General features: G+C 38.3%; 3 protein-coding genes and 1 non-coding gene across 5 annotated transcripts in view; 2 read left to right on the plus strand and 2 right to left on the minus strand.

Annotated features, from left to right (window-relative positions):
* Positions 1 to 23,503: 23,503 nt before the first annotated feature.
* adgrl4 (adhesion G protein-coupled receptor L4) lies at positions 23,504 to 36,193 on the plus strand. The gene is made up of 16 exons (XM_057362102.1): positions 23,504 to 23,633; positions 23,938 to 24,087; positions 24,823 to 24,972; positions 25,271 to 25,417; positions 25,966 to 26,036; positions 28,012 to 28,179; positions 29,608 to 29,791; positions 29,910 to 30,026; positions 30,118 to 30,317; positions 30,397 to 30,573; positions 30,812 to 31,015; positions 31,108 to 31,328; positions 32,172 to 32,238; positions 35,328 to 35,419; positions 35,565 to 35,733; positions 35,827 to 36,193. The coding sequence occupies exons 1-9, from the start codon at positions 23,588 to 23,590 to the stop codon at positions 30,207 to 30,209; spliced, it is 1,125 nt and encodes a 374-aa protein (XP_057218085.1). The 5' UTR covers positions 23,504 to 23,587; the 3' UTR covers positions 30,210 to 30,317; positions 30,397 to 30,573; positions 30,812 to 31,015; positions 31,108 to 31,328; positions 32,172 to 32,238; positions 35,328 to 35,419; positions 35,565 to 35,733; positions 35,827 to 36,193.
* A 5,564-nt stretch (positions 36,194 to 41,757) lies between these two features.
* On the plus strand, positions 41,758 to 50,858 carry vtg3 (vitellogenin 3, phosvitinless). Its single transcript, XM_057362753.1, has 26 exons — positions 41,758 to 41,925; positions 42,082 to 42,333; positions 42,428 to 42,589; positions 42,674 to 42,822; positions 42,954 to 43,104; positions 43,212 to 43,369; positions 43,444 to 43,609; positions 43,688 to 43,813; positions 43,931 to 44,149; positions 44,400 to 44,617; positions 44,695 to 44,792; positions 44,877 to 45,001; positions 46,874 to 46,975; positions 47,066 to 47,185; positions 47,284 to 47,473; positions 47,581 to 47,668; positions 47,959 to 48,144; positions 48,232 to 48,367; positions 48,448 to 48,607; positions 48,694 to 48,800; positions 48,918 to 48,965; positions 49,093 to 49,302; positions 49,479 to 49,624; positions 49,768 to 49,906; positions 49,998 to 50,078; positions 50,515 to 50,858. Exons 1-25 carry the CDS (start codon positions 41,758 to 41,760, stop codon positions 50,070 to 50,072), a joined length of 3,699 nt encoding a protein of 1,232 aa, XP_057218736.1. The 3' UTR covers positions 50,073 to 50,078; positions 50,515 to 50,858.
* A 481-nt stretch (positions 50,859 to 51,339) lies between these two features.
* On the minus strand, positions 51,340 to 51,411 carry trnay-gua (transfer RNA tyrosine (anticodon GUA)). Its single transcript has one exon. It is a non-coding gene; the product is annotated as a tRNA-Tyr (tRNA).
* Positions 51,412 to 63,417: 12,006 nt separating this feature from the next.
* itih3a.2 (inter-alpha-trypsin inhibitor heavy chain 3a, tandem duplicate 2) overlaps positions 63,418 to 72,089 on the minus strand; it is an 11,001-nt gene continuing 2,329 nt past the window's right edge. For both annotated transcript variants that reach the window (XM_057362021.1, XM_057362020.1), the window contains 15 exons: positions 71,920 to 72,048; positions 71,694 to 71,810; positions 69,790 to 69,958; positions 69,012 to 69,128; positions 68,616 to 68,797; positions 68,351 to 68,536; positions 68,127 to 68,266; positions 67,886 to 68,040; positions 67,652 to 67,678; positions 66,874 to 66,954; positions 66,670 to 66,783; positions 65,244 to 65,445; positions 64,542 to 64,714; positions 64,095 to 64,206; positions 63,418 to 63,965 (listed from right to left, as the gene is read on the minus strand). In XM_057362021.1, the coding sequence (XP_057218004.1) occupies positions 63,827 to 63,965; positions 64,095 to 64,206; positions 64,542 to 64,714; positions 65,244 to 65,445; positions 66,670 to 66,783; positions 66,874 to 66,954; positions 67,652 to 67,678; positions 67,886 to 68,040; positions 68,127 to 68,266; positions 68,351 to 68,536; positions 68,616 to 68,797; positions 69,012 to 69,128; positions 69,790 to 69,958; positions 71,694 to 71,810; positions 71,920 to 72,048 (2,043 nt within the window). In that variant the 3' untranslated portion in view covers positions 63,418 to 63,826. The remainder of the gene's footprint in view (positions 63,966 to 64,094; positions 64,207 to 64,541; positions 64,715 to 65,243; positions 65,446 to 66,669; positions 66,784 to 66,873; positions 66,955 to 67,651; positions 67,679 to 67,885; positions 68,041 to 68,126; positions 68,267 to 68,350; positions 68,537 to 68,615; positions 68,798 to 69,011; positions 69,129 to 69,789; positions 69,959 to 71,693; positions 71,811 to 71,919; positions 72,049 to 72,089) is intronic.

A 72,089-nucleotide genomic window follows, 5' to 3' on the forward strand; every position in this document is an offset into this window, starting at 1 on the left:
AACTGCAGACAAGCGGACACACAGTTCACATGGCTCAAATCACATTAACTCGGGCTGTTCACGGTACAGGAAGAGCTCACACAAGAGCTGGTCTCCTGCTGTTCCTGTTGACTGTCTGAGGAAATAGCACAGGAGATATACCACACGGACAGGGGCTGCACGGCGACTGTCATCATTCCTACAGCATGCAGTCACACCTGAGCTACAGTGCGGCTACAGACACACACGTGAGGGAATTTTCAAATAAAATAAATCTCGTTCTAAGACACTTTTATTAAAGTAATGTTTACAGTTTTTTACAGGGATCGTTCACCAAAAAATATATATATATATTTTTAACATCATGTATTAGCCCCAGTGTCATTTCAAACCTGCATGACTTTCTTTCTTCTGCAGAACACAAAATAAGACATGTTGAAGAATGTTGGTAACCAAACAACACTGGGCCCCATTGACAGCCATTGTATGGACACAAAACCCCTCAGACATTTCTCAAAATATCTTCTTTTGTGTTCCAATAAATGAAGACAACATTTTTTTTCTCTTTAAGAGCTGCACATTTCTGCATACCCATCAATCTGCTATACATATTGTAAATGCATTTTACCCACATTTTAAATGATCCGATTAAAGAACGACTGTGAACATTATAAACCGAATATTATTCTAAGCAATTTACATCTCCTTACATGTTAATTAAGCACCTTGCTCAGCTTTGATACGACCACGAGGCGACTAAATGTTTCACCGAACCCTTTTGTACTCGACCAAAGGAAAATATAGTTTGGACACAAAACCACTCAGACATTTCTCAAAATATCTTCTTTTGTGCTCTAATAAATGAAGACAACATTTTTCATTGATTTCTCTTTTAAGAGCTGCACATTTCTGCACACCCATCAATCCGATATACATATTTTAAATGCATTATTTTAATTATCCGATTAACGACTATGAACATTATAAACCGAATATTATTCTAAGCAATTTACACCTCCTTACATGTTAATAAAGCAAAAAGCGATCACCTTGCTCAGCTTTAATACGACCACGAGGCGACTAAATGTTTCACCAAACCCTTTTGTACTCGACCAAAGTAAAATATTCAGCGTTTTCTTTTTCACATGGGAAGGTTTTTTCTTTTCCTTTGCCGTTTTTGTACCCATTAAATGAAGATTCCTTATTGCCTAGGCAACATAAAATTAGACTTCTGTCTTCGCTCCTAACTTCTATCAGGTTTAAAGCATCGGCGCGAGCCTAACAGGTTATCTGCGTAATTACAGCGTTGGAGGGGTAGCACGGTTAAAAATGTAAGAAGCTTCATAACCTCTATTTCACCCTGTGTGTGTACAGGGCCCCTGAGACAGTGTTAGCTCGCTCTTTCTCCATTAGCTCATGTCTTCATGCCCGGAGGAAGTCACCGTGGTGACAGGCAGCGCTGGATTGCTGGAGCTCCGGGACGCGGGCTGGGCTGCGCTCTCTGCAGTTCTGCAGTCTCCAGCTGAACTAATATTAACAAATACTGTAAGCCACAGGGCGCAGGGATGGGCCGAGTACTTTCAGTGTATCTTTTAACCTTAAGCTTGCTTTTCTGGTTCATATTTAAGCAGCCTTCATTTCGGGATATTGTATTGCTTCAATAAAAAAAAACAGGTATATGTTCTTATATTCTTCAATGTCACCTGTATAGAATTGAATTATATAATCATTCACATGCAGGACGATTATAAATATGGGCTTCCAATAAAGACACCTCATTAATAAGACACCGGGGCGCATCATCCGAGACAAATGTGTTGCTTCCAGTGATTCGTTTCACCATTACGGACACGTTACAGATATATCCCTGATTTAAACGCCATTGAGACTGTCATATTCCCAACTTTATCTCTTTGGGTTGGAAATGAAAGATGACCTCTTGCACACGCTGAAATCAATCACGCTGACAGACACGGCTCTATTCCTTTATTGGCCCGTATCAAAACCTCCGAATTATTCCTCTTCTTTTAATGTTGATGAGAAATATTTTCATTTTCATCCAGCTAATCGGACTTTTCATCTGCAGCGAGGGAAAATTAGTATGAGTGTCCCAAATCTCACCCCGCTCTCTGAGAAAACACGCGAGAGTGCCAAGAATTGTAAAACGTCTTGTTAATATCGCTAAAACATCACGTCTTTGAAACTTGCTTAAGGTCGTCGGATTGTTAAATATCTTTTCGCCGAAGAATCAGAAACTGAATGCATCACAACACCAGGGGAAGGTCAAATGATCTTCGGAGTAGGTAAGACTGAAGTCAGCGTGAAACAATCACAACAACCCATTTTCATTCAGTGAAACGATATTCAAGGAGAAAAAAGTTGGTTTGAATTGTTTGGAACTGACTCTACCGCTACAAACCAGAATGGAAGCAGGTGGTTGGTGGGCTGTACCAGACGAAAATGTTGTTTCAGAAGCAGCAAGTTTGAAGGATTTTCCAAATGACGAAAAAGAAAGTAAAGAGGGTTCCTTTTGAGTTAATGTCGAGTTTCGGAAAAATCACACACTGCAGGTCTGAGCATCAGTGCAATTCTTACTTTGCTGTACATGTGGTTTTTGGCTGAACGGTATAAAATAAGTATGTTTCTCCAGGGCTTTAGAGCAGCCATGAGCGCCAAAATGAGAACAAAAGTGGTTTTGGAATGGGGGAGACGGCTGTCAGCAAGAATGCACTCAAAGAACCGATATCATTCTCCAAATCCGCTTAGACAAGGGTGCAACAGGCCGTCTGAGGCCTCTGCCAGTCAAACCTGGGATGCTACCTCTGCTGGGGGGTGGAAGGGCTCTTTTTCAGTCACGTTCAGGTTCCTAAAGTAAATTTCGTCCGTTCTTTGTCCTTCACCCGAGACTTTCAAAAGTGTCGGTTGCCAATTCCGCGCAATAGCCGGAAAACTTGAAATGCTTTTTTCGCTAAACTGTGAACGCGTAAAGCTTTCATTACCCCAGGTAAATGCTTCCAAATCTCCAAATATGACGAACTTTTAATGGATGAACATAAAACTCACAAAGACGAAAAATTCTTTCCCCAAGGTGAGCGATTTCTAATGGTGTTCTCAATAATTCAGAATCTCAATAATATCCCAGATTAGAGCCACTCACGGTCTGAATAAGAAATATAATTGAATTAATAATAAATGATTGAACAAGACAAAGAAACACTGAATTTCAATGAGAGTCTGTCACCGCCGAGGCGCATCACTTGTGGCATCAGACGAAAACTTCTGTCGAAGGGGGACGTTCGGTTACGAAAAAGTGTAAAACATGTTTAAATTATGAAAGCCAACGGAGACGAAGCTGCTGGTGTGACAAAGGCAAGGAACGGGAAAGAGATGTGACTTGATCAAGACAAGCCGTGGACCTGCGTCTAGCCAAGCTAATTGGCTAATGAATTCGTACAAAAACGTATGATTATTAGAAAAAAGCAATAATGAAGCCCCTCCCGTAACCCCACCCCTAAAGCTAACGTCACATTGTACTAAAACATACAAATAAGTTTATTTCTACGAAAAGTCACATCGTTAAATAGTTACAAATTCCCGTGAAAATGAGTTGGGTTTAGATTATTTGTAGCTGGTAGAACGTTGCACTAAAGTCATGGGTTCTATACCTTGGACATGCATCATAGTGATATTAAAAAAAAGATAAAGCTACACCTTGAACGAACTCTCAACATGTGCCAAATGAGCAAATGATTCAATCAGGGTTCAGCAGTTTACAGGCTTAAAGCTCATATGTGGCATGCGGGGAGGGCAGGAAGTTACCGGTCACATGAAACATTACGGGAGGTTGAGGATCCGTCATTAATAAAGGAACTGCTGAGGAACATTAAAGCGATTTGCTTTGCTTGCGATCCTGTGACTATAGGGGAGTTTTGTTGGCGTCTGGCTGTGCCGGCACGTCTGATTGCATGAATGGAGGCAGGTAGTTTTCTTTAACATATGTGGCCTGGGCCGTAACATTAACCACCTGCAGTTTACGCCCGCTGCTCCATCAGGTCTACGCGAGGCACGGTATGCAACTCTGTCCACGTGTTTATAAATAATCCAAGACCTCTCGCCTCAACTTGTCTACCTTAAATAAGCAACTCGGCGGTTATACGGCGACTAATGGCATTAGATTACGCCGTTAGTTTCACATTTAAACTTGCAGTGAGAAAAGCCAATCAGGACTGTTGCGTCTATATACGATTAATGTCCTGTGAACGACGGTTTAAGCGGATCATGTATGGCCTCATCTATTTTACACATCTCATTATTTACACAGCATTTCCGCGGTTTTGCGTTGGCTCTCTGGTGTGCGCTTGTCTCATTCAAGATCATTATTCAAATGCCATCCAATTTTTACATTTAAATATATTTTCTAAGCAAGTCATAATTGAATTGACTGCATTAAAAAAAAATGATTGTTTTGCATTTCTCATTTTTATACTTCTCACAAGCACCTCGCTTCTGGCACAGACCCTGCCACCACATTTTCTGCTTCGAACCCATTTCCCATGGAATTTGGACTGAATCTGTTTCTTAAATGATGGTGTAGCGCCCTCTACTGTTAGCACGCATGAAAAGGTTCCAATTAGTTAACTGTATGGATGTTGCATGAGTGTAGCCTTAAAAGAGGGAATATGAGGGGTCGTGAGCTTCTGAGGGACTTTTATTGAATTCCTGCTGCTTAAAAGGTTCTAGTTTCTAGACTTTTTGCATTTAGAGACCCATCAAAAATATTTTTAGCTTCCTATTGACGCTTTATTCGGTAATGTGGTAATATGCAGGTCATGTTCTGATGGTTTTACTGGCCTTTGGTGTTGAATTTTACTCTGGAGACCATTAGGAGATTTTATGCAAACCAGACACTCTACAACAATGAGTCTTAACTGTTTTTTTTTTTTGCTTTAGATTAAACGGTGACTTATAACAACACTAAATCTATATCAACAGTAAAGTAAATGTCCTGCAATTAAAATAACGAAATTTATTAATATTGACAGTATTGTTGCTGCTTACAATATACAACATTGTTGATAGAGGCTGAATATAAAAATATGTTTAGCTTATTTTTAGCTTATTGATAAAGACTTTTATTTTAAAAATGCACAAACAATAAAGGAAGTGCAATGTACCAGTTTAAACAGTGTGTCAGATAATTAATACTTGATGCGTATTACAATGAGAATTCCGTGGCACTGAAATATTTATTATTTTATTAATTTTGTTATTTTAACTCAGTCAGCATTTTACATGCCATCCACGAACAGACCTGCAACACACCAGCTAAGAAAACAGTTTATTGTGGGAAGCAAAACTTTGGCTACTTTTAGACATGAATTACTCTAACATTGACCAAATCAATACCAAACAGCCCATCGGACACAACACTTGTTTTAAGGAAAGTTATGGCCAAAGTATATCAGAGGTTAAAGTTAATAAACAGCAGCGGGAATCAAAATTGTGCGTGTTACATTTTCAGGCCGATCTGTGTTCTTTGTAAGTGTGCGCTCCAGCGTGGCATCTGCCTTCATATGCATATGTAGCATCAGCCTTGTTCTGTATTGTAGATTCAAATGCTCATCTACATGTCATTTTCACAGATTACCATACATTAACATACATTTCTGATTCGTTCTATTGAAAAAGTGCACATCTGAAATTCTCCATGCTTACATCACTGTTGTGAGTCTGTGAATCGGTCTGGCAGCTTCATCAATGCCAACTGCACCATCACCTTTCACCAGAATCACAGCTCCAGTTGTGCTTTTTTTCTGATACTCCTTAGCTTTTGTTTTCATGTTGATCTAACTGTTACCCGAAGAGATTCAATTTATGTTGGTAACTATATCAGACCAGGCTCATGTCGGTTTGGGACTCAAACGTAATGCGTCAATCTCCTCAACCTCCTCAAATCTCTTTTCTTCAGAGAAGTAAATGACAAATAATGAGGAAAAACACTGTCAACTCAAAAAATGTGTTCATGAAAGAAAGACTAAATAAGTGCGCCCCGTGAAGAGTCATGATAAAAAAATCTATGATTCCATTGACAATCTGGGATTATTATTGGTTCTTGCTCTCCAACCTTAAAGCCGCTCTGCTATAAAATTAAATGATCTATGTAATTACATGCAATTATAACTTTATTACTATTTCTAACACTTTTGGCTGAACAACTGTGTTCATGTGTAATTGATTTAGAGTTTTGAGGCTCTAAAATCAGTGGTCGTCCATCTCTCCAGCCTCTAGGGTGAGCAATTTAGACTGCTCTTTGAAACATATTCAGGAGTTAACCTCATTTGCCCCTGAAGGGTCCTGCCGTGCTAAGCCTATCTTTCAATAGAACAGACTGCCCGAGGCCCATTTACACACTGTATGCTCTTCAGACTTTATGATATGATTTCAGCTGATGATGAGCCACTCCTGCATTATGTTTCAAATGACTCTTTAAATGTGTCCGTGACGTCTTAAAAATAGAGTTTGGCTAGGAAAAGGCCATTCCAGACGCTTATGTTCACTGATATATTTGCAAATGGCATCATTTTTACACTCACTTTCAGTTTACGTCAACTAGAAAATTGCTAAACTTGGTCTAATGTGTCCACTTTTTATTCTTGCAGTCTTGGGGCTACAGTTTTTGTAAGTGAAAATAATTCTACATGGCTAGAGATACGTTCTTGAATTTTTGTGTAATTTGGTTTGAACACTGTGAACACTTGCATTAGATGTTGAGATCATTTGACTGTTCAATGGTACAGAATTATAAATGCCATCCATTAGATATTTAGGACAAAGCTCATACTGCACTGCAATATATTTTCATTTCATCACATATGCCTTAATATATTGGATGAATCATATCAACTAGTTTTCATTTACCACAAAGGCAAAATGAACTGAACACAGGAGTGAATTTGAAAGAATTTCACTCTTTTGGTTTGAGAAAAATTTGCAATGTGCCCAGGTGCAAATGATTAGGAAATATTCCCCATTTATTTATAAATCCTTAGTTTTCTTTAATAAAGGCCTTTTTTGTTGTCTCATTACATTTCAGCCTTATCATCATTTTAAACCATTAAAAAATATCAAAATTATCTTATGTAAGCAAACTCATTATTTCCAGCCTGTTCTGCACGTTTTGTTTTTCATGTTGTAAATAATATTGTTAATAATAAATAAATATAGTGAACAAAAGTCTTTTTCTAAAAGTATTAATATCCAACATAATCATGTTCTTTTCTTAAGCAGCAGATTTCATAAACTAACAGAATTGACCTAGTAAATAGTTTTATCTGTAGATGCATATTTTTATTTCTTTTACGGTTCTTTTGAAATACACAGAAATTCAGCAGCTGTATCTGCCTTAATGACTCATGTATTAAAAGTATATTTCAGCACACACAGATTCGTCTTTAGTTTTGCAGGAGTTCGGGCACCTGGCTTGTTTTCCCTCTGAAACTTTCCAACTGCGGTAAGTAACCGAAACAACACCTGCATACAAATAACAACCTCATACGCTGCTAGTTTTCAAGTGCGCAATTTTCAAAAGCTACTATCTTGTTTACGTTTCATCAAGATCTGAAATGCAGTTGCAGAACAAATGGACGGAAACTGAAAAACTGTACAATTGTTCAGCTGTGGACGCGCCGCGCACACACATTGCTGAAGCGTTTTTGCTTTTATTCCTTAATTAAAAAGGCCAGCTTGAGAAGTGAGATGCAACTGTGCACATAGCTGATGAAATTCTCCTGACATAACTGAATTGGCTAATGATGGTCTGATTCATATGCATGGATAATGTGCTGTATCTGGGTCACCTCATTAGCCTAGTTTCGATCGCCTTAGAATGCCAGATGAATATGTATCCCACCTGTGATGCAGAGTCTAAATAAACATAAACGTTACTCCGAACAACTCTTTCACCTGAGCATATTGACTCTCTGGAGCACAAATCACATCCATGTAGTTTCACCATAGCCCAACTGGTAATGCATTGTGCCAAATGTTTGAAAGAAATGTTTATCATGCATAAGATAAGAGACTTTAACACATTGAAACAACTATTACATAGTAGATAAACAACTTAAAGTCATTTCAGCGGGGTTTTACTGTATGGTCCAGTATATCATAACTCGCTCACAGGTTTGACCGCGTGCTCAGTAAAAGAGCCGAATATCACCTATCCGGCCCACAGATCACATGTCACGCGTGTTCTACATACGTGCGCTTCGGTTTTCTCAAGTTGGCATTCGGCGCGACAGCTGCGCTTTAATGAATCACGCCGCAGTGATTGATGCAAATAAAAATACCGCCTCATTTGCATACAGAGAGAGGAGCGTACCTTAAGCGAACATCTCTCTTTAGAGAGGTAGAGATGCTCCACGCATGCTACATTAACCCCTGTAAATGATTTGGCTGCAGCGAGGTTGCGATTAATCTTCGCACTTTCTCTGAATCATTAAAGATGGATGGTAATGATCAAAAAACACTTTCACTTTATTTACATATTTCATCATCGTTAGATTCTGGTAATCAGACGCATCCCCCCGGTACCTTTGCCGAAATAAATTGATCACGCCCAAATAGTTTGTATGAAAATAGATTTCACATTTGGTGTGACGCGTTTCCTTTAGTTGAGTGTGTGCGATTGTGCATTTGCACGTACACTGGGCTCCAAAATTGGAGACCGCTGGTGGATTGGCTTGCAGTTTGTGATCAAGAATGATTATAAATGATGTTAGCAGCATAACAGAGCTGGCACCACCGCTCAGACCACAAGTTTGTGTGAAAGATTCACATTTTTAGAAAGATTTTAGAATGTTCGGAAGAACATCTTATGTCAAACTCAATGAAGGCATCTGACTTTAACATTACACTAAAGCTGTCTCCTGGGTACTTTCACTTCTGCATGAAATGCGTACTTCATATAGCAAACTTATACACAATTCCACAATCCACGCTAACTCGGTGTTGGGTCAAACATGGACAAATTGGGATTTCATTTAATGGGAAGTTAAATTACCCCCCCCAAAAAAGCTTTTTATTTGACCCAACAATGGGTTAAAACAATCCAGTATTTTGGCTTAAAACAACCCAGCATAGGTTAATATATAACCCAATGGTTGGGTTTGTCCGTATTCAGACCTAATCTTGGGTTGAAATGACCCATCATGAAGTAAACAGAAATTCACTTAAATTTTCAAAAGACAAACCTTTACGACTGTTCTTGATTTTCCAAACACTGGGTTATTTCAAAGAATTTGGTCAAAAAGGAACAAACCCAACCATTGGGTTAAATTAGCTTGTGATGGGTTGTTTCAACCCAAAACGCTGAGTTGTTTTAAGCCATTTTTTGGCTCAAATATAAACATTTTCTGGGTTAATTTAACCCAACGGCTGGGTTTGTCAAGGGTTGATAATAACCCAGCATTTTTCAGTGCAAGATGAAACATTTCAATCATCCGGAGAGCAAAATAAGTCTGACCGGTACAGCTTTAATTTAGTATTTCTGGATCCTGACAGCCATAGTCTCTTCCCATTTTTAACAGATATTTGATAATAGTCCATAATACAAAACATTAAGAACTCAACATGATATCAACTCAGTGTAAGACTAACATCGACATATTTTTGTGGTGTCATTTTATTTAGCCAAACTGTTTCTCTTTCAATGAGCTTTTAAAATGAAAGTGATATTTGTATTGACTATTAGTATGATCACATGTCAGACACTCAATTATCTCAAGTAAAGAAAATACCACATTATGAAAACGGCCTTCTTATTTTGTTTTTCCACTGTTTTTACAAAATCTAGAATAATTTTATCAGTCTGCAAATTGCTACGTGACTCTTGGGGCTACAATAACGTGTAGCACTCAGTCGAACATTCATATATTTTTGCTAATGAGCCTCAGACTGAGCAATTCTCCTTTTAATTTTCTTTTCTAAGTGCTAGAATAGCACTAATAGTTTTATTATAATGACACTGTGGCCCGTTTGCGGGTATTTGTCTTTTTTCGCATCACAGATATTATGGAACTATTTCTCGTTTCTTTCCTCCGAACATTCTCACGAAGGACTCAGAAGTCATCAGTTTTTCAAGGAATGCTTGACCCCTCTGAACTGAATTGAGCTAAACTTCCTCCCAGGATGGTTCTATTTGAGTCCGCACGGTGTCATGTGTTGGAAGAACCTTCACTGTAAATCTTTTCAGCCCTGAACAGCAGCCGTGTACCAACAAGAGCAGCTGGTCGAAAACTGCACACGATCCTTCTCAAATCATCTGTGCCCTGCATGATAAAATCTCCAACAACATTCAGACATTCTCACAAACCACTGGCAGAGCGCTCGCTGTACCTCTACTGTCACTTTCAATATTCATTAAAACATGAAGCCTTTACACATTCTAGGTCTCGAGTCTAAGCTCAATTTTTCCTCCGTAAAACCTCCTGCTTTTGTGGCAATCATAAAATAAAACAGATTAAAATGTAAAGTTGCCGGGGAAAATGCACAAGTAACCAATTTTTCGCACGATATTGAGAATGAAACTCGAATGTAAATTTGTATCTGACCGCAAAATATTCCGCGAGCATTTATTCAGAAATAATGAATGAAGAGATTTTTCTCCCTCTTCTCGGTTTAATAACTAGAGACAGCGATGTAACGGTAAAATGGTCCGCGCACCGTTGGCAGCCAGGCGAGTCTTTGTTTTCACATTGATGACCGCAAAGTATTCATGAGAGAGTGCATTCAATCCCTCTCAGGTTACAATTACATAAGACACGAGACATCCATTATGGCCACTGTCCTGCCTCACCACAAATTATCTCCATACAAGCAGTCTCTAATGGCCTGCTGTCAGAGAGAAGTTTCAAACCATTAAGCAATTTAAAAGGAATCCAAGCAAACAGAGATAAATCACATACGGTCCTCAAACAGGGCCGTGCGTTCACAATCGGGAGGAAAAGGTAGAGTAATAGCTCAGGTGCCTTCAAGACGAAGATGAAGCAGGAAAGTCCTGAACCACGTGTATATGTCCAGGCACATAGATACAAATCTGCGTAACATTTAAGACTGAATGGACCAATTAAAAATGGTTTATCTACACAGATGGGGATGAATTTACAACCAATCTTACAATGAAAATTAAATATTTTACAAGCTGAACACATGATCATTTTTCTAGAAAGTGACAAATATTAAATTTAACTCCTCAATATTGTTTAAGAGTCCCTTTTATGCACTAACTTTTAAACTCTGGTATGCTGGTGTTGTAATTAATATAGCAGCCCTTGGTTCGGTAGGCGCCGGCAATATATCTTATTTATATATTTGTTAAACTTGATTCATTATAGTTTTATTTACACAATGACAAGAAAATGTTTCAAGACAGAAAAAAAGTATTTAAAGTTAGCCATTGTTCAGGGATTTGCTGCTAGATTACAGTGTACTTTACATTTATGTATTTATTTATTTTTACATTTTTACTTTTATCTCAGAATTCATATAATCCGTCCCCAATCCTTAACGGTACGTTTACTGCTTTTTCATCCAGCGATGTCACTTCCTCAGGATGAAGTCACAATAGAAATAGCATTGTCATTAGCATTAGCATATGTGTAAGAAAGAAGAAGAAATTAAACTAAACATACGAGAAAGATAGTAGACATGTTAATAGACATGGCAAAGACAGAACACCCACATAAAATATGAAATTGGGATTAAGCCAGGAACCTTGGGGTCATATTTGATGAACAGCTGTCCTTCAGTGATCACATTGCAAAGACAACGCGGTCATGCCGATATGCTTTATTCAACATTAGAAAGGTTAGACCCTATCTCACTGAGCATGCAGCACAACTCCTTGTCCAGGCCCTGGTGATCTCAAAGTTGGACTACTGCAATGCTCTCCTTGCTGGTCTTGCTGCAAAGGCTATCAAACCACTCCAGCTGGTCTTCCAAACCACGCCTCGTCTTCCAACAGCCCAAAAGGGCTCATGTGACGCCCCTTTTCATCTCTCTCCACTGCCTACCGGTTGAAGCCCGTATCAGATTCAAGTCACTAATGCTTGCCTACTTCAACTGTTAGTCTTAGATATTGAAATACATTTCTTAAAGCATTTTTTCTGACACTTTTACTTTCAGTTTATCCTGACTATCCTGTAAAAAACCCACCTGTTCTGACCCTGAAATCAATGGCATAACCACAAAAAGTCAAGTTGATTCCTTCATCCGTTTTTACACAACCTGTTATCTACCTGTTAACCACATGAAGCACATTTGGAGTATCTAAACTTTTCCTCCAAAATATCTTTTAACAATAACTTTTAACAATAAACGTTCTTGACAAATCTCCAACAAATCCATAATCTCTCTAAACTGGATTATATTCTCTCATTGTTGAAGACAATCGCCCCCCTCCTGTGCATTCAAGAGCTATTGAATCATACATTGACAAATACCCTGTGAAAAACTCATGCAGTCAGTCTGATTAAAGATTTCTCTATTGTTTGAATTGTAGCAGCAGGGTTGGGTCAGTGGATATTTGATTTAAGAGTGCGCCATAATATGCAATATTCAGGCAATAAGTGGCTTTTCACAAGAGTGCGGTTGAAGCGAGCATGTCCGCACCCCATGAGACTGGATCTCTTCAATTGGTCGCAAAGTGGATTATCCCCTGCTCTACTAACACAGAGTTTAGAAGTTTCACACATAATTTGTTGTAAGAAGCATTAACCCAGTGGTGGCTACACAGAGTTAAACGCAGTTGAAGGAGAGAGAGAGACGAAAGAATAATGAATAAATTAGACACGCAGCAGGTTCGCCTTTCGCCAGAAAATTCAGCTCTCATCGAGGATCCGTGGGGATACCCAATCATTTTTCTCGCACCAGCTCAGAGACTGATCTGAAACAACATGCTTGCCATACCAGCGCTGCTGCACATGAGCCCAAGTCGTCACAGATTCTGCGTCAAACCGACATAATCACACGCTGAAACACAGCTCTGTGCTTATTTCATTTTTAACACTGCAAATCTTGACCTTTTTGTATCAATTTTGAATCCCTGACAAGACGTAACTGAGTTTTACTGTTAAACTACTTTGAACGTGTAGCTGCCCAAACTACAAGCTATTGGGAATTTCAAGTAGTTGCATTACAGTCAAGCAACTCTTATAACAAAGAAAGAAAAATACTATCAACTATTTACAATAAAGTAGTTATCTATGGGGCTGATATGAGATGTCAAGGATCAATTCAACTGAAAAAATCTAATTTGCATATTCTAGTCAAAAACCTAGTCACAAACAGCGTCATTTAACTACAATCTCATTCGTAAGTTTTATAATGATTTGACTTTGCACCTGTGACATTAGGTTTAGGGGCGGGGTTAGGAAGGGCCTTTATTGTTGCTTTGCCACCATGTAAAATTTGTGCGTTTCATCCAAATGTGTCTTTATGCTTGTTAAATTAGGGTTTGGGGTGGGATAAGATGTTGCTTAGCCACCTCGTAAAATACGTACGACTTCCCCTATATCAGATTATAAATAAAGAGTTTGCTTCCAAAATGAGATAACTCCCTTTTTTTTCAAAAATAATGTTTTTTATTATTATATCATGTTTTTGTTGTTTTATTGTGTTAGTTAGCTGTTTTTTTTTTGTTATTATGGCTTAAATCAAAAGAAACCTACTGCGGTTTGATTTATATTAATTGGAATGCGAAATAGAAAAAAAAAATTAAACGGAGTTATCTCACTTTGGAACCAAACTCTTCAAATATATAAAGGTATACACGCTATGTATATTGTATGAAAGTCGTGCTGAGTGATACGAAATAAGGAAATTCGTGTCCATGAACACAAATCAATAGATTCTAAATATTAAAGTATGAATTCACACGAATGAGCCACTATGTTAGATTGAAAGTTGTGATCAAGATTAAATATCGTGACTATGTCATGAATTCTCATTTGTTGCGAAATTCACGTTTGCCTCTCTATCGCCATCTCTGGTTAAAACACAATAGTACATGTTATGTTACACGGGTTGGGTTCAAATAATGGCATAATTTCTCGCACCTCGACAGTTCAATTTATAAATCTTCAATTCGTCTTTGGATTGAATTTTGTACTTTCTCATTAACTTATAACTTGATTAAAAAAAAACTTAACATGAATTGTTCAAATGAACAAACTTCCTTAACTAGGCTTCACGTGTCGTTTTTCTTTAAAATGGCTTCCTCTTTTTAAAGAGAGTGCAGTTTGTACATTTTGATTTAGCTCTCCAGACGAGTCAGCATGATAAAAAGCACACTCACGTAACCTTTCGAAACCCTACAAGTTGAATAAAGTGCCTAGTTCTCAATCAGTTTTCGCGGTTTCATAAAAAGCTGTTGAGTAAAATGTTAAGTTAGCATTGAATCACTCGCCATCACTGAAACACAAAAAGACCATAAGGATCAGCTACTTTTCCGAACCACGAAGCAGGACAACAATCGGCAAATCCATTTAATGAAACCCGCTTTCTTACCTGCTCCAGGGTGCCGTGCATTGCGGCCGAGAGCTGGTTATGTTAGTGTGTTTGTCAGCGGGCTAGTTTGCTATGTGGCTTGCACTGACACACTCTTTAAGGTCCATTGTGAATAGAAGGCCTGTGCATAATAGACACTCCACCATAACAATGACTGATAATCCTGTCCGCCCAACAGCTCCCATGTTGCGGGCCGACATTTTAAGGGCAGTTAAGTTGCTGTGTGGCGACACTGAATGAACTGTGGGTACAGAGAGACACCCAAGAAGCCATTATCTATGGCGAGCAGCGTCAATTCACATCAATTAGGGTCCATCCAAAGTGTTGGTGGTGAGGCTTCAAATTAATAATTAAATAAATAAGGCTGACCGCAAGTGGCTGCCACACAGCCCTTCAGTCATTTGAGTGTGTCCTCCGAGTATTAGCACGAGAGAGCCAAATGCGGCAGCCGGAAAAAGAGGCTTTGTTACTCTTTGGTTTTGTAGATGTGTGCAGATAAATGATCGCTATCGCTTTCAGCGGAAAAGTGACCGATCAAACGCAATTTTTCTTTTAAATTTAGAGCGACTGAGGCATTTGAAACTATTTGCAACCCTGTTACCAAAATGTGGAACATACGTTGAGAGAAGATTGTCATTATTCTTAAGCAAAGGCTTAAAACATGACATTATTGTTGTTTTATGCTATTTAAAGTCAACTACTTTTCTAAGGTCAATTTTTAAATCTCAGAAACACAAACTCCACTCATCGGTGCACAGATTGCTACTTTCACTAAAGATATAACTCTCTGGTCCTCATGTTTCATGTCCTTCAACAACCATCAGGCATTTCGAATAGACATCTGGAGTCTTCATTTCTGTGCCGCTTTGATTTCCCACAATCCCCCTTTCTGTCACGGCCGCCCTCCCACCCCACCCAAACCTGATGTGTGGTGTCTGCATGAGCGTGCTGTCACAGAATGATTGCACACCATGTTTAATATGTAAAGTGTATTGTGTAAAAATCTGTATATAGGTGATGCTTGTGACCTGTGTTATAAGTTGGGTCTAGCTAACACGTGTGTCAGTACACATTAAAAATGTTAAACCAGGTTAAATAAAACATGTACTTCTTTTGATGTCAATCATTTTAATGAACTGGTTTTATATTACTGTGTAAACTTGATTCTGTCATTGGAAATGACATCTGAAAGAAAATCTGGTGGTACTTTATGAAGAACAGAAAACAAAAAAGTACAGTGGTTGGTAATGGAGAGTGTTAGTAAAGAGAGCAGTCATCTAGGAAATGAGAGAGAAAATTTGTCTTTGGGTAACAGGAAAGACCGAGGCAAGTTGTCACACTGATTCTACTGATTGTTTCTCAGGGTTTTTTGCTCAACATTCTCTACACTTTCAATTGCATTGCAATTGACCAGCATAAAATATGCAGTTTATCTAAAGGTCCAGTGTATGAAATTTAGCGGCATCTAGCGGTGAGGTTATGAATTGCAACCAATGGCTCACTCCACCCCTCCGTTTTGAAGCACTACGGTGGGTGACACAGAACTAAGGTGTCGTCACGTCTTCGCTTCTTTGCCGAAGGAGATAACGTATTTACGAAATGTGCTCTGAGCAGTTTGTCCGTTTAGGGCTACTGTAGAAACAACATTGTTAGAAATAGCTCATTCTAAAGTAATAAAAAGCATAACGCTTCATTATGTAAGGTCTTTATACACCTCTGAAGACAATGAAGTGTTTCCAATTCATTAATTATGGCGCTTTTGCACCGCATAGTACTACACGGGACAGGTACAGCTCACGTTTGGGGGGTTTTCCACTGGGTACAGTACCTAGTACCTGATACTTTTTTTAGTACCACTTAGTTTGCGGTTCCAAGCGTACTGTATCGATACCAAAATGTGACGCGTTTACACACAGATCACTGATTGGGCAGAGAGAATCATTACTGGCGTCATTGGATTTGCAACACAGGAATACGCATTTTAATACGTAATATTGGCATTTCGTTATATGCTTCGTGACAGTAAAATAGAGATTGAGACCCTTAATGCTACGCTAAATGCTACATTAGCTTACCCTTGTGTGCCGTCGAGCAAACCAAATGATCGCTGTCTGCTCTTTGCTGTAAGATTTCTCTCTCTGGTATTTTAGCAGTGTTTTGTTTTGCTGCCATCCACCATCGATATGCTCCGATACTGCTGTGTAGTGCGTGTTTGTCGCGTTCACAATGATGCTACGGCAGTAGAGACGGCGCTAAATTTACGATAAGTTTATAATCCCCACCCACTTTGAAGCGGTACTAAACTGCGGTGGAAAAGCAAACTGAGCCGAAGTGAAATGAGCTGTACCGAGCCGAGTACTAAACCTGACGGTACTATGCAGTGGAAAATCGCCATTAGACTATGAGGTCCCGCCACGTTTATGTTTTTAAATACACTTTTACATTCTAATAATTTCACATTTTATTTCCAAATTAATGTAGAAACAACACTTTAACAGCATCATTTTATGAATGAAAGCCAACATTCTAATATTGAAAAAATGAACCATTAACCTTAAAACAATAAAAGAATAAAAAATACAAATACAAATTTACAGTATATCAAACCATTGTGTTAGCCAAGCAATATTATACAGGAATAAATGAATAAAAATTATATTTTAAACCTAATTATACCCCCAATAAAAATTTAAATTGTGCAAAATATCAATGTTCTTAGAAAACAATTTAAGATCAAATTATATACCTTTATTGTATAGTAAGAATTTGCCTTATAAAATATATTGCATCAATGTGGTGTGATTTTTTGCATGCTGATATGTTGATGTAGAAATTTGACCTTGTTTGTTTGCGGTGACACTGACTGTTTGTCTGATGTTTGTCTGAGCAATGGCTTTGGAAATCATGTCCGGGAAACCTGTTTAAAAACATTTAAAGCATTTCTGTTTACTTTTTTTGTTAACTCTGCACTAGTTTAACGTTACAGACCACAGAGAATAATACAAATATTCAAACTGGAAAAATCCATTAAAGTCTCTCACAAACACATCCAGTATTTCTTTTGCAACTCACATCATCACCTGCTTTGGGGAGTTTGGAACCTCTTTCTGTTAATTACATCTTTGTTTGCTAAAAAAATGTTCGACAACTTTCCTCAACTTTCCTACTGTCAGTGCTCAGTGCTGGTTGGAGCCTGCGTTACGGCCAGAAGGTTATTAAGTCCATAAGAATCCATCAGAAGAAAACAGCCTGTCGGGTGTGTTGGGTTTATTGTCTCTCGCATTCAAGGAGCTTCGATATTTCAAATCGCATCTGCATGTTATTCAACTCATTAGTTAAATCCACACTGGGAAGTTAATGAGGGGAACCCTGCTTATTTGTGAGTTAAACATTGCATAGCACTACATATGCGTTTAATGATAAACACTTTCTCTTTTAGTCAACTTTTTGTTCATGTTTTTTTTATTTTTTCACATAAAAGTTGTTTCAGCAGTAAGAATGTGTTCAATCTGTTTCATGTGAGAGGATCAATGGGCCTTTAAAAACAACTTAAATAATTACAATAATATACTCAATATACATTTTAAAAAAATCAAAACATCTGTTAAAACGGATTCACACGTATTATCTGATTCCGTCACGTTATATCATCTGAATGAAAACAGACGGGCAAACAATCCTGCTGTTTCAAACTTTAACTTAAATACACATGGGTCCACGGGAGAGCCATACTTTCAATTACAGGTGCTTTATTAATAAATGAGTGACACTGGGCGTAAGGTGGATAAAAGGCAGCTTTGATCTGTGAAGAGCAGGGACATGTGGACGCGTGGACGGTCAGAGGAGACAATATATCGTCCAATCAGGTGTCATCTCTTTTAATGAATTCTGTGAGGCACGGCACCCAGTCAGAGGCACTTTTTGGGGCTGTCAGAGGATGAAGCCTGTCTTTTTAATGTTTAAATACACGCTCAACATCCTCTGAGCTAACTTCAAGTTGACTCACACAGGGAGAAATTTTGTATGAATCATTTAAAGATCAAACAAAAAAAGAGAAAGGAACACAGTTTCCGAATAGCTTGCATGTACAGAAATAAAGCAAAAATGAATGTTACGCTTTAAAAGATGGGGTAACATGCTATTTCATGCATTCTGACTTCTTTACACTGTTAAACGTGCTGGCTTCTCATGCTTAACATGCTCAACTTGTTAAAAAACGAGTTGGACGTATGACGTAGTGTTTCCGTGCATGATACACTCCCCCAGCACTCCATCTTGTTTCGGAAAGTTTTTCATAAGTGCTAAATGATGCCGGACATGAACCGCACGCGGCAAGTCAAACTAATATGTCTGTGTTTTGTTGGCAATTGGCGTGTACGTGCATAATGTAAACAACACGAAGGGATTAATGCGATGATGTGTTGTGTGCTCGTGCTGTAGTTCCGCTCCCCTGCCTGCCTCCAGCAGCTCGTCTTTTTCCAGAAATAATCGTACATCTGTATCTCTCTGTTATAAATGTGATCAAACGTATGCAATACTACTGTATAGGTACTCAAGATTAATATGAGATTAACAGAAACTGCGTGTGTTACCCCATCTTTAAGACTTTAAGACAGTTTGGAACACTTTTCAGCCTAATAATGCTAAATCAAAAACCTTGTCAAAAGCTAGTTAATGTATTTGAAACAACTCATAGGAGTCTCTGATGGTCTGGAACAACATGACGGTGAGTAAATAACAAAACTCTAAATATTTGTATGATTAATAATAACTTGAGGTAAATTACAGTATATGTGCTGTGTATTGTTATGACAAGTTAAAGCACTACGTTAGTCAATACTTCTCCATCTACACCAGATTCTGCAGGATCCAGTTCCAGTCACAGCAATAAAAGCTGTTTCCATCGTTTGAAAGAGTGAGAGCCTCCTCTACTGGACACAATACACCCCAATATAAACCCATTAGAGACACACACTACACTACAAATATTTTAAAGGTTATTAAATTGGAGTCCTTACCATCGTTATGCACTTTTAAATGTATTTTGTATTCTGTTCCTGTAAGATTCCTGTAAGTGTTTTTGTTTTGTGCGCCACTGTCTTGACCAGGTCTCCCTGGAAGAAGAGACTGTGAAGTCTCAATGGGATTATCCTGGTTAAATAAATAATAAAATAAACATTGTACGTTTTCCTAACATCCACATGAACATACTGGTCAAATCTTCTCACTATCTCATTTAATATAAATTGACATATTTTAATATAAATATGCCCTGACCAAGAAGTTAAACAAATCAAAGCCATCAAAGTGTTGTCTAGATACAGCTCTGCACACAGATGAACCAGAGGAGAACCAGAAGACATCAGTCCTGCACATATCACATCTGTGACGGCAAACATCTGCTAACTACACTGTGGGGTAATGCACACATGGTCACTTGAACAGTTTATCCATCTGCCATCCGCATACATATGATAACACACAGTTTAGGTAATAATGTTGTGATGTTTAGGCAAACAAATATGCCCTTTTCTGCTCTGCACTGCACTGCACAAAACTCGTGAATATTTGGTCGTTTGTGATTGGTTGTCTGCTAAATAGAAATTGCAATGCGTTTGTATAAATTAAAACAATCCTTAACTCAGGATGTAAGAGATGGTCAAGTGTGTTTAAAGGCGTTCTGTTAGTGTACTGTTGGTGTTTAATACAGTTTTGGTCAGAACATTACCTGCAGTGGAGTCTTCTTTAACAAGCAGCAGCACCACACACAGGCGTTAAACTGAAACGTCTCCCATGTTGACAAACAACAAACTTTATACAGCAGCCTTTTTGTTCTCTGAGTGGTGAAGTTTCCCGTTTGGTCGTTACTGTTGCACTGAGTGATGTCGCCGCACCGAATGATTCAGTGCGGGAGTGAAGTGTCCGAATCAGACCGAATCGCGAACCGATTCAATTCAGCCCATTAAAAAAAGGTGTCAAGGAGGGCTTCAGGAGAAACGCAGCTTTAGCAGTAAACGAAGAATACACCTGATTTTGATATAGAGATGCCTGGCTATGTAGTCAGAGTATTTATCTGATTTGGAAACATTTATGAATTGGCCTTGAAAATAAATAGTAAAAGCAACATTACACTTTTTTACAGTTTAATTACCATTTGTTGTAAAAAAAAACTTGAAATACCGTGATTACACTATAATTATTGTAATGAGACAAAGGTACATTTGTTTCTATATTGGTTTAATACAAATAAACTATGATTATTGTAGTAAAACCATGGTGGGTAAATAATGCATAAAATCTAGCTTGCATACCTAGACGTATTTATGTCGATGTCTAGTGTAGCTTAATCTGTTATTATTGCTTGGGCTGATTTTTTAAGACAAGGATGTCTCCCATGACAGAGCAAAGTCCAATAATTAGTCAGGTTTAATTTCCAGTTTATGAAATTTAGCGGCATCTAGTGGTGAGGTTGCGAATTGCAACCAACGGCTCACTCCACCCCTCCCCCTCCCTTTTGAAGCACTACGGTGGCTGACACAGAACTAAGATACCGTCACATTTTTTCGCTTCTTTGCCGAAGGAGATAGCGTATTTACGATACGCGCTCTGTAGAGAAGTTTGTCTGTTTAGGGCTACTGTAGAAAGGTAATAAAAACATAACGCTTCATTATGTAAGGTCTTTACAGACCTCTGAACACATGGTCATGTATATTATATTATATCCTCCAAGAAATAACACATTGGACCTTTAAAATACAAGCTTTAAAATTCACAAAAGTTTTCCATTTCCACTCCAATCATTCAGCTATTGTTTCATCAAAATCTGCTCTCGGTCTCTGTGCATGAGGAATACATTGGCAAGTGGTCCACGTTGAGGCTAAAAAAGTCTTCAGGCTTCTTGGTTTCAGGTTTGAAATGAGCTGCACATCACAGGAGAGTAAATGATGCATTTGTCCACACTTGCTGCCCATAAGGCATGTGCAAATTCGCAAGAAAAGTGGTTCTTAAAATGGAAATACTGCCCTTAAACTGCAGGGACTATGGGTTAGTTCAGTCGACTGTGGTGAATCTCAGGCAAGACAAATATATTTATGAGTCTGTGAGACAGGAGAGGCAGTGCTTTATACGGACTGCTCGTTGAGCGCTTACTCATCTAGAAACTTCAGGCCTGCAGACATTCGCAATATACAATTTAATTTGTTTGGAGTTTCACAACCACCAATTTGATCCTCAAGACGATCCAGACATCGCTACAAGCGGCAGTGGAGTGTTTCGCTGTGTAATGTGGGCTCGCACAGAGAGAGAGAGGTTAAAAGGATGGCGGTTATGTACGGGTGATTCTCAAATTACAGAATTTTTGTGTTTTTGTGAAGTTTAAAGTCTTGTGAAGTTTTACATTTAGGGAAATTTGACTTTCCGCCTTTGTATGGACATTTGAAAGAAGCCAATTTAGGGCCTATATTGCCAGCCATCTTAAAGGATGTACAACAAAAGGAGAAAGCAAAATGAACGTCCATTCTTTTCAGACTACTTTTAAATCTTTTTAAAGTTTCAGATTTTCATTTCAATACTCGAACTTAAAAATGACACTTTTAGTATTATTCACAAGTAAAGAAATTTTACTTGTAACCAGTCATGTTTCAGATTACAAATTTACTTTTACAAATCTTCATTAAACTGTTAAGGCTGTGCGTACAATATGAGCCAGCAGGGGGCAGTATGGGTTGTACTTGAGACCTGCTGAGTTTACGGTAATCACGGTCCAGTGGCGAGCGGATGTGTGTCGGGCTAGAGGTCCTGTCTTATTGTTTAGAAACAGAAGGAAAAGCCGCACCCTCCATCTTGCTGTCATGGGTCACACAGGGATAAAAGTTACACACAGAGCTGACAGAGATCAGCGTTCATGTCACAGCCAACGTTCTGTTTCACTGCTCACAAATTTAAACAATTTGTAATTATATTCTTCTTATTTTGTTAAATACACAGTGCCGTGGCCACAAAAGTATGTAAGCACCTTAAACACAAGATTAACTTGTAAGATAAGAATGTCTTTGCACTTCACTAGCATCAGCGATATAACAAGCACATTTCTAACGCAAAACATCTCAAAAGCAATAGATTGAATGTTCAAATCATTTGGACACGTGTTTGTTGGACGTTAGTGGAACATTTCCATAGGTTTGTAATGAACTACCCATGTATCCGAGGCAATAAACTAACACAAGCTGATAATATTGTAAAAAAGGCTTTGAAAAGAGAAAAGGTAGCTTTGAGAAAAGATGCAGAGGCAGATGACACCTGACAACATGATAAACAATTGTAAACAAAAAAAAGTAGAATTTCAACAGTTTATTTTAACATGTAACAAATTAAAGTGCTTTTAAACTGTGCCCTTCTGCTTTCCCGTTAGTTTTTGGGAAGTCTGGAATCATCTAGTGGGTGTTGTGACCCGTCCAGACTCAAACTTGCTTCTTATCTTCAAGCACACATTTCTTGCAGACGTCTAGAACAAAGAAGCATGTGGTTAAATATAGCTCTCCACCCAACTCTGATACCTCGAGTCCTGATAGAAACGTCAAGAAATAAAGGTTTTGGCTCGAAGATACGTTTGTAACCCAAGACTGCAAACAATAACAGCTGACAGCATGAGTGAATTTGTAGTGTGATGTGAAGAAATCAACATCAGAGTTTTATGTGTCTGAATGTGTAAAGTTTTAGGATAAAAACAAATAACAACAAACAAGTTTTATATAAAATAAAGGTGAACCGTTTTAGATTTTGCACGGTTACTGAGACATAATAAAAATCGAATGTGCGACAGACTACTGGTCTTAAACAAGTATGTGAGTTTTTATTATTGCGTATGTTCAATGATGACGGTGTTGTGCGGGATGGGATGAGTTGCCGTGTCCCTCAGTGTTTCTAATTGAGGTCTCGGACAGGAAGGATCAGGATTAGAGAAACAGGAAGTGACATAAGGAAATGCTATGCGTCAGATGGACGTTGGCTTGGTGCTTCAAGACATTCCAGCTTCAGCTCCGAAATGGAGTTTTTCCTCAGTTCTCCAATGAAACTTCTGCTTTTAGCTGGTAAGTGACTCTGATCAGATCTGACCGCTGGCTGTGCGGTGTCCAGACTGCATGTAAATGTCTAGATCTGTCATATTCTAACAGTTTGTCTGAACTTTTGCGTTATTTTATTGTTCAACTTTGTTTTTCATTACTAAATGACGATGAAAGAGTTTATGTTGAAAAGACACAGCAAACCAAAAAATTTTTTTTACATTTATAAACAAGTTTATTGTTTTGTACACTGCACTACGATGATCTTTGTAGGCTTACAATATGTGAGAAAGTTTTTAAGTATTTTTTTTATTATGCCGTCTTTTTAAAGCCTGGCTTTCAAGTGTGCTGGATCCATGCAGTTTTACTGACATTTGTAAGTCCTGTCGCCAGCATGCTGTCTGTAAACTGAAGGATGACTCCAAACACGCCTGCTTCTGCAAACAAGGCTTCACCGGTGACGGAATCAACAACTGCCGGGGTTTGCCATTTGTTTTTATTACAATAAATCAACACGATAAATGTACCACAGTGCACTTTGGTTGTTTGTGTAACAACAAGTGTTAATAGTTTTTTGCCTTTAACAGGTTTTTAAAGAGAATGTCAATTCCTTAATAATTAATAGAGAAGTATTTGGTGTAATGCAGCTGTGTGTTCAAGGTCAATATTCAAACACACAGGTAAAGATTCAGCTGACTTGGAATTGAACTCTCAAAGCTATAGCAAAACATTTAACATCTTTGACCACTTGATTTAACTGGGTTTGGAAGAAAGTAGATTTTTGTGTTTTTATCAAGCACATTTAAAAATAGAAATAATTCAGTCATATGAAATATTATTTTAAGAAAAAAAAATCATTTAATGTGTATAATTTATCTTATTCTACAGTATAATTGCATGTAAAACTAAAACATTTTTTTACAATGTTGATATAAATTCAAACTATAGCAAAATATACGATGATCAAATGATCAAGGTTTAATAATATAATTATTTATTTATATACATCATATTATTTCATATCATATTGTTTTATATTATTATGAATTTCATAATATTTGTCTTGCAAAAATGTTTCTTTCAGAGTGAGTGTCAGACAAGCAGTGAATTACATAACTCTTTTCTGTAAAACTGTATTGTTGTTATGCCCGTTAGTTTATCGGGTGTTACTCCAGGACAGATTCTCATTTGAACGTGTGTTTCTGATCCCTCACAGATGATAATGAATGTGAGAATGTGACAGGAATATGTGGTCCCAATGCCAACTGCACCAACACTGTTGGAGGTTATTACTGTACTTGTGTTTCTGGATTCATTTCAAATGGACAACAGCACTTTCAAACCAATGATGGCACACATTGCCAAGGTATGACGGAACACGAATAAGTGTCAATCATATGAATTCATTTGACACTACATCAAATTATTCAGTATTTAAGATTTTTTTCTGGGTCACTCACGAACAAACACTTGTGACTTCGAATCCCATTAAAATGCTGTTGAAAATAAATGTGTCAAGTTTTGCACAAATCTGCAAATAATATCAATAAAGCATATTATGGACAGAATCTTACATTTTTAGTCGATTTATCATTTAAGTTCTATTCAAACATGTTTATAAAATAATAAATGAATACAAGAAATGTTTTCTTGTGTATTTACAGATATTGATGAGTGTGCAGATGCCGGTAGATGTGGACCCTTCTCTAAATGCCACAACACAAACGGTTCGTTCATCTGCTCGTGCAAGAGAGGATATACATCTCCAGCAGGTCCCTGGTTTAAGCCTAACAGAGGGAGAGAATGTAGAGGTGAGAACTCAGTTTCATAATTCACTTACTAGGTGCCTGCTTGTAAATTTTGAGATATGTAAAAAATCCATTTAACGGAATAATTATGTCATCATTCCCTAACCCTCATGTCATTCCAAACCTGTAGGATTTTCTTTTAATCTGCAAGAAAGAAAGAAAGTCAGGCATGTTTGTAATGACACGAGGATGAGTAAATGATGAGAGTAAAATGTGTGTGCCTTTAGGTCAGTGGTTCTCAAGCGTTTTCATCGTGAGAAGTGCATCGCTTTGCGGCCCCCCAAATAAAGACTTATAATCTTAAACTTAGAATTTTAATTAAAACAAAAACACATTCAGTTATACAATGCTGGAACATTAATTATTTTGGTTGGTGGGCTTATTTTCTGATGTTTGATTTCATAAGGTTTATGATAAATTTCTATATTTCATAAAATGCCACAAAATCAGTGGCCCCCCTGAATTCATCTTGGGACCCCCAGTTTGAGAACCACTGCTTTAGGTCAAATATAATTTGTGTTCAAACATTTGATTTTTATGTGATCTGTCAGAAAACCCAAAGAGCCGCTGTCATCAGGACCAGAGGTGTATCACTGAGACTGTTAACAGCACACTAGAAGCAGTGAGTTACATAATTTAAGTCACATATTCACTTTGCCACATGGTTGCATTGATTAACATAAGTTACATAACCAGAAGTTTGTCATTACATTATAAATATATATAGGCTATATATATATATATATATATATATATAGAGGAGTGACATCTGTCTTACATGTCAGTTACATACAGTATGCATGGATACTTCAAAAAATACACATTCAAAGCTTCAAGGCTTTTTACACCAGACAATATTTTTAAATTAATTTCCACACACATAGCTTAAAGTCGTAATTATAAAACAGCCATGAGTACGTATATAAAACCGTAATGAGTAAAAGGTTATGGGTTCATTTTGGCCAACAAAAAAAGGTTGAATTGTATAAATGACACCATTTAAAATTGACCAGATGTATATTTCTGAGCGTTTTATCCTGAAATAACAGTTTAACATTCTGACTCAAGCTCATTATACATTTACACGCGCTAGGGTTTGTATTCCCCATTCTCCTCTAAATACTGTACAGGCTTCATTGAACACGTTTGTGCCCTGTGCAAAAATACCAGACAGACTCAGTGATAACTGGAACTCTCAGAGGTGGAGTCGAGTCACGCACCTCTCTGATATTTCCCCCTCACCTTGCTGAGAACAGCTCTAGTTCAGGAAACAGCTGCCACGAGAGTTCAGTCATGAGGATTTTGTCATGTCACCATCAGGATGGACAGAATGTTTTTGGAAATGTAAGCAGCATCAATATTGAGGGAAGGATGTGAGAGGCCACGCAAGAACAAACACGTACAGTACATCATTCAAATATGATCATATATGTAATAAAACATAAATTAGCTTTTTAATGATTATCTATTATAACCATCAAATATAAGAGAGAAATAAATCAATGATATAACATCTATTTAATGTATAACATTAGTTGTTTATAAATGTTTATTATTTTTTTTCAAATGTATCAGTGCATTACATAAAAAACGAATAACTTAAATCTTCGATTAAGAATGAATTTAGTGATTCCCATACATTTGCTCTTAACTGTATATCGCTACAGTGTTGACTAGTGGTAATAATAAATTCACCATTTTTATTTGATCGTTAGAGCATGGCGCCCTCTGGTGGTGCAGATGCAGATGTACACCTCTTTTCAAAATAAATGACAGAGAATGATCAGGTTTAGATGATGTGATTTTCTTTGTTTGTTTTCTAGTACCTGCTTGACAACTTAAACGTGCCAAGTTTCTTTTTAAATGTGTCACTACACCACGTGAAATCCTATACAGTCAGCAGACTCATGACGTTCAAGACAACACAAGCATGTTCAATCATCAGTTGTGTGCTGTCATTTCAATTTCCTTGATCAGGAAAATATTTGAAACCAGTCTGGTTTGTATTTGATCTTTAGTCATTTTAATAGTTGTAAAGGTTTTGCGCAATGCCCAGAAGAAATGTGATTGCTCATATGTTGCTCTTTCATAGGAGATTTGATGGAGGTCTCAGTTGTGTTTCATTTGAGTATCAACTTAGATGTTTCTTCTAAAAAAATAAAGAAAATAATAGAAACAAAGAGACAATTGTTACATTAAGAGTATAGAGGTTTAAAATTATTGAAGATTTCTTTCTGTGAATTTGATAAGAAATGTTTGAAGTGAATGAATATTGAAATCTTCAATAATAGTGAGTTTTGCTAGACTTGGCAAAGATCTCTTCTAAAACTAAATGGAGACATTTGGGAGATTTTTTGATCTGCTAATGTGTCTCAGAAATACTTAAAAAAGGTTTTGCTCTCCTTATAATCTCATTGATGTCTGAATAAATAGAGACATTAGGGATCTGTGTTTTTTTATGGGCGGGTTTGTCAGTTTAAGTTGTTTTATTTATTTGTTTGTTTGTTTTTTAGCATGGATGGATAGTATTTCTTATGCTGTCAACGATGTTGTCTCTGGGCATATATTAAAGCTCTTTTTCTCTCTCCGGGCTGTAGATGATCAATTTGTCAACTCCAGAGCGGCTAAAAGAGATAAGACTTCAAACATCGGCTGACCTCTCTCCGGTTCTTCTCATATCATACATCGAGGCCATGGCCAGCCCTGTCCTGAGTGCTGGAGATGAACGAGAACATCCTGAAGAAAACATCAATCAAACCATCACGGTAACCTGCCTTTGCATGATGAAGTTTGAAAAATCCTGAAACATCTAACTGCTCCAGTATGGACAGTAAAGGAATCATTCATCGCAAAAAGAATCTCTCATTTTTAACCCACCTTTATGATATGCCAAACCTAAATGCAGTTACTTTCTTCATAACACAAAAGGAGGAAGTTTTGAGGAAGTAGCTCTTTTTTTATATGACCACTCATAGAGATCATGCCAAGACAACATGTTTATTTTAAAATGGATGTAACAAAAGCACAAGAGATAGTTCACCCCAAAATGAAAATTCTGTCATAAATGACTCACTCTATAGTGGTTCCAAATCTGTGTACATTTCTTTGTTTGGTTGTACACAGAGAAAGATATTTGGAAGAATGCTCGTAACCAAACAGTTCATGGCCACCATTGACTACTATAGTAGGAAAAAATACAATGCAGTCAAAAGTGCCCCAGAACTGTTTGCTTTCCTACATTCTTCAAAATATCTTCTTTTGTGATCAACAGAACAAGTTTTTCCTACTATGGTAGTCAATGGTGGCCACTGGCCAATAACTGTTTGGTTACAAGCATTCTTCCAAATATCTTTCTCTGTGTTCATCAGAAAAAAAAATTTATACAGATTTGAAACAACTCGAAGGTGAGTAAATGATAACAGAATTTTTATTGTTGGTTTAGCCGTCTATTAAAGTTGTCTGTATGTTTGGCACACTATGTTAAATATTCAGAAGTCATGTTTCTTAAAGAACAGACTGAAATTATGGTAACTGAAAAAAGGCACTATTCAATATGGTTCATGTCCAACCATATTTCAATTTCAGTTTTTCCTCACAAAAATATATTGTTTAGCTTTAAGAAGACTTATTTCTCAAAAATTGAATTGAAACATTCTCAAAAATAAGTGTATTTTTTCAACACTAAAAATTTGATTTAGCATAAGCCGTATTTTACATTTACTATTAGCTCTCATGTAAAACGTTTTATTACTTTTTAATCAAAAAAATGAAAGCGATACATTTTCACACAAGAATGACAATTTTGTCATCCTGTTGTTCCATATCTGACTTTAAGTCTAAAATATAAATTAAAATTGAGCAATGTCTGAGCAGCTATATACAGGAATAAAATAAGAGTCCTCTACAACTCAGTTTTCAGTTTTTCTAAATGTACTAATTATAGGTATGTGTTTAGTAAAACTATAATTTTTGTTTCATTCTGCAATCTAGTGATAACACATAATGCAATAAGACTGGTTTTATATCACAACTTTCATGTGTCAGTATTTTCACATAGTTTCTGTTGAAATTAAAATACATTTAGTCATGCTGATTAAAGGCAAAACTGGAGTGATCTATTTACTTTTTCTGTGGCTGTGAATAACAAATGCTATGTTGTTCTTTCCTAAATCAATTGCGTGTTTGTATGGCAGGATTTGGTTTTTACGGTGAATAATTTCATCGAGAGAGATGAGAAGGTGGAGTGGGAGAAGATCAATCCAGAATCAAGGAAGTATTATCTCACCACACTCCTTCACACAGCAGAGAAGCAAACGCTCGCTCTGTCTGCGGGATACACACGCTCTGCGCAATTGCAGGTGGACGCTGGTGACGTAGGTGAGACATATGAGACAAGATGACCCGTCATCATTCATTTTCATATGAATATTAATAACAAAACTAGTGTCAAAAGATATCCCTCTTTTATTACAGTAACTGATCTTATTATTTCTAGAAATGAAACTATACACCTTTGAACCGCACCAAGCGCCCAAGCGTCCAGTTTCAGCCATCGTACAAGGAAACTCGATTTCACTTTCACCTAAGTACTCAAAAGACAAAAGCAACAATGGTTGGTATATTTTTCTAGTTTGTTCATTTTCTTTGACCAACGTCAAATCTACCAACTGATTTAATAAGAAATATTTCTGTCTCGGTTGCAGAAAGCACCTCCATTGTGTTTCTTGTGTATAATGGTATTGGGGGTCTTCTGAAGCCCACCGATGACCCCGGCGTGGTCGATTACTCTCGATAAGCCGCAGCCGGTGAAATCGCGGTGAATTCACCGGTGATCGCAGCTGCCATCAGTAACACACAGGGATTCTCGCTGAACAATGTGACCTTCACTCTCAAACACACAGAGGTATCACCTTCACTCAATGCATTTCGTTTTTCAACATCATTTGAAAGTGGAGTCGACAGAATTTCACTCTTTCATTCAGGAGATCGATGCTGCCCACGATGAGACTAAATGTGCCTTCTGGGAGTATTCGCGGAGCATGATGGGACACTGGAGTTTGGACGGGTGTAAACGTATCCATGTTAATGCCACTCACACTTCCTGTTCCTGTAATCACCTGACACACTTCGCTATTCTCATGTCCTCCGCTCGGGCCAATGTAAGTCACAGCTGATCACGTGTGCTTCCCCCTGCTGGTGTTCTTTCACAATACAACACATTTTGGACACATAATTCACTTTTAAAACGTATAAATGTCATTGCACTGAATGACAAAATCTATCAATCATTATTCAATAATATAGAAAATAATGTGGTGGTTAGTTTAAACTTGTAGTGTAATTACATCTGTAAATATGGTACAATTTGTTTTTTGTTTTTTCCAGTGTTTTACGCAGCTAATCGCACATTATAACGTTCTGACGCGGATAACTCAGTTGGGAATGGTCATCTCCATCATCTGTCTTTCCATGTGCATCTTCACTTTCTGGTTCTTCCGTGACATCCAGAACACCAGAACCACCATCCACAAGAACATGTGTTGCAGCCTCTTCATGGCCCAGTTCATCTTTCTCATCGGGATCAACAAGATCGCACACAGGGTCCACACAATATACTTTATTATTAACTTTATAACACACAGTGTTGTTTTAATGTCGCATTTTAATGTTATTTATATATATATTTTTTGTAGTGGTTCTGTTCTCTCATTGCGGGACTGTTGCACTATTTCTTCCTCTCCGCGTTTGCGTGGATGTGCATTGAGGGTATTCATTTATATCTCATCGTTGTTGGCGTCATCTACAACAAAGGCTTCCTCCATCGGAACTTTTACTTATTTGGCTACGGGAGCCCTGCCATAGTCGTCGCAATATCTGCAACTCTTGGCTCCAAATATTATGGCACCAATACTGTGTAAGTTATTAGTATTGTCCTAAATTATTAATTAAAAGATAATTATGAAATGTATGGGATTTTTGGTTTTGAACAAAGCTCCATTATCCCCCCCCACGCATTTGAAAAACATGGCTTGTTGAGAAGTTATGCTCCTTTACTAAGAGATCTGACTTACGATTGGTCCATGGTAGATTGAAGGATGAATCAGTTTCATTTTCAAGGACCAGAATATCATAGACGAGGATGTGGACTCTTTCATCCCTTGTGTGTTGAACAGTGGATTTTTATTTGTATTTCTGTCGGGACCACTGTCGTCAATTATTTAACGATAGCATATATTTAGTTTGGCGGAATGAAACTGTTCTGGGCAAACTCTCTGCCCGTCCATGCAGACTTGCATGGACATAGCAGGAGCGCAGCAATACATGTCCCCCCACCTGGGGAACCAGAACAGTTCCTGTAACAGGATTCAATTAAAAGATCCGAAGATGCAGGCAGATAAGGAGGAGATGGGGATGGAGGTGGGTTTTAGGTGAAATACGATTAAGCAGCAGATAAGGAGCAAAGAATTGCAACTTAAATAGGACGCAGTCTAGTGTGTGTTGTATGACTATTGGTTAACATGGATTAGCTGCTCCTGATGTGATCAGCTGATGCAAGCTGAACTCACGTGACCTGCCAGAACTAACGCTACGCTTGATTCTTTGGAAAAGGAACCCAAAGCAATAGTCAAGACCCCTTGGATTCTTAGCTGCAGCACTGTAAACATCACATAAAGACCACACACAATACTTAAGCGCTTATTTTTGTTTAAATCTAGTTTTACCATAATTATAAACATTTTTTATATTTTCATTTAAGGTGTTGGCTGAGCACTGAAAATAACTTCATCTGGAGTTTCATCGGACCAGCTTGTCTGATCATTCTGGTGAGTATCTGTTCGGGGGTAATTCTCATGAAAACATCATGATTGAAACACCATGGCAGCAATAATTTTAAATATAAAACATATTTCAGTAACACAGTAAGTATTTTTGTGTTTTATTGCCTTTTCTACTGAAAAAGTCATTACCGTAATAGGTCCAGCTATGTCTGAATGAATGAGAGGCCTATGTTGTAATTTAAAGTAAAATTGAAATGCTGAAACAAAAAAAATCAACGTTGTTCAATGTTCTACTACATGTTCTCAAATGACAAAAACATTGACAGAATATTCATGTATAATTAAATTAATAGCAGGGAAAAAAAAGGTGTCCATGACTGATGGTCTTATTTTTAAAGACTGTTTACACACACGCTGTAACAGAGCATGAACCAGGCAGGGCTTTGGATCCACATGCAGGATCCGAAACAAGGGATTTATTAAACAAGGCAAAAAGAAATACAAAAGAAACAAAAACAAACCAGGTCACAAGGATAACAAAGAACACGAAACATCAACGACTGACAAACCACGTCAGAAACACAAAGGCTGTATATACACAGGGAAGAACAAGCTTAACAAGATGACAAGAAACACCTGGGAAACACCAATTAACACGAAAAACTACAAAGGACTACAAAACACTGGCACAGGACAGGAAGTAATATAAAACGCAATAATACACAGGGCAAACATAGACTGGATTGTGACAGGGCCCCCCCTCTAAGGAGCGGCTTCCAGACGCTCCTAACACAAAGTACAGGTGGGCGGTGGGGCGGAGGCGGAACAGGGAGGGACGGACGGCCAGGCCCATGAAGGGGGACAGGGCTAGGGCCATTGAGCAGAGGCGCAGGCAGGGCTGGAAGGCCAGTTGTGGACATCTTGGACGAGGCAGGAAACTCAGATGAGGCCATCTTGGATGAAGCAGAGAGCTTGGGAGCCTCAGAGGTGGCCATCTTGGTGCAAGCAGGAAGCTCAGCAGGTTCAGAAATTACCTTTGGAGCAGACGAACAATGCGTAGCCCAGACACACAACAAGGTAGCAGCCATTACAGGCCGAGTTGACTCCAAGGGCAGGACCACCGGACTTGGGACCATTGGCATGGAAGCCATCTTGCGAGCGGGCTCTGGGTTGGCGGCAATCTTGCGAGCCGGCTCTGGACTCGTGGCCATCTTGCGAGTGGGCTCGAGTGATGCAGCCATGATGACCGGGCTAGCCACCATTATTTTAGGGCAAGCAGGCCTCTGCGACGGGCCTGGCTCCATGACCTGCGGAGCCTGAGGCCTACTGCCCCCCCCAAAAAAGTTTTAGGGGAATCGTCCATCTCCACCTCTCCAACGGTGAGAGGAGACCCAACATACGCCAGCGTATAATCCAAAATTGATGCAACGACCCTCGAGGACAAGTGTAGTTTGCAGTGGTTGGTTGAGTCTCTAGGGCAGGGGTCAGCAACAGGCGGCCCGCGGGCCACAACTGGCCCGCCAGCAATAATATCTGGCCCGTGCCAGCAGCATTATTTTTATTATTTTGCCCGCAGCTGGTTCTGAAATAGATCTGTCACAATCACGTCTTTGAATTTGCCTTCAAAATGAAAGTACGAGAACGTTTTTGCAGCAATGTTTTATTTTGAAATGAATTGAGAGCTTTTAATTTGAAAAGTTCTGAAAGATATTATAAGGAGTCTGTCGATCGATAGACACACTTCTTAAATCGCCGTCATAAAATATGGGGTATGAAAAAGCTAACAGTGAAGCATTGAAACGTTTGCTTCTGAGGCAGGGCCTCAGCACAAACACGTGAACAATAGCAAAGCAAATTCAGCTTCCGTTTTTTTAAAGGTGCCATGCTTCGTCTCGTGGTGCTGTCTAATATTATATTCTTTGCAAACAGCGACAACTTTGTTGCAGATAAGACACACCGGCTTTGCATTCACAAAGAGGATGAATGCATAGTTGTCTTTCCATTCCTCTTTGTATGCCCTATTTTCACTGTCAACTTTCCTCTTTAGACTCTTTGATAGTTCCATTTTCTCTCACCATCTACGTTAGCTAGCTAAATGTTAACATCACTCTGCACACGACGTAATAGCGTACCCCCAGCAGGCAAAATAAAAATGCAGTTTAGTACGTGAGGAGCGTAAAAAATAGGCTACGTTAAATAATTATATAACTATTATGTAATTATATAATAACTATATATTTAAAGTAGGCTATTGTAGTTACATTTTTCATCAATTAATTTCTTAAATTAGCCTTTGACTATATTCTGGCCCGCCATCTAGCGGCGAATGTTTTTTTGGCCAGATGCCAAACTTACTTGCCGACCCCTGCTCTGGGGAATGGTTACCATGGCATAGACGAACTAGACCCACTGCTGGACCCATTTTAGGTCAGTGGTTCTGTAACAGAGCATGAACCAGGCATGGCATCTGATCCAAATGCAGTTTAACATTTATTAAACAAGGCAAAAAGACAAAACATCAACGACAGAACACGCCTGAAACACAAGGGTTGTATATACACAGGGAAAAACAAGCTTAACAAGATGACAAGAAATACCTGGTAACACCAATGAACACGTAAAACTACAAAGGATTACAAAACACGGCACAGGACAGGAAGTAATATAAAAGTCCAGAATACACAGGTCAAATGTAGACTGCATCGTGACACACACACACACACACACACACACACACACACACTGTAATCATTACTGTAACAGGAAGTTTTCAGGTCGTTTTCCACATTTAAAAAAGTGTTACGATAATATTTTTCTATAGAAATATATTTCATTCATGTGACTAATACTAGGTATGATGAATAAAAACTTGCTTAGGCATCATGGCTTCTCTTTTTTAGCAAAGTTATGGTATTGACATTTTAAGACTATTATGGTAATGAGATTTTAAAGGTCTTGTAAATGAATGCTTTCATTTTTAAAACATACAAATACATTAAAAAAATGTTTTTATATAGATTTTTTAAACATGCTTGACATCTTGAAAAGCAAGATTTCATGTAAATCTGCCTGATGTTCCATAGAAACATTCAATAAAGCCATTGTAACCGTGTCATATTATGACTTCCTCTTAGGTCAATCTGATGGCATTTGCTGTGATTATGTTCAAGGTTTATCGTCACACTGCAGTAAAGAAACCTGAAATCAGTCATTATGAAAATATCAGGTATGGAAATGGATGATAAAATGAATGAAATGGTAATAGTAATACATTCTAAATCACTCATAAGTAAACACTTATGCATTGATATGATATGATATACTGTATGTTATGATATATAGAACATCTGAGAATGTGTCACGTTCCTCAGGTCATGTGCGAGGGGAGCTATAGCTCTTCTCTTTGTTCTGGGAGTTACGTGGACAGCTGGTGTTGTGCACATTCTATATGAGACCACCCTCACAGCGTACCTCTTCACATTTGCCAATGCGTTCCAAGGGATGTTCATTTTTATATTCCTTTGTGTGCTATCCAGAAGGGTAAGGATTATTTTGTGCCTTAGTTTATCACATTATGTTATTCAGCATCAACTGTTCACCACCTCAATTGCATTTTTGAAATTCTTTCATCAGATTCAAGAGGAGTACTACAGATTATTCAAGAATATTCCATGTTGCTACCAATGCTTTAGATGAACTTTATCAAATGAACAATTAACTGCGGCACTATCCTGCAACTGACATGCATGTATAAGAGAGACCTAGATCACTGTAGGTTCACAGGAACCTCACAGTGATTTACATCTAAAGAGGGAAAGTTACAATATATTTATTTTTTTATGAAATGTATTAACGAAAATGTTACTGCATGCCGTGATCTTAACGTTTCAACATACAAACAAATCAGAAGTAATTCCTTTTCATGTTTTGTAGCTAAACGTTTGTCTTTTTGAAAAGAGGCTTTGATATGTACAGTATTCTGGACTAATAAAACATTTTCTGTTCTTGTGTACATTGTGTTTCTGGTGTGATGTTGATAAAGGAAGTGTTCGAATTGAGGGGGGGACTAGGGGACCCCCATAAGGCATTAGGGGGCATATAAGGGGTAAAAAATAGACTTGGGTGGGTCCTTCAGATATATATTTTTAAGAATAATAATAATTAAAAATCTAACATTTGCGCAGCTAAGATACAGAAAATATTGTGAATGTATTTACAATATTAAAGTCATTTACATGTTTTTACGTGACTTTCATGTCTCTTTAAAAATGTAAGCACTTGATATCGTTTACTGCTTGTTTAGCGCCTCTCTAAAGATAGCTTGGGTTAAAAAAAACGAATGCCAAGAAATCCCCACCTGGACTCTGATTTAGACATGTTTATACTCATTTCTGGGGGGAATTTTTTCTGTCTTTGTACTGTGTTTATCTAATACTATGGTGTGACAAACTCAGAAAACATATTTAATATAGTCGTTCTTAAATTTTCTCTATTCCAATCAGATACTGATGGGTGGAGTTTAATAAAGATAATATATTTACACTTGTTTTACATATTTTCTATTAAAAACTATTCTAAAATAAGTTTTAAGATAATTGGTCCCACCCAAAAAAAAAATGTATCTCATGGTGGGGGAGTGGGGACTCCCCATAAGACATGATTCAGTTTGAGCATAAAGGGACAAAATAATGTGAACACAGGTGGAAATAGGTGACATCTCTTTATTAATAAGGTGCTGGAGAACCATTTGTCTTAAATACAGATCCAAACCTTCTCGCAATAGATTCATACAACTTTTGAATAGTCTCAAGTAAAATGTGGTATTTGTCTATCAGAACATCATCCAGTTGCTTTTGAAGGTTTCAGAGAGGTTGATGCACTGAACCTGCCTCTTCTCATAATTGTGGAGATGGTTGCTCATGAAACACAAAACTGTCTGGGCCCTATCGTACACCCGACGCCAGGCGCTATGCGACTGTATTTTGCTAGTTTCAGTACGACGTAGTTATCATTTTCACGTCCTGCGCCACGTTGTTTAAATAGCAAATGCATTTGTGCCCTTTTGTGCGCCCATGGGCGTACTAATCTGAAAATGAGGTGTGTTCAGGCGCATTGTTGGCGCGTTGTTATTTTGAGGCATCTGAAATAGACTGCGCCACTGACCAACTGAAACCTAGTTATTTTAGTTATTTTAGTTAAAATTAGTTATTTAAAAAGCGCGTTTGTAATATAGCATGCTGACCGTTTTTCCCGTCCTTAAACTAGCAAAAGTGGATTCGGAGCTTGTTCTGGCACAACTTATTCAAAACCTTGTTTTGGTATGCAACCTTTGTTTTTCTGCAGTACGCCTTCACAATTAATCTTCACCCCTGTAGAGTGCAGGAAGTTTTTTTTGTAGGCCAACCCAGAAGTTAGCTCCGCACTGGTTCCCGCAACCAAAAGCCTCTGGATTTTTCCCATAGACTTTTGTAAGATTACAAACAATGAGTTCTGTGATTATCAAACTTTTATGATTCTAATACATTCTGTCTATCAAGATCATCTTTACAATTTAATAAATTTTGAAGGGTAGAAACAATTGACAGATGTAAAAAGCTTAACACCAGGCTATAAACTGACTATACTAGGGTCGCTCAACATCAATGTCACCACCACCAAGCCTCCAACAACTCATTCTAACTTTATTCAAAACATGTTCCCTGGTAAGTAATTTCTCTGTGAATGAATCTCTATGCATGTTTTTAGAGGTATGCCCATGTTGCATTAATTGTGAGATTTTCATGTGTGATAACGATAATAACGATGACAATCACTGTCACTTGTTAGCAACTTGTAGTGACTGTTAGCAACCAATGTTTTTAAGACATGATAAAGCTTAAAAATAAAAAAATATATTTAAAGCTTTTGTTCACCAGACCTTATTTCATGCATTTGACCAAAAACCCATTCAAGAAACCCATTAGCTTTGGGGCAATGGAACTGGAAGCGCTAAAATGCTAACTCGCTTCCAGGTTGTACATACATAACTCCCTGCGGTACTCAGTAACAAAAGTGTTCATACTTTGTCCAACTTGTGTACATAACAAAGAAATATTTGGGTGTGGGGACTGAAGATGCCTGTTGTGGTGAATTGGATGACATATGGCCTATGTGTTTTTTTGTGTGTGTGTAAATAAGTACAAATTCCACAAAACAGAAGTCTAATTGTATTTGAATGAAATTGTAATAATTGAAATATCTATAACACCAGGGAACATGTACATGAATACAACTTTATAAAAACAGCATGTCAAAACTAGATAGGTACATTTTCTGAAGAAAATGTGAGTGATGCTTTGTGGCAAACCGCGGAACTGGGCACTAGGGTGATAACACATTAAGCCATGAATGAATTTAACCAAACCCTATGTCTCTACGATGTTCTGATGCAGACATATAGGTTTTGCTAAACGGTTGCTAGGCTAATATGTTTGGTTGCTATGGGCGTGGCTTGGCATCTGCAATTGATAATACTCTAACCTATGAGTGAATCGAACCACCCCCCGTGTCTCTACGAAGTTCCTATGCAGAGATATAGGTTTTGCTAAATGGTTGCTAGGCTAACCTGTTTGGTTGATATGGGCGTGGCTTAGCATCTGCCAATTGATGATGCTATAAGCTATGAGTGTAAAGAACCAACCCCCGTCTCTCTACGATGTTCCGATGCAGAGATATAGGTATTGCTAAACGGTTGCTAGGCTGACATGTTTTGTTACTATGGGCGTGGCTTCGAAGCTTAATGATGATCCTGGGACACTGATTGGTTGCCTGAGTAAAACGAGCCCAGCCCCTTGTCTCTATGACACTGTGTTGCAAAGATATCCACCCTGAACCTTTTATAATGGGAGTCTATGGGATCGGTTGCTAGGTTGCTGTAAATGGTTGCTATGGGCGTGGCTTAATAGCTTCAAGATGATCCTGTGACACTGATTGGTTGTGTGAGTCAAATGAGCCCACCCCCTTGTCTCTACGACACTGTGTTGCAAAGATATCCACATGGACTTTTTATAATGGGAGTCTATGGGATCGGTTGCTAGGTTGCTGTAAATGGTTGCTATGGGCGTGGCTTAATAACTTCATAATTATCATGTCACACTGATTGGTAGCCTGAGTAAAATGAGCCCACCCCCTTGTCTCTAAGTGGTTGTACTGCTAAGATATTCAACACGGGACGTTTTACGACTAATATGGGCATGCTTCCTGTGATTGGGAAATTTTGGAAGGCTCTTACACCCCAGGGGTACAACTTACACCCCATTGTGAGTGATGTTCTTACAGAGCCTGATAGCCTCTTCAAATCGTGTATTATTTTCATGTTTCTACGATATCCTCACTCGGAGCTACGACCCGTCAAAGTTGGGCGCAATGTTAAGTCAATGGGATTTTTCGGGTTTTTATTCGCCCCCCATCGCACCCCCTCCACCCGATCGCTTCCAAAAGTCATCACACACCATTCCTCAATGGGGCGCTCGATTTGATGTAGTCATTCATGGGTCCAAAGCGAAAAAATAACACGTGAATATAAAGGTATCTAGGTTTTGAATGGGAGTCTGTGGACGCCATTATAAGTATACGGAAATTTTGGGAGGATCTCACACCCCAGGGGTGCAACTTACAACCCATTTTGAGTGATGTTCTTATAGAGCCTGATAACCCCTTCAAATCGTGTATTATTTTCATGTTTCTACGATATCCTCGCTCGGAGCTATGATCCCTCAAAGATGGGCGCAATGTTAAATCAATGGGATTTTTCGGGTGGTTTTTCGCCCCTCTCTCGAACCCCCCCTCACCCGATCGCTTATAAAAGTCATAGCACACCATTCCCGAATAGGCCCGTCAATGTGAAGTATTCATTCATGGGTCTACGTCAAAAGCTGCGGGACAAGTAGCGTGCCAAACTTTTGGCGGAACAAGAATAATTATAAGAAGTATGTATGTTCGAATAACAATAGTTATGCTTTTTCAAAGCATCACTAATAACATTCATGATTTCAGAGCAGGAAAGATGTGTGTTTGCACATAATGTGGGAGTTGAAAATCAGATGACAGATGGATTTTGTTATTTGTTTAGTGGGTCACTTGCGGACTCGCCCCTGTGGACAAACTCATGTGAACCTATTTGTGTTTTATTAAGTATAGATGAGTACAAATTCCACAAAACAAAACAGAAGTCTAATTGTATTTTAATGAACGTGTAATGATTGAAATATCTATAACATCAGAGAAATGTACATGAATACAACTTTATAAATACAGCATGTCTAAATAACATTCATGATTTCAGAGCAGGAAAGATGTGTGTTTGCACATAATGTGGGGTTTCAAAATCAGATGACAGATTTTGTTATTTGTTTAGCGGGTCACTTGCTCTTCAAACAGGTCTTGCTGACACTGCCTGTGATCACACTGACCTGTCTCACACCTTTGTCCTCTTGTTCTATTTACTTACAGCAATTCTGTATCACAAACGTAACTTCATATGTATACGCATTTAATAATAAACAATACGCAGTTTTTAATGTGATCCTGGAAGGGCATGTACTTGTAAAATGTCATTATTGCAGTTGTTAACCCAATAGCTTGCAATGCATGTATCAAAGCGCAAAAATGCGTGAGAATAAATATATTTAAAACAGCACGTAGAATGTCTTTTTTTAAATATTGGACAAATATGGTGCCATGCCACAGGGTCATTTCACCTCACTAAATAAATCAGATAAGGTAGTGGGAGGGCAAGATAGAGCCCTGCTATAAAATATGATGTCCAAGTTTGCTGATCTCATCACTGGACCTCACCATGTGGCAGCTCTATGTTTGTCTCCTGGTGGCTTTGGCTGGTAAGTAAATGCAGCAAACAGCACAGAATATACTTCATTTACATTCATGCATTTGGCAAATGCTATTACGTAATTTGAAATGCGCTTAATCAATGCATTTGATTGCCCGGCAATTAAACCCACAACCTTGGTATTGCAAGTGTCATGTGCTACTGATTGAGCTATATTAAAATGACAGTTAAAAATATGTAAAATAATTTTATGTGTAAAAGAAATGTAATTCTTTCAATTTCTCCCCATTAGCCAGTGAGAACGTCAATTATGGTATGTAAACACCACACTAATCACCACAAAGCACAAACATTCGCTTCTAATTTTAATATTTACTCTCGTTTCATTTGTATTATATAATGAATTCAATGGAGCTCAGGAGGAGAGTAGACTTTTAATATAAAAAAACAAACAATGCTGTTAAGGGTGGGCATGCTGTTAGTTAAATAGGTTTTTCAGGCTAAAGGTGTGTCGTGCAATTTTCACAACTGTTTTTTCCACTGTACTGTATTTTGTCTATTGAAACATTGATGGATTTTTAGTGTTTCAATATCTAAATGACATTAAAAAACTGTGTTGGTTATATGTGTCATGTCTATTCTGAATAAGACCCGTTATGATTTAAATGTAGATTAGATAAAAAAAATGGTTGATAAATTATGAAAGGTTTTGTATTTTCACTCCATTCCAATTTTCAATGGTCAACCTTGTAGAGTCTTTCCTGAACTCTAAAAAGACGTACGAGTATAAATATGAAGGACTGGTTCGAGTGGGCCGAGAAATGCCAGACCTGGTGGAGTCAGCCCTTAAAATGAGGTGCACTTTCAAAATAATTGGTGAATCTCCACAAACTTTTGTCCTTCAGGTAAATAACACTGTTACTCCAATTCTGTCACTGTTTAGTTCTTTTTATCTATACAAAGTGAATAAACTTGATAAAATACTCTCTTTATTTTCAACCCTAAACACTTGACTATACTTGATACATGAAATAAATGCAAAAAGCGATTTTTCTTTGAAGATCGCAAATGTAGACTTTGAAGACTTTAATGGCATCCCTGGAAAAAGTGTCTTCACCCCTTCCCAAAAACTCACCAAGCGTCTGTCTGCTGAGTTCAGCCAACCAATCGTATTTGAGTTTTCAAAAGGACAAGTGACAGATATCCGCACAGTGCCTGGCGTCTCAAACACAGTAGTAAATATTGTGAGAGGGTTACTTGGATTTCTACAAGTCACAGTCAAAACCACGCAAAGTTTTTATGAACTGGTTGAGGTACGAATTTAACATCATATTCGAAGGAAGTTAGTACTAGCATACCTTTATGGGGCTTGAAAATATTTTGTTAATCTATTTTGTATGTTTTCAGTTGGGAATTCATGGTGTGTGTCAGAGCAGTTACTCTGTTGAAGAAGACTCTAGTGCCAAAGAGCTGTTGGTCACCCAGATGGTTGATATCAGCAACTGTCAACAACCAGCAGCTTTGTACCGAGGCATGGCTCTGGCCCCAGAGGACAAGCTCAGTAAACAAGTATGTGTCTTTAACCATGGCAATACAATTACAAATTTCAAACAAGTAGCCTTGAACTTATCTGAACACTGTTTGGACCTACAGAGGGGTGACAATGTTGTTTCCACGGTGAAATACATCTACACTGTGAAGTCCACAGCAGAAGGTGGTCTAATCACTAAAGCGTTTGCTCAGGAACGTCAGTTCTTCTCTCCATTCAATGTGAAGGGAGGAAACTCCCGAATGTTGGCATTGTAAGTCACTCAAAGTAATAATCAACAAGTTTTTCAAGAAGCCAGAACATTGTGCATTGTGCAATCTATGTATAAATGTCTATGGTTGAAACACTGGTGGTTTTAATGACCCAGCTGTGTTACTTTTGCAGACGCGACATTGAACTTCTCAAAGTGTCAGACACCACAGATAAAATAGTGACCGGACAAGTGCAAAGTAGAGGCAACCTGATGTACAAGACTGACAGAGACCTCAAACCAATTCCCCTTCTGATGATCAACCTGAACGATCCAGTGCCAAAGGCAAACCCACAAAGATTATACACACACAAGCATATTAATATACACAAACATGTAGATTCAATATTGAGCTGCATTGTACAGCGTTTAATTCATTATGTACTCCACAGATTGTAGATTTGATCAAGCGCTTGGCACAGGCTAACATATATCATGTGGACAGTGCAACCAGTACAGACGTTTTGAATCTAATTCAGTTGCTGCGTGGGGCAACGCTTGATAATCTCGAGCAGTTGTGGAAGCAGCTTGCGGGAAACGATGAGCACAGGTACTTTCTCAACACCCTTTCAAGTAGAATGGAATCCGAGATCATCATATCCTAGTCACACTTTTAATCTTCAGGAGGTGGTTCCTGGACCTAGTTGTGGAGGTATCGGATGAGAGGATTCTTAAGTTCCTTGAGTCCAGATTCAAAGCAGGGGACATCACTGCAAACGAGGCGGGACAGGCTCTGGTAGTGGCGTTTAACCACTTGTCCGCTGAACCTGTTTCAGTAGCATTAGCCGAGGTAAGTCAATGAACCTGTTCTATCAAAACCAAGAGTAACATTTGCAATGGTCTTGTAATGTTCTACTTTGGTTTTCAGGAGTTCCTGACAATACCCTTTAGTAAATCCCATCCTCTCCTGTGGAACACAGTGGTTTTAGCATATGGTTCTCTACTTCACAGATACTGTGTTTATACTGATCCTTGTCCTGTGACAGTGGTGCAGGTATATATGGTCCTTTGCTACTGTCTGCCAGATAATATATACTGGTAATGTCAGACATAAAGGTAGAACTTGTTTATTTCATTTTGTTTATCTGTCTTTCAAAATAATGTTGTCTAGCCATTGCTGGATATGGCTGCTGGTGGACTGAGTAAAAATTCAGAGGTGGACATGGTTCTTGCTCTGAAGGCTTTGGGAAATGCAGCTCACCCCTCCAGCATCAAGACTCTTCTAAAGTTCCTTCCAGGATACTCAGCTGGAGCTGAGAAACTTCCAACCAGAGTACAGGGTTCTGCTGTCCAGGCCTTCCGACTGCTTGCAACTAGAGACCCTCACAATGTAAGTATTTCTCCTGCAATAAGGTGACCGTGATTTTTGTCATTATTGGTCCTCAAACAACTTTCCTAGGAACCAAATCAAATTTTAGGGTTATGGCAAAGATGTTTCTACTGAGCAAACTGTGATATATGGAATTATCATCACACCAGCATTCAATGATTATTTGTGTTCTGTATGAAGCGCAAATCAGCACAAATCTCTTACAAGTTTAATTTGCAGACCATCTCTCTACTTTTTGTGGTGTGTACAGGTACAGGATATTGTCCTGAGCCTCTTTGTGCAGAGGAGTCTTCCTGCTGAAATCCGCATGATGGCCTGCATGGTGCTTCTAGAGACCAAGCCATCCATAGCTATGATCTCAGTGATAAGTGAGGTCCTCCTGGAGGAGGATGACCTGCAGGTGGCCAGCTTCACCTACTCAGTGCTCAGAGGCATTGCAAACTCCCGCACTCCTGATAATCAACATCTGTAAGCTTGTGTGACTGGGTTCAGTTTACCTTTCTCGAAATTCCTTTATCCTCATCTCTTTCTTTCCTGCAAAACAGATCCACTGCCTGTAATATTGCCATGAAGATCCTCACTCGCAGACTTGGACACTTGAGTTACCGCCACAGCAAGAATGTACACTTGGACTGGTTCCATGGTGGGTTCATTTAATTTCTTTAACAAGATGGGCTCAGACCTGATTCAGAACTTTAAATGGTCTAATGTTGTTGTTTTTTTTCAGATGACTTTTTGTTTGGGACATCCACTGACGCTTATATGCTGAAAAATGGATCAAGTCCCATACCCACACAACTAATGTTAAAGGGAAAAATTCATGTCCTTGGAAGAATATTACAATTTCTTGAGGTAATCAAACATATTGCTGGATAAAAATGGATAAACCCAATTATTAGTTCAAACTAACCTAGAAAATGTCCATATTTGATCAAACTATCTGTTTTGTCCGGACCACTGTCGTCAAATATTTAAAGAATAACAATATTTAAGGTTGGTGGAATGAAACTGTTTTGGGCAAACTCTCCGCCTGTCCATGCAGCCTTGCATTGACAGAGCGGGACTGCAACGATACATGTCCCCCCCAACTGGGGAACCAGAACAGTTCATAATGCGTAACAGGATTTAATTAAAATGATCCGACAGATACAAGCAGATATGAACTGTGTCCCAATTTGGGGGCTGCGTCATTAGAAGGCTGCATTTTAAGACTGATTGCGTCACAGCAGCACAACTGAAGGCTGGTAAGGCTGTCCCGATTCAAAGGTTCCTTCAAATACAGCCTCAAAATGAGACCTTATTTCTGCTGATTTTTAGAGATAGAATGACTGCCTTCACAGCTCCGGCTATCCCGAGATTCATTGCGTGCCTGTAATGGCTGGAATTTTTTTAAATAATCATTCAAAACTTTAGTTAAATAAAAATATGTAATTTGCAAAAATGGTCCCTGTCCGTATTTTAATATTATATATGATATTATTCATTAACATTATTGGTGCATTATTGTGTTTTACATTTCTAAGACTGGTTAATTTAATATACTGTTCGGCTGTTTTAATCTATATAAACGCATCATATTCTCTAAAATAAAATATAATTTTCAGGCTCCATATTTGTTTAAAAAAAGTCAGAAACGTCTCTGCTGTGTCCCGCTGTGGTCACCAGGCAACAGGAGTAGAAAGAGACGCAATTAGGAAATCCTTCCCAAGACCGTCCCATTACAGTTCGCTTCTTGGACTTTTGAGGATGCGTGCTTTAAAGACCAAGTCCTCGTTTTTGATGTCCGCGAACTTAGAAGGTTGCAGCCTTCGAATTGGGACACAGCTATGGAGGAGATGGGGATGGAGGTGGGTTTTGAGTGCAGCATGATTAAGCAGCTGATAAAGAGCAAAGAAAGGCAACTTAAATAGGACGCAGTCTAGTATGTGTTGTATGACTATTGGTTAACGTTGATAAGCTGCACCTGATGTGATCGGCTGAAGCAAGCTTGACTTACTGTACGTGACCTGCCAGAACTGACGCTATGCTTGATTTCAAATAATCCAACATTTTGGTCTGAAATAGCACAGGGTTTGGTCTGAAATAACACAGTATAGGTCAAGTTAAACCCAACAGTTGGGTTTGTATATTTTTATCCATATTTTACAGAGTTTGTTCAAAATTTGGTCAACCTGCCTTATTCACATTTGTTATTTTTAATAGAATTTAACATTAGCATGATGCTAAGCTAACAATTCCATATTGTAATGAGCCCCAAAATGCATAACACACACAAACATTGGATATGATGGTTTATATTTTTTAGCAAAAAGTTGTAACTTTTTATCATTAAAGGCTTGTCTGGCATAATAATAACAACTTTTATGGATACATGTGACGCTTATATAGAATTTAGAGAAATAAGTTTTAAATACTTAGTCAATACTTGCATAATAGGTTCCTATACACTGTTGAAAAAAAAACAGCATATGCTGGGTTAGGTGTGTTTTGATGTTGGTTTAAGCTGGTCACGTGCTGGTTTAATTTGGTCATGTGCTGGTTTAAGATGGTCATGTGCTGGTCGTTAGCTGGTTTAAGTTGGTGAGGAACCAGCACATCACCAGCTTAAACCAGCTAAGGACGAGCACATGACCAGATAAACCAGCACATGACCAACTTAAACCAGCACAAACCAGCATCAAAGCATACCTTTTTCAACAGGGTAATAACAATTATCGTTTTTAGTTTGGTGTCTGTGCAGAGGGAATCAAAGGGCTGCTTACAGAAAAGCTTCCTCAACTGGAGAAAGACTTTGCAGTTGCAGATTTTGCAGCTATTATAAAAATTGTAAGTGTCTTCAGTCTCAGAATATATTAAATGTATGATTTAAGTCAGTCATCTAACTAAGGAATGTGCATCCAAATAATCTTTTGAAAGCTCTCAGACTGGCAGAATCTCCCAAAGGACAAGCCTCTATTATCTGCCTATGCACGTGTGCTTGGACAAGAAACTTTTTGGATGGATTTCAGAGGAGAGATCATACAGAGCATTATGAAGGTATTCCAACAACTGTCTCTTGATCTTGATGGATCTTTTTTAAGCTTGCTTTTTCTATTATTTGGGGAAGTGAAATAGATTTATTCTGTGCTCCTCAGTCAGTTAGTCCTTCTGCAGGAAAGGAAAGCTTAGTTTGGGAAAAGATTCAGAATCTTCAGAAAGGAACATCCTGGCACTGGACCAAGGCACACCTGGTCTACGAAGCTCGATTTGTGCAGCCAACTTGTTTGGGTCTCCCAGTTGAAATCAGCAAATATTTTCCCATTGTAAATGTTGTTACAATGAAAGGTGATAAGCTTTAAAATTCCATTTGCTTTCAATTTTCTGTTACACTTTTATTAATACCAGATAAAGATGGTGCTGAATAATAATGATAATATATTCTGTGTCTTTAGCTAAAGCCGAAATGAATCCTCCTCCTAAGGAACATTTGGGTGAGATGCTTAACTCAGACATCTCCCTGCAGACTGATGGCTTCGCTGGGTAATAAACAAACATCAACTGCTATTATTCATAGGGTGATTCCTTGTAGCATGGGACTGTGCAGTATCTCGTAGAATTTGCACTTGACTAGACTGCATGCCTGTTATTGCATTCTTTATTTGATCATCATTTTGTAGATTAATTGTGTTATTTTGTTGCCTATCTCATCAAATGAGAAATATATTAGCCAAAATGATGCCAATATCATACACTGCAACAGTTTTTTTCTTACCTGGCACAGGTTAAGGTGGTTTCTCCTTACTGAAAGTTTACTTCCCTCTTGTTTACAGGGTGACAAAGGATCATTTTGTCTTTTATGGAATCAACACTGATCTCTTCCAGTGTGGTGTCGAGATGAAGAGTAAGGCAGTCTTCGGTTTGCCATGGGCGTTCGACTTAAAAATAAATGTAAAAGAGAGGAAGTATGAAATGAATTTGACTCCAAGCAAAACAGCCACAGAGATGATATCATTTAAGTATGTTTTTCATGATTTTAGTGGCACCTTTGTAATATAAATAAAAATGCATTTGAAAATGCTGATAATCTCTCATTCCTCAAACAGTTCAGATGTGTATGCTGTATTGAGGAACATTGAGGATTCATCTTTAGCTAAAATGACTCCTATGATGCCCGAGGCAAAGGCCTCCCAGCAGAGTCTGCCACTGGCTAGAATATTACCCACCTCTAGAGATGAACAGGTACAACAATACTTTCAATACTTTAACAAAATAGACATTTTGAAAATATTGGAAACTAAAAGGTGGGTTTTCCGAGGCAGACTGAGGACTCTGAGTGGAAAATCAGGCAATGTTCTGAAACCAAGATTTATGAAACTGCCATTTGTGTTGAAGCAGAAGCCAAACGAACACATTACTTTCACGAATATCCTCTGTATTACTTCCTGGGACATACACGTTTCTTATATCAGCTTGAACCAGGTAACATCAACCTGAATGGATTATTCATATAAACATGCATATTATTTCATGGTTTCTGTCAATCGCTTGTTCCTTTGTTTCCAAAGTAAAGGGAGCCAAGCCCATAGAAAAGATTCAGATTCAGGTCAACACAGGTAGCAAACATCCTCCAGAAGTCAGTCGAATGATGGATCTCAGCCGCAGAATATTCCAGGTAGCACATCTACTGGATGTTTAGCCATGACATCAGTACTTGTAACAGGACCATTTTGCATGGTGACCGCTGAATTATAGTAATGGCCTTTTATTACACATTCTTACCACTGTATAGGACACAAGAGATGAGACCAATATTTCCAGCATCATTCCAGCATCTGAGGTGCAAAGCATGCATAGTTACTGATTTAAATGAAGTCGTTTTATTTACAAATATAATAAACAACTATGACAGCATATATGTAAACAACAAAACATATATGAGATCTGATGGTTTCTTCATGCTGTAGGTTCTCGATGCCACCCCAGATCCAATAGCCATGGTAAAAGCACTTGCTCTGAGTCCACCGGCAAAGCCACTGGGTTACGAAGGGGTAGCCTTTTATTTACCAACAGCCCAGAGAGAAGACATTGAAATGATCCTCTCTGAAGTTGGAGAAGAAGCAAACTGGAAAATGTGTGCCAATGCAAATTTGGATAAGAGCCATTCATCAGCTAAGGTATTAAAGTTCCACATGATAGTGTTACCCTGAAATAGGTTACGTTTGAGACGTATTTTCAGGAGGTTAGAAATTCATATGGTCTTTTTGGTCTCTTGAGCACTCTAATGTTTGCACTTTAAAGTTCGTACTTCTTGGTTTCATCATTGCCTCTGTTTTCTTCTCATGCTCTCTAGGCCCATCTTCGATGGGGCGCAGAGTGTCAGACATACGATGTGTCTATGAGGGTGTCCAAGGCGTGCCAGCCAGAGGCTAAACCTTCAATGTACACAAAAATAACCTGGGGAGCCCTGCCCTCCGAATTCACAGCAATAAGTCAAAGGTGAATTTAGTTCCCCTTGAGATTCCTGAAACACATTGTGATTTCTAACATCTTTCGACATAAGCATAATCTACATGTCATGTTTATGGTTCTAAGATTGTAAATATCAGACATGATTCTATTTATACATCTGCCTCCATCAGAATTGAAGAATATGTGCCTGGCATGTCTTATCTTCTGGGCTTCTACCAGAAACACGAGAAAAACCCAGAACGTCAGGCATCTGCCAATATTGTGGTCACCTCAACAGAGACGTTTGACTTTAGACTGAAAGTCCCTGTGGTGGGTTTTATATGAATATGGTATTTCTTCAAAGATTTGTAATCACATTGCAACATGTGTATGCTGATAAATGTTGTTGTGTCTTACTCAGCGAACAATCTACAAAAAGACAATTCCCTCAATGCTCGAACTTGTGGGATTTGAAAAAGCGAATATGACCATGTAAACCCAGGTAAATTCAAGATACCTACACTACAGTTATAAAGTTTAGTGGCAATTGCCGGAAATGTTTTTTTTTCCATGGTCCTTAACCTTTTGATCTGGTGTCTTTGAAATTAGTTATGGAAAAAGTGAATTTGAAACAACAGAATTTTGTTCAGTACAAAACAAAAAAAGTCTTTGAAATGGATGACTAAAATTCCATATAATTCAGCCAATAAGAGAAATATAAAGAAAATGGTGGCAAATCAGAATGGCAATGCTTTAATATAACAGTTTTGATGTATTTATTGTAGTCACAACATGATTCCCATAGTTACATTTGTGTTTCATTTGTACATTAAGTCTATAGTTTACTATTAATATATTACATATACAATGTAAGTAAGTACACTATTTTTAAACAGTAGTGTAAATAATTTAGTATCTTGCTGTCTTTCATTTAACAGAATGGTGATACAGACGTTCTGGAAGACCAACATCAGGGAACAGTGATCGTCTAATTGTTCTGAATCATTTGTAAATTTTTTGCATCACCTATTATGTGCTAATGAAAAATATCTCATCTGCATATTCAAATGTATGCTGGAATTATACACTAATACCGCACCGGTATGTGCTGTTATATCTACGATTTAGCAGTTAAGTAGCTGCCCTCAATTTAGATAGTGTCTAGTAGAGAGTGTCACGTTAGGTATATGGCTTACTGTCGTGCAGATAAATTGTGAATAAGTTTGTGATCAAACTGCTGGTTGTGTTTCCTTTCCTACCAGCCCAAGTTCCACTTAACTTTCTTCTGATCTGGAGCACTATATTGAATTATATGTCTGTCCCCTCCGTGGTGGCACCACTACTCTGAAAGGGGTGGGGCAAATTTCAATACTTGTAAAATAACAAATTAATACTTGTAATGTAATAAAATTTGAGCAATCAATAATATGTTGAACTAAACAGCATGTGCCAATGGAGAATACTAAACAAATGTTTCTTCTTAGAGAAAATTTTAAATGTGCTATTTCCATTTGTGCATTTTTAAGGGTAATGGAAATGCAGCTACAATTTCCCATTTGTCATGAAGGCTAGTTTTAACAGGCATCAGCAGTAACACCTAGTTTAAAGGTTTGGACGAAAAGGAGCACCCCTTACAAACTCGGCAGATCACTGGCCCTCCAGGACCATTGTTCACTAGTCCTCTTTTACATTTATCCATTTGTCATGACTGCTAGTTTTAATGGGCAACAGCAGTAACAACTAATTTTAAGGTTTGCCCGAACAGGGGGCACCCGGATTTGAACCAGGGACCTCTTGATCTACAGTCAAATGCTCTACAACTGAGCTATACCCCCTCCACCAAGGAAGTTTAAACGACCCTAAAAAAACAACTGTGAAATAGTCCAACACGTAGACAAACAACGTAAAACAGAACATGGCTTTTTCCAACACATACGTTTCACAATTATCCATAACTGGCAACAGCAGTAATACCTTGTTTAAAGGTCTCCCCGAAAAGGGGGCACCCCTCACAAACTACGCAGATCACTGGGCCTCCTGGACCTCCAGTCCTATTTTACAGTTATCCATTTGTCATGACTGCTAGTTTTAACAGGCTACAGCAGGAACACCAATGCTGTGTCCGAAATCGCATACTTTCATACTATGTAGTAGGCGAAAATGAGTATGCGTCATGAGTAGTATGTCCGAAACCTCAGTATGCAAAAAAAACACAAGGCGAGAAATACCCGGATGGTCTACTACTTCCGCCAAGATTCGTGAGTGTGGATCGGATGGACACTTTTCTATCCCATGATGCCATGGGAGGTGAGCAATGGTCAAATTTCAAAAGTAAATCAAATAAAAATAGCAGAAAACTTTAAGGCGGACATCCTTTTTTAATGTAAGTGCCAATAAATGAATTTCTCCTGACTAAATTATGTTTTTATAAACGCTAACGCATCGGTTGTTGTTAAAACATCATGGATCAAAGAGCATATGGGTCACATGACCATAAAACATGGCGGACGCAGTATGTCCAAAATGTATTCATACTACTCCCACTCATACTATATAGAACGTACTGTTTTAAGGTCAGATAGGTATGTATTTATTGAAATTCAGTACGTACTGTCACAATATGCGATTTCGGACGCAGCGCTATTTTAAAGGTTTACCCGAAAAAGGGTCCAACCCTAATCAAATACACCTGACTAAGCTAATCAAAGTATTCAGGACTACTTAAAAAGGATGAACAGGTGTGATCTGCAGTCAAATGCTCTACCACTGAGCTATACCCCCGAGCTATACCCCTCATCCCACCACTCTTAAAGGGGTCATGTGGCGCGAACACATGTTTTTTTTGTGTCTTTGGTGTGTTATAAGTTGCATGTATTAGACACGTGAAATTGCAAAAATTAAAGTGTCGGAAAACAAAAGATGCATTCTATCTAAAAGCAAATGCTCGTCCAGACCTGCCTGAAACACCTCGTGTAACCACACCCCCACAAATCTACGTCATTTCGTGGTATGACATGACTAAGACCGTCCAAATCTATACCCAAGTAAGGTGGGCGTACTTGTAAATCTCATTGTACCGTCGCCGCCGCAGCCATATCGCGAAGACGCTGTGTGTTTCGTTGCGAAAAGAAAGACTCTTTGTTTGCCCTTGCAAAAGATGAGACAACTAAAAACGAATGGTTACATTTTATATACAATACTGTTCCAGAACAGTGTAATCCGAATATTCAAGTGTGTGCAGCGCATTTCACAGATGATCGCTTCATGAACCTGGGAGAGATCAAGGCCGGCTGTGCACGAAAGCTTTGGTTAAAAAGTGGGGCCATTCCAACCATTACAACTTCGCAAGGACAGTCTGGCACTTCAGATTCGCAGCCTGTAAGTATATTATCATTGTAAAAGATTTTGATACGGACTAACAAGAGTTGAGTTTGTCGTGTGTTTGTAGCGCATGTTGTTTCTTTGTGTGATCTGCAAATGCAGACATGCGCGCAACGTGAAAAAAACCACATAAGCCCTAATAATCAGTAATTATGTTCCAACTAGAGGCAACAAATGTAGTGTTTATAATGGGGTTTATTGTCTTCGTTGAGTCGAGACAAGACATGGCGTAACACTGGTTGATCACTTTATAATGTCGTATATAAAAGGTAAAACAGTTAGCTATAGTTTTTAACTATTTAACATAATATATTTTTTAAAAACCTTACCAATTCTTTACATCCTGCTCAAGTCGCGCTGGCAAAGTTGATGTATCTTGATCATTTTCATTTTCCGGATCAGATTCGGGCTCGAATTGATAAGGAAAGTACCGATGACATTTTATCACCTGTCAGTACAATTGCTTGGAAACATGATGTTCCGAATATGGTAAGAGGCGTTACATTTCGTCACACTCTTGCAGTATTCGACCAATCACTACGCACTGGCCAATCATAGCTCACCTCGCTTTTCAGAGCCATGAGCTTTGTAAAAAGTCCAAGCATTTCAGAGAGGCGGGACAAAGAGGAGATACAAACATGCACGGTATGTTGATTATACAGCGTTTTTTAACCTTAAATACTAAATAGTGTATACACATTGCATTACATCTAAAACAAACGATAATATTCGTTTTAGCCGAGTAATTTGACTCATTTAAACCACCAAAAAAAACAGTATTTAATATTCCTACTAGTAGGAACACTTTGAATGTAATGGAAACATTTTCCATCTTACATTTTTATAGTTAACCAGTTTTAACAGGCAACAGCGGTCACATCTAGTTTAAAGGTTTCCCGGAAAGGGGGAACCAGGATTTGAACTGGGGACCTCTTGATCTGCAGTCAAATGCTCTAACACTGAGCTATACACCCTCACCAAGGCAGTTTAAATCACCCTAAAAAAAAGTTTAAAATTCTAACACGTAGACAAACAACGTGAAACAGAATGTGGCTTGTTCTAACATAGGGTTGGCCAATAGGCGTCCCGTGGGCCACATCCGGACATTTTTTGGCCTGCTTGAAGCTTAAAAGTGTGTTCAATTTCATTTGGCATGACATCACCACACGAGAACGACTCTAAAGCACACGAATCACTGTGATCTCGCATAGCTCTCGAGGTACTCTGTCAGCCAATCACAATTCTGATGCAAAAATGCAAATGGCGCAACTTCATTGACAGTTGAATTGACATTCACAAGGGGTGACAGCGAAATTATGGCGAGTGTGAAAAAGAGAAAAATAGACACAGAAAATAGAAGATTCAAAAGCGAATGGACTGAACAGTTTTGTTTTGCCTGACTACCACAATGCAAAGACAGACCGTGGTGGTCTGTAAGGCTGATAACATGAAAACGGAATTTCTACTGCAGTTATCCAGAACATTCTGAAAGCCGCAAACAGAAGGCAACACAATTGGTGGCCACTGACAAAGTTCAGTTTCTGTTATTTACAAAACCACATCTGTGCAGGAGAATGCAACCGCAGCATCCTCATGTGTGGCTTGGAACCTGTTCAAAGCCGTTTACTGATGCCGAATTAATTAGAACCTGTGCAATTGACATGGTGGATGAACTTCGATCTAAATCACGACGAGAAAACAAAGAAAATGGTAAAGGAGCTATTACAGCAGGTGCCATTATCCGATTGCACAACAAGAACAGTGGATGCAGTGGCAGGTGAGTGCCTGTCTAATCTGTTTTCCGACATAAAGAAAGCAGAAGCCATATCACTTGGAATAGACTCGTCTTGCGACTGAACTGACATTGAACAGCTGCCGGTGTTTGTCAGATTTTTGGATGGGAAGGATTTAAACGAAGAGCTGCTTTGTTTGCTGCCGATACATGGGCACACAACCAGAGAAGTACTTCTTAACGAACTATCGGAGTTCTTTAAAAAGAATAAATTGGATTTGAGCAAAGTTGTGTCTGTCGTTACTGACGGGGCTCCCTAGATGGTTGGACATCACAAAGGCCTGATAAGCTAGCTGCTGTCAACCCGACACTCGTGGCATTTCACTGCATAATTCATAAATTGGTGTTGTGCACCAAATTGTCTGGAGAAATGAAAGAGATGATGGATACTGTGATGAGGCTGGTAAACTTTATTCGCGAGAGCTCGAGTCTGCAACATCGTCTTTTCCAAGCTTTACTGGAGGAAATGTCTGCATAACAACACAATCTTTTGCTGCACAATGACATCCGGTGGCTAAGCAAGGGTAGTCTGCTAGAGAGAGTGTGTGAACTACAAATAGAACTTGGTACATTTTTATGTAGTATCCAAAGTCAGAAAGCAGAGAATTTTTTTGAGGTTTTTGAACGACAGCACAGAGATGGGATACGTGAGTTTTTTGTGCGATATCATGTCTCATCTAAATCAGCGTAAGGTAAGAAGGCAAGAACCACACTATTGCAAACATGCACCAAGCTGTTGAAGCTTTTCGGTTTAAAAAGGACTCTTTTTGAATGGGATCTTCAAGGAAGAAAGCTACACTTTCCACATTTGCAACAGCATTGCGAGAAACACCATGTGCGAGAGGACCCGCTAATGCGCGACTTCGTCATGAGACTGACAGATAATTTCAAGGGGCGATTTGGGAGCTTTAACTTGTCGAGTGAACTCTTTCTCTTCCTAAGACATCCATTCTCAGTTCCTGCAGATGGACAGTGGACTGCTGAGGCTAAAAGCCTGATTCCACCCTTAGATGAAGCATCTTTGCAGCTAGAGATTTTGGAAATGTCAAAGTCCGATTTAGTCAGAGAGCAGCACAAGGCAAGGTGTCTAATGTGAATGACTTTTGGACCAAATTTGTTTCTCAAGATAAATTCAAGAACAGCCGAGTCATTGCAATGTTTCTACTTTCAATGTTTCCCTCCACCTACATCTGCGAGTCATCATTTACTATAATGAATATCATCAAGAACCAGGATAGAAAGTGATTGTCCAGTGCACATCTTGATCAGTGTCTCTGGATTGTGACAACAGAATACAGCCCCAACATCAGAGGCATTGCTTCAGCCCGTCGCTGTCACTTCTTGTCAGGACTCGGGTTTGATCCTCCTTCGCCCTGTCATTTCATCATAAGATGATGAAATGAAAACCAGATTCATTTCATTATATATTAATTTAATCAGATTTCATTAAACAGACTAAGAAGACAATTTGTGCCAAAATGAGAAATGAAATGAAATGATTTTATTTTTTTATTTTTACAGTGACATGCGCTGTCCCTGTCAAATTAAAAAAGAAAATGTAATTGATGATTTGACATTTCTTCTTCACGAAAATCTCAAGGCAAGACTGCTAATAATCGCGTGCTCAGCCCTCTTGGTGATTTACTTTTTTGCTACTGGATTATTGTCCCGGGTGACAGAGGTTTGATACAGGCTCATTTCAGTTAAAAAAACATTATAACATTTGCATTTATTTCTCTCAAGAAGACATTGTGACACTTACCCAATGTAACAGTTGCTTTTCTGAAATAAAACCTGAATAAACCTTGATGACAATTGTGATCTCCGGAGGACGCATGCAGCCTTAGAAGATGCAGCTACTTTGTCCAAGTTTCTAAAAGTACATTCTAGAATGCTGTAATGATTGAGGTTTGAACGGAAATCAAATATACTTTATCAGTTATTATATAGTTACTCTTTAGGCACCTCAAATATTGGCTGTAATGTCACAGAATGTCGGACTGAAACATAACTGCTCTTTTTCAGCCTACTATTTCGCTCAATGACTACGCTTCGCTCAGTCACTTATGGACCGAGCAAACGTTCTGTTCACATTATGCTCAGGGTAAACCAAATCCCGCTCAGACATAAAATGTGTCTAATAAGCCTAATTGTTTTCAGTTTATAATAAACTTCTTGAATAAATATCTCAGTTTAAATCAGGATAGTGCCAAGTCAGGATAGAGCCAGGATCTCTCACCATCTAGCTATCTTAAACGTTAACATCACGACAAGACTTAATAGCGTCCCCCCAGCGCTATTATGTCAAATACATTACATTACATTAAATAGGCTACGTTAAATAATTATATGACAATATATAATTATATAATAACTATATATTTTAAAAGTAGGCTATTCTAGTTGCATTTATCATCAATGAATTTCTTAAATTACCCTTTGACTAAGTTCTGGCCCTCCAATTAGCGGCTAATTTTTTTTGGACTGATGCCAAACTTACTAGCCGTCCCCTGTCTTAGACTATTCTGATTTTGAGCAATCCAAAGCCATGCTTCTTTTGCTAGATATAAACAAAGCATTTGACACCCTTGAGCATGAATTTCTTTTGCAGATTCTAAGGTTATTAGGTTTTGGCGACCCTTCTGTTAAAGTTATTGAAATGTTTTACAAAGATATTAAAAACTCTGTCTAAATTGGATTTAATACTTCTGAAAGGTTATTTTTATTTCTTGTGGCGTTAGACAGGGCTGTCCAATTTCACCTTTTTATTTTATCTGATTTACTGAAATGGTATCTTTAAGTATGAACCATGAACAAAGCTTGTAAGGTATATCTATCTTTAACAGAGAAGTTAAAGTATCTCAGTTGGCGGATGACACTACTCTTTTCTATAAAGATAAGTACCTAAAGCTATAACTGTAATTGAGCTGTTCTCAAACGCTTCTGGATTGAAGCTGAATATCTCCAAGAGTGAGATAATGAGATTGTTGGTATCTCACTTAAACAAACTGTAAAGTATATCTCTGTATTCATTTAACAAAAAAAAATCAATTTGCTTAATTTCTCTGGCAGGATTAAAAAGGCCCAAAACATCTTTAACCTCTGGCTCCAAAGAGACCTTTCCCTTTATGAAAGGGTTATTTTATCCAAAGCCTTTCAAGTTTTGTATATCCTTCACTTTCTGTAACAACTCCGCCGCAGCCAGCCACGCCCCCCCGCATCAGCGTCTTCTCCCAATTTCACTTGTTCCCTTTCACCAGACTTTTGAACTCACGGACTGCATTCCCCATAATCTTTTACACCCATTCACGCTATGATTACCCCCGCACCTGATTCACATTCCCTTGGACACTATATATGCCATGTCTTGTGTTAAGTTCTTGCAGGTCTAGTTGTAAAGGTGTTAGTTGTCTATAAGCATGGTTTCTAGTACCGACCTTTGTACCTGTGGATGTTATTTGTGGATATTACCCATGGATGTTACTTGTTTGTTCTGCACCTGTTCGACCCATTAAACCTCCTGTAACCTGCAATTCCTGTGCGGCATCGTCCTTCAGTCTGGTAGTGTTACACTTTCTCTCTTTGTTAATGTCTCTACACCTAACGGAATTAACAGGATTTTTGGGGGGCTTCATATGGAAAAACAAACCTCATAAGGTAAAATAAACAGTCCTTTCAAATAGCCGGAAAGAAGGTGGGCTTGAGGTTTTTGATTTCAGTGATACAATGAACACTTTTAAGAAAATTGGATCTGGAGATGCTTAACAATCCCAACTCATTGTGTTTTTTTTAACCCAAATAATTTTTTATACAAAAATGCATATTCAAATAAATTGCCAGTTGCGCTTTCCAAATTCCATCAACAATTTCTCCTTGCCTGGATGTTATGTTACTCCCACAATTTTTCACCACATAAATCTTTTATATGGAACAACTCAGATATTGTAATTGGGAATAAATCCATTTTTTTGTCTACTTGGTTTAAAAGCGCAGTTGTTAATTAACAGCGGCCACTAGCGTTGTATTATAGATTTGCCACGAATCGCTCAGTCCAAACACGACGGTGGCCACCACAGTACAAAAAAAATGTCGTTCTCATCTTGACGCAGGGAAGAGATTTTGTGGGCATTAGAAAGACTGTAGAAAGAGCTATGACTTATGTATTACATACAATGAAAGGTTTGTGGATTTTAAGTTTAAAATAAGGATAAAGTCAGGCAGGAGCTAGGACCTGCGTTAATATTATAAAGACTTTACAGCAGAGACACGTTAGGACTAAGGCTTTTAGCAGATATGTATACTCACAGATATCTATGGAGATACTTTCCAGCAGAGAGAGACGTTGGAGAGAACGATTGTCTAAAAATCACCTCCGAGGAGGTTGCTTTGATTCGGATCATCAGGGCCGTGCAGAGACCTTTAAAGGGGCAGGTGCTCAAAGTATAAAAGGGGCACATGGAACAAGGCTTTATGGCTCTGCTCAAAACATCAATACAGCAATACTGTATATCGTGATGCATTCCTTGCTGATACGTGTATCAATACGGATGCTTCTGTAATTGATAAAGCAGCAAATGCCATGATGGTATTTTGGAGAAAAAAAACAGAAAAGACTATTCTATTGTTTAAAAGTTTTAAAATATTTTAGTTGCACCTATTAACAAGTCTGGGATTAGAAATTTAAGTGAATAAAGTTTACTGTAACCTTAAAGGGATAGTTCACCCAAAAATGAAAATTCTGTCATCATTTACTCACCCTCAGATTATTCCAAACCTGTGTAAATGTTTTTGTTCTGTTGAACACAACAAAATATATTTGGAAGAATGTCAGTAACCAAACAGATCTCATCCCCCATTTACTGCCATGGTAGGGAAAATAAATATTATGGGAGTCAATGGGGGATAATATCTGTTACTGACATTCTTCCAAATATCTTAGCTGATGTTGAGGGGGCTGCTGGGGATGTTGCTGTCTTTGCTGTTGTAGAAAAAATAGTTTTGTCATATTAAAAATACAGTATAATTATGTTCTAACCCTCTTCTGCATTTTTTAAAATGATAATAAAAACATCGTTGATAAGTATAATTCAGAGGATGAGAAAATCAGAATAAGGCCATGTTCAGACTTGACTTCTTTTTCGAATCTGCTAGCATCTGTTTTACATTATAATCCTATGTAATAAACCGTGTTTTCAAAGAAAGTGCTGAGCGCTTTTTCAAACGCCAGCGCCGGCGTCTTTTTCTGCAGCTCAGAGCATCTTTTGAGGTTCAACTTTTCTGAAAAAACGCCCTACGTCAAGCTCCTTTTTCGCAGCAAACCAATGAGAGAGACCTGTCGTTTCCGTAACAACATGCGAGGAACGTGATTGGTCGAGAAGGCTCAAGCTCGAAAAAATTAAATGGCGGCCGAAACTCCCGTTGGAGGATAGTTTTGTATAAATGTAAGTTTAATTTTCACTTTCAGCAACTTCTGATTGCATTTCTAGCGAGAAATAAGTATTGTAGTTTTTAAATATGTGATTAGTTATTGCAAGATGTACTCTGTTTCTAATTCAAATAGACTTTGTTACGCTGTCTATCCGTTTCTCTGGGCTGCCTTCGTGCCTCCGAAGTCATGGCGTTCTGCTGATATTTGTATTTTTTTACTAAAAAAGCGCCTTTGTCAACTTTTTCTTGTAAAAAAAGAAGTCATGTCTGAACATGGCCTAAGCCTGTTTTACCAGTGTTTGGANATCTTTACTTAATATCCTAATGATTTTTGGCATAAAAGAAAAATCGATAATTTTGACCCACACAATGTATTTTTGTCTTTTACTAAAAATGTTCCCGTGCTACTTAAGACTGGTTTTGTGATCCAGGGTCACATATGTGATTAGTTATTGCAAGATGTACTCTGTTTCTAATTCAAATAGACTTCTGTTACGCTGTCTATCCGTTTCTCTGGGCTGCCTTCGTGCCTCCGACGTCATGGCGTTCTGCTGATATTTGTATTTTTTTTACTAAAAAAGCGCCTTGGTCAACTTTTTCTTGTAAAAAAAGAAGTCATGTCTGAACATGGCCTAAGCCTGTTTTACCAGTGTTTGGAAGGCACTCTACTGTAAATACTGTAATAATAATACTTCAAAATGTTAATAGTTTTAGTCAAATAATGTAAAAAGACCAGAACCCTCCACGCCCGTGAAACTTTTGTCTTCCAAACAGCAAACATCGATTCAAGAAGTGAACAAGCACTTTGTTTATACAGTATATTGCTGTGTGTAGAAGTAACATTAGCTGCAGCTGACGAAAGTTCATAGAAAGTTCATACTTGTCTCGCATTTGCACCGTGGACTTTCAAAACCAATACAAGTAGGTTCTTAGAGTTTAAGGCTCATATAATTAAATCTTTCAAAGCAGGAGAACACATTATGACAACTAAGAATGTTGATGTAAGGTGAGGTTCCCCTCAAAGAGGGGGACCGGGGCTTTAAACCACCAACCTGCCCATCTCATGCCCAAATCACTAACCACTATTCCAGTTGGCCAATTGGCATAGAATGCTGGAAAGTGAAGCCCATCCGGGCCAAAAGTGGCCAGCTTCTGCAGGGGAACGGTATATGGCAGCTGAGAACTCTGCTGTCATATACCAAAACCAACATACTAAACACTGGGGCTGTTGGGTGAAGAATAATTGTTTCATAAGACATACAGTGTTGCTTATGTGCACGTATTAAACTAGCTGTTTTGGACTATATCTGAATCCATGCATACATTTAAAGGGGGTAGAAGTGTGGCAGTTATGTAAAACAGACTCCTTCCCCAAAATTACCACCAACCCCCTTTAAATATTATCATGTCATGTGTAACATGTAGTGTGTGTGGCCTTGAAATTTTAGCATGTCTATGTAAATATGAATCATGCTTCACGAGACACACAGTGTTGCTTTTGTGCATGCATCAAACTGATTGTTTCTGGCTATATATGCATCCATGCATAAGTTTAAAGGGGTAGAAACGTGGCAGTTAGGTAAAACAGATCCTGCCCCAAAAATACCACCAACCCCTTTTAAATATTATCCAGTCATGTGTAACATGTAGTGTGTGTGTGGCCTTGAAATTTTAGCATGTCTATGTAAATATAAATAAATGCTTCATGAGACAAACAGTGTTGCTTTTGTGCATGAATCAAACTAATTGTTTCTGGCTATATATGCCTGGCTATATATTCTGGCTAATAAATTACCCCATCACCTTTTAACCTCAAAAACCGAGACAGCCGCCCGCGGCTAAAAATAACTATTATTCTTAAATGTATAATAACTTTTGAACGGCTGATCAGATCTGTATGATTCAAAAAGTGTCGTAAAGAGGAGGATCTCAGCTTTTCTGTGGTTACGTTATCACATTTTGACAACATTGATTGGAATGTCAAAAGGAATGAATTCTGTTTGTTTCTGAGCAAACAAGACACGTTTGTTGAAGTCCCACCTCCATGCACAGATTGGTCATCTACCCGACCAATAAATAGTCTGTCATTCTTTCTTTTGAAGTGAAAGCAGAACACACCTAAAGTATCCCTATGTCTATGTATTGTCCACCAGCCAAGACAGGCATAAAAAAAACAAAGTTATAGCCCATTGGTCCAGTGTATGAATGTAGGCTATAAAGAGAATAAACACTTTCCTGCAGCTGACTGATTTTAAGTCATTTATTTATGATGGTGCTTTTTTCCCATTTTAAATATATACTCATCCAAGAGATGTCTGTGCTAATGTAAAATTGTTGCAGAAAAAAAAAATTAAATCCCGGCTGCCATAACATTTTATTTTTAAACAATTTAAACAGACTTTTTAATAATATCCTAGCTTGTTAAAATTGTGTAAACAATATTTTATTTATTCTAAAAGGTGGAGCGGATGGGGGTGCTGTGAGGGGCCTGTTTTGCCTACGACCTCCAAATGTTTAGAACCGGCCCTGGTGACAGATATGACTTATTAGTTTTTCCGCAACAACGTCATTGTCTTGTCGATAAATTAGTACATGTTTACATATATGAATAACCGTTTGAAGCATACTGTATGTTTTATACACTGCAAAAATAGCCTGTATTTCACAAATATTGCAGAATAGTCAGCAAGCCGACTACTAAAACTATACAGTAGGATGTATGGTTGAAAACTATTACCATATTACATTTTCCAAAGACACACGCAAGCATGAATTTTCCGACAACATAGCACCTGAACACAACCAGTTCGGAATCATGACATCAGAAGTGGGAATTACTTCTGAGAGCACGTGAATGCAGCACAGCCCATCTCTGGGAACTTGGGTATCAAATTATTTCACAACTTCCCATTGGGAAACGCGACACCAGAGGGCATTTGTGTGCAATTTCTACCTCGGAAACTCATATTTCAGATAATTCCGGGAGCATGTGAAAGCAGCATTTGAACAGTTCGGCGCGATGGTGGAAAAGCGCTCAAACTCTCATGGGAACACGAGTGTTATTTGGTTACAAGGCAGGTAGAGTGCAGTGACTTTTAACCCCTTTAGTGGCTTCCTAAAATGACAAGTTGACTCTTTGGACAAATCTTAGCTTTGTCAGTCGATGGTATTTGCACGTAGTTTTGGTCGCGTTCAGTCCCTTCACACTTGTTTGGACAACAGAAGCAAAAAATATGTGAGTAAGTGTTGCTTTATTGGGCAGCAGGGCTGTATTAAAACACCATGTGAGGGCAGTGAGTATGAGACAAGCACAACAGATGTAAAAGTTAGACAGAATGCAAATGCGACATGAATATGCTAGGTAGCGAAACGTCACCGGACTTCCATTTGAACAGCTGGCAACCGTCGACCGTTTAAAGTTACAGAGATCACGTTAGAAAACTGACAGATTGTATTCTTTTTTCTAAGCTACTAAATGCCAGTAGGCCTACTTCAAAAAGTTAGCATCAACAGCTTTCTAACGCCGTGCCAAGTGGCGTTTATATCTAACAAAACATCTTACGTATTTATGAATATAGGAGACAGCTAACGTGTACTTTTAATCTTGTATTTATTGTGTGTATTGCAGAAGTCTGAGACACAGATGTTTCTCAGATGGTTTGGAAGAGGCTAGACACAATGTAGTCTGTGTGAACTCCATCAAGAAGTCCAGTGCCGTTGTTATGAATGAACCAACATGGCACATTTTCACCATTCTTCACATCCTTCCTGAAATCTATTTTCCAGCCCCTGGTAAGACAAAATCATGTGGCAAATTCAATGAAAATCAGGTATTTTAACATGGACAGAATTGACATAAGTGGTCAGCACAATTTGTTGTTACTGTTTGAATTCACCATTGTGTGTTTTTGCATTCACCTGGTAACCGTGAGCTTGTTTCCTTTCACAAACATGATGGCGTCTTGTTTGTCAGGGTCCTTTCCTGGAAACAAGCCACTTACTTCAAAGTTCACGCCCTGGTAAAACTGACCTGCAGTAAAAGGAAAGACCAAATAATGTTATTGTTAATGTCACGTTCCTCCAAAGAGAAAGCTCTAGGACTGGACAACTATTAACATGTGTTCCTGTAGCTCAGGCATTATGTTAGCATAGTATGTATTTGATTTCCAATGAACACAAATATTAATCAAATGTATAGCTTGCATATTCAGAATGTGTAAATGTAAACCAAATGCTTTAGAATCACTAGACATTCTTTCTGAACATTCCTCTGTTGACAACAGTACATAGAAACTGACCCTCATATCATAACTTAACTTTGAAATCATCAGGCTATTTTTAAATACTGTATATCTCAAAATTTACCAAGCAGGCCATGGACACTGTTGGATAGGAGGTGGCTGTCCAGGATGTAAAATCCAAGGTAGTCTTGGTGATATGGGTGCTTTATCCACATTTTGTGCAGGATGATCTGAAACTTGACTGAGTTTCTCACGGTCACTGTTACACTGTGATATTTGATTATCTGCAGATCCATGCTGGAGAAATCGAAAGATAAAGGCTTTGAAATTATGCTCAAATACTTTGAAAACAAATTTGCAATAGTTGCAAAAATAAAAAATCTGGCATTATTCGCTCCCCCATCATTTACTCCCTCTCATAATTCCAAACCTGTATGACTAACTTTCTTCTGCATAACACAGAAGAAGATACTTTGAAGAGAGTTCTTGATAACCAAATAATATTGGCCCCCATTGACTTCCATTGTATGGATACAAAACCATGACGTGATGATGAAGAAAGAGTCTACACTCTCCATTGAGTGGTGTTATTTCTTTGCTTACTTGTATATTTAGGAACACAAAATAAAGATCCTCACAGTTCTTTTGCATACACGGACAGTTCATAGTAACCAAACACAGTATAAGAACATAAAAGTTTGTCCATGAACTTGTGCACAATGTTCACAGTTTTCTAAAGCCACATGATAGCATAAAGTAAGTAACAGACTGAAGTTTTGGTAATTATTTTCAGAAAATCTCACATCTCATTCCCATGACAGCTTACCTCAGTCCTTTTACAGTTCTGGTGGTAGACCAAAATAATTGAGTCTGTTTCCCTTTTTCAGACAATGAGATCTCCTTCGTGCTCACCATCAATCTGATACCAAGCTGCTCATGAACAATCCCAAACCGCCCGAAGTAGGTGTGCATCTTGACCCCTGGCACTGGTCTTTTTTCTCCAATGATCTGTCCATTCGCTGTTACACCTGAAAACACATTTTTCACAAATCAAGTATGTCACAATGACTCACAATGGGCCTCATTCCTGAAACATTCATAAATATATGAAAAAAATTCAGAGTAATTTGCACGTGAAACAGACCTTCCCGAAAACTTTCCTCCGGATTCACAAATACTTCGTAGACGTCAGATTTCGTGGGAAAAAGGTGTGTATGTTAATGAATTCCAATCATTCGTAAACAGAGCGTGCTTGCACGCTCATTCACAATTAGCATAATCACTGCCTATGAATTACAGCTATGCAAATTACATATCTAGGAATGCTAGAGAACTTCATTCTCTGGTTTGGCTACATTATATTGCATGAATGCATAAGATACTAATAGGTTATATGCTTACCAATAAATTTAATCAATTAAACTCTGTCCACCAAAGTGTTTTAGCCAGCTAAAATAATAATACCTGGGAGGCGTATTACAGAAAGATCATAACTTGAAAATCTTATCCTATCTGTTTGGTAACCATGGTAATTTCAGATAGGACCTCATTTAGGACAAAAGCTATTACAGAACAGAACTTCCTAAATGCATAATCTTATCTTAACTACATATAAGAAAGGGGTATTACAGAAGCGACTTAACTTGACAAATTAACGGTCTTAACTTTAGGATGACCCCACAGCTGTCATAACTTCAAAATGATTTCAAAACTAACAGAAAAAACGCAGACAATTGCGCTGTCCAACAATGGCATTACATTGATTAATAATTGAAAATGAAGAACGGAGAAGTTTCTATTTCCGTGGCAGTAAAATTAAAAGCTTGCCGGTTTTGTTTTTCCATTTTGTTTACCTCATCAGCAGCTCGCGCAGTGTTGGTTGCTTGGTAACAGACCTGAAAGTGGATTGCCGAGCTTGATGGTACAATTTAAGATTTCCTAACTAGAGATAAGATTTTGTAAGATAGGATAGGAATCCCAAATCAAGTTAAGATTTGCTTAGTGCATCAAAATGCAGTCTTCAGTTAGTCTAAAAGAATACAGAACGTCAGCGTGGTTTTACGCACTATTTACACGTGGTATGGAGCAGGTGTACATTTATTTCGTACCAACTAACATTTTTAAAATACAACATTTTCATGAATCTGAAAATGTACGTCAACACGACTTAACGAACGATTTACACAAAAAAATCGTTATGCTCATGAATGAGACCCAATGTGTTTCTTTATTATTTTTAGAGCATGAATCACCTGTAAGTGGGTCTCTAACCAGGTTAAAAATGGTTCCAGGTTTGTCATCAAAGTTGAAGCACAGGGAATCGTTCTGATCTGGCACTTCAATGATGAAGTGTGGATCTCCATCAGCTGCCAAACAACAGATGCATGATGTGAACATAAGCGACAAATATCTCCGGTATTTTTCTTAAAGAATGAAAAAAAAAAGATTCTTCTTACCAAAATATAAAGAGGGTTTGACGATTCTGCTGATAGCTCTCATCCACTGGGGTGGAGCATAGAGGGCATCTACAGATAAAGCTGTGTAAAAGGGATTATTTACATATGCAGGGAAATTATTGCCCCACTTCCAGGGTAAGAACTATATATCGACATGTCCAAGTATAAACTAAAACTTTGCTTCAGCAGTTTAACATATGAAATTATAATGGGGCAACAAAGAGAAATCAGGCTTTCTGATTCTGGCCAAAATTGGATGTGTTTTATGCTGCATTCACATCAAATGTGAGGCTATAATAGACTTCACGTGTCCGGATGTGTCAAATAGTAGGCGTCAATGAGCTCTTCACGAAAATTTCTCGCTTGAGTTGAAATGTTTTCAGATTCATGTCATTCGCATCGCCTGGCGCGAGTTTGCATCTTTGCATTGACTTTTCGCGTCTTTGCAACGCATGTAATTTACTCGGGCAAATCGCTTACTTAGCGTTTAGTGTGAACACAGCATAAATTCACTTTAGAGGTTTGCAGTTCACTAACACAAACTTTCAGAAAAACGTACTGGCTGTTAAACATCTTCTAACTGGGATTGGTCCAAAATAATGATAAATAGGTGGGCGTGAATTACGACTTCAACTACTTTAACTTTATCTTTTCGATGTTCATTTCTTCACTCAGTTTGTCCGCCTACAGAAGAGTGAATGATATCATAAACCTGTACTGGATAATTCCAAAACTCTAGAAAGAATTCTACAATGATACATTCAACAACATGTCTTACCAGATTCTGTTAAGTCCTCCCGTTGATCTAGAAACCACAATACAACAATGGTGTTTAAAAGTTAATACTATAGCAAATATTCAGAAATTTAGATCTACAGTGTTGTGAAACTAACATAGCAGAATCAGAATACTGTATGGTCAGTAAAGTCTTTTTTTTCATTGAGGCTACTGACTGTACCACCAAAACATCAGGCGAACCTATTTATGTAAATCAGTGTCATATTAAAAGTACCTTCAGTCAGCTTGTCAGCAATGAGCGTTTCTTCATCTTCGGCCTGTGGTTTGGTGACCACCATGGAAGTAAGCGGTGTGACGAAGTTATACCTCAGAGAAAGATCTAGAGCCTCAGCTGTGATGTTTTCCTTCTCCTCAGGAGAGCATTTGTCCCTGTGACAGTAACACCTGGTCAGCAAATTATTTTATTTATAAATCTCTGTGGAAATTATGCATTCTCAGAAAAGTAATAAACAAACATTTTATCCAGGAGCTGCTGGATGGTCAGATAAGCCCACAGATGCTCTATGAAATCGCCAAAAATGTAGTCTTGCTCAGGGAACACACTGTCCCACTCTTCAGCAACAGAGAAGCCCTTGACAACAAACTGATCTTCCAACTGTTGAAATGGAAACAAATAATCCTTGTGAATTTACTGCAGTCAAATGAAGTCTTTGAATCAGGAAATAGAAACTTTCTTTACCCCATTAGCTGACACTTTTGTCATAAATGTGTCAATCTCAGATTCCTGCATGCGACCGGCAACCACAATCTCAGAACCCTTGAAGAATTGCTTAAAGTGACTTTGGGTCAAGGAGGTTACAGTGTCGCCAGGGTAGTCGAGATTCACCTCCAAGAGTAGTGGGCTTGCCACCTCTTCATAAAAACCCTATGGAGATAACCAAAACTCTTGTGCACCTATACACTGCATAGTTTTTATACATTGAGAGAATGCTTGTCATTTCTACCTGCAGTTGAAGTGTAGCATCTGAGGCCTCATAGACTCTGCGAGCCAAACCGTCGTTCTGCTTGGCTAAAGTGTAGAGAAGGCTGTAGTCCAAATCATAGCCAAAGCCCAAACAAAAGAGGCTCAGGCTTCCATTAATGGCATTGCGGATGTTTTCTTGCATTACAGGTAGATCTTGTTGCCCTTAAACACACAAATTGTTCAGTACTGGTTATTTCATTTACCTAAACCGGGTATTATTGTATTGACCATTTATATAGAGATGGCATCTTTGGACGAAGATTATTAGGTTACAAAGAACAGACTCAAAAACTAAAATATGCATCTTTTCTATATTTTTAGGCTGTTTCAAACCAGTGAGTTTTAACATGGCATTAATACAAAAATCAGCACACACCAGCGCTTGGTCTTCCGTCAGTTAGCAGGATGATCATGGACATGTCTGGGAGGGAGTCATTTTGTTCTGCCATAAGCATGTCCACCGCATGCAGAATGGCCTTGTTTATATCAGTTGCTATGGGACAGATTTGGAAAATATGTTACTACAGAGACAATACCGTAAATGTTATGTGTACTTCATGTTCAAGTAACATTTTCCTCGGTTTAACCTGAATGTTTAAAATTGTCAGTATACCATTTTGTTAGGGGAAGTGGGATCAAGAAATGTCAAATTAAAAGTTATTTCAATTGATCTGGATTCAAACGTCCATGAGCACCATGGCTCAATGTGTTAAGAGTACATCCAATAAATGTTAGACTATGAAAAAAATATTTTGGGGGGAAATATCCCTTTAAGGGATTGATTTGTCATTTATTCACACGTCATTCAAAATGTGTATATAACACAAAAGAAGATATTTTGAGGAAACTTCAGTGTCTCAATCTCACTGGATTTGTGTCCATATGTTTAGTTACATTGTTTGGTTACCAGTGTTTTTCAGAATATCTTCTTTTGTGTTCTGCAGAAGAAAGAAAGCCATACAGGTTTGGAATGACACGAGGGTAAAATAATGATGATATTTTCATTTTTGGGTGAACTATCCGTGCAAGGTGTTAGAGGGTCCATAGGCGTACCTTTGAGGGTGAACAATTTTTCCGACAGCATAGACCACATACACCACAAATTCATTGTGAACTGTTTTTTACTCTTGCTTTATCAATCTGTTCATACTTACAGTGTCTTGCTGTAATAGTTTGGACAAATTCTTTTGCTTCTGCCACATTCTCCGGTGTAGCTTTGTTAAGCGAAGGACTCCACGACTCTATGACATCATCAAACGTGACCAGCCCAAAGTAATCATCTTCGTGGAGGTCACTCAATATAGTCACCAAAGCTTCTCGAGTCTACCGAAAGATAACCAGCAGACAATTCAAACGAAACTTTAAGAAAGATTTCTGCACTTACGTCTATACTCTTAGGGCCCTATTTTAATGATCTAAGCATGTGGTCTAAAGTGTATTTAGGGCGTGTCCACTTTTACTAGTTTAACAACGGGAACAGTGGTTGGCGCGACAGGCCCATGGTCTAAAAGGGATGTCCGTATTCTCTTAATGAGTCATGGGTGTGTTTTGGGCAAAACATGCCGTAAACCAATCAGAGTCTCATATCCCATTCCCTTTAAGAGCCAGTTGCACGGCGGAATTTGCAAAAGCAAAGACTGGACACTTCTCCAGAAAGGAAACGGGTCTGCTCGTGCGAAAGGTTAAAGCCCGCGAGCAGACCATCTACAGGACAAGCCGGATTTGTATCTTTACGTCCTCAATAATAATCTTTTACATTGTAATCCATTTATTTGTAATATTTGGCATTGTTGTGTGCTGCTGCGCGTCCCTCTGTGTGTAATAAGCCGAGTGTACGTGCGCTGTGCACCCGCCTATAGGACGCATATTACTAACACGCCAGGGCTGTCCAAAATTCAGAATTTCAGAATTTAATTAAATGAATGAATTTGACTCCACCCTACAGGGTGTTGAATTGAATTTGAATTGGAATTACAGGAAGTGGAATTAAATTCATTGCAGTGAGAATGTGATACTTTTAACATACATTTTTCTTCCTAATGGAAGTACAGACACTAACATTAAGCATACATTCATGTTGAATAATTAGCAATATTTTCATTTCAAAGTAATCAAATGAAACAATGTTTTGGTACAGGCAATTATCATTTATTAAAGTACTTTACAGGGTAACGTTGTTGCATCTAATGGTCAACAGTTCCTCAAATGTTTTGTCATTGAGGCGACATCGCTCTGGTCTGAATATCTTGCCTGCAACACTAAATATCCTCTCAACAGGTGCAGAGGAAGCAGGTATGGCCAGATGTTTACATGCAAGTACAGCTAGGTTTGGGAAACTGTTTTGGTTTTCTTTCCAGAACAATAAAGGATCGGCATCTGGGAAACGAAGCGCTATCCTATCATTTTCCACAATTTGAAAGTTATTACAATTTTAATGATCTGTTTAATAGAGTATGTTTTTAATGTTAATTTCTGGTAAAAAAAATAGGCCTATTTACTATAATAAAGCATTGTGTACATAAAGTCCATACAATAATATCTGAATGAAATTCATGTTGTAATCATATGTAATATATACTGTAAAGCTTCATTGTTAAATACACCTTAATTATGTATCACAAATTTCTTTGAATTTTATGGAATTCCAATTCTACTTCCTGCGATTTGAATTTGAATTGCAATTCAGCTACCTGTTTGCAATCTCAATTCAAATTCAAGAATTGAATTGGAATTTAGGGGTCATTCTCAATTCAATTCTGAATTTTGTACAAGCCTGTAACACGCTCTTTAAATGACTAACAAATATTATCTTTAGACCAGGTTTCAGTTGGTCAATGACGCAGTCTATTTCAGTTGCCTCAAAACAGCAATGCCTCTGCACACACCTCGTTTTCAGACCAGCACGCCCATGGGCACACAAATGGGCGCAAATGCATTTGCTATTTAAACAAAGTGGTGCAGGACGTGAAAATCAAAACTGCGTCAGGCTGAAACTAGCAAAAAACACTGCCGCCACATTGCGCCGAGTGTATAATAGGGCTCCTAGTGTTTGACTTACCTGTTTCATTTTCTCTCCTGTCATGGACCCACTTCGGTCTATCACAAATATTACATTCTTAGGGATTTGAGGCAAATTATCTGGAGCAAAAAAGTGTACAAAGTAGCCGTTCACTATCTGAAATCGAGAAACAGGAGAACAGCGCCATCTGAATAATACATATGAAAAATACATACAGTAGGAAATTCTAAAGGACCTATGAAAAGTAGTTTTGCTAATATTGGACCTGAATTTCACCAATATCCTGTGCGTGGTTCACGTCATACTTGATAAATAAATCCCCATCGATCAGAGTGCCTTCACAGTCTGAACAATGCCTTTGTTGACCCAGCGTAGGAGAAAAGTACACATGTGCCTATAGATGAAGAACAGTGATATAAGTGTATTAAGAAGTAT

Source organism: Triplophysa rosa, linkage group LG20 (assembly GCF_024868665.1).
Source record: "Triplophysa rosa linkage group LG20, Trosa_1v2, whole genome shotgun sequence".
Classification (NCBI taxonomy): Eukaryota; Metazoa; Chordata; class Actinopteri; order Cypriniformes; family Nemacheilidae; genus Triplophysa; species Triplophysa rosa.

Excerpts from the sequence above, each read along its gene's own strand:
- adgrl4 (XM_057362102.1), top strand. The coding sequence starts at position 23,588 with ATGGAGTTTTTCCTCAGTTCTCCAATGAAACTTCTGCTTTTAGCTG. Across the intron at positions 24,973-25,270 it reads TGATGGCACACATTGCCAAG|ATATTGATGAGTGTGCAGAT; the intron begins GTATGACGGAAC and ends GTGTATTTACAG. Across the intron at positions 30,027-30,117 it reads AAAAGACAAAAGCAACAATG|AAAGCACCTCCATTGTGTTT; the intron begins GTTGGTATATTT and ends TCTCGGTTGCAG.
- vtg3 (XM_057362753.1), top strand. The coding sequence starts at position 41,758 with ATGGTCAACCTTGTAGAGTCTTTCCTGAACTCTAAAAAGACGTACGAG. Across the intron at positions 45,002-46,873 it reads GAATATTACAATTTCTTGAG|TTTGGTGTCTGTGCAGAGGG; the intron begins GTAATCAAACAT and ends TATCGTTTTTAG. Across the intron at positions 49,907-49,997 it reads TTAGACTGAAAGTCCCTGTG|CGAACAATCTACAAAAAGAC; the intron begins GTGGGTTTTATA and ends TGTCTTACTCAG.